The sequence below is a fragment of the Chelmon rostratus genome, chromosome 6, assembly GCF_017976325.1.
Source record: "Chelmon rostratus isolate fCheRos1 chromosome 6, fCheRos1.pri, whole genome shotgun sequence".
Classification (NCBI taxonomy): domain Eukaryota; kingdom Metazoa; phylum Chordata; class Actinopteri; order Chaetodontiformes; family Chaetodontidae; genus Chelmon; species Chelmon rostratus.
This window is the reverse complement of record NC_055663.1, coordinates 21,989,517-22,044,899: the sequence shown is the minus strand read 5'-3', so window position 1 is coordinate 22,044,899 and position 55,383 is coordinate 21,989,517. Positions and strand designations below refer to the sequence as shown.

Below are 55,383 nucleotides of genomic sequence, written 5' to 3'. Positions count from 1 at the left end.
AGTGAAGATCAATCTGGGTTATACAGTATATCCATGTCATGTAACAGCATGAAACGTAGTTTTCCACTAGAAGAGCAAAAAACTTGCACTTGTCTTCAAAGTACAAAGGAGAGTAAAAAAATACCAGTGAGTTTTATCCCCCATCTGAAATTAGCTGGTTTTGTACAATTTGGCTGTTGGCTAACCACAACGCAAACAAATGACACAACCTGAATCATATGCAGGTACTTCTCACTTTTTGCTAGCTACAGTTAACGCCATCTTATCTCTGTAAATGTTTACACATACTGTCCAACCCTGCCGCTTTGGGCTACTCAATACGCTGTTAATGTAATAACAACACAAACTTACACATTTTAAGTGTGCAGAAGCTGGCTCTAACCGAAGGCAAATCCTTACTCATACCTCACTCTTAAGTTAACGCTGGTGTGTTTACATGGAGTGCAGCCACAGGTCCATTTTTACGGTTCGCTAAGACAGAACTCGGACTTTTACGGGGGCATTTAAACGCACCACAGATTTCAAACAGCAGCTGGCGCAGGAGCAGCCGCTGGTCACACGAAGAAGGCAGCGCGCGCACATATAGTGCGAGTGAAGAAGAGCTGTTGCAATTAATATGAAACAATTTATTAAGCTTATTTATTAAAGTCGTTCTTCTGCATGAATTTAGTCAAGTTATACACATGAGCTGTGATACGACTCGAATTCACCTGTAGGAGGCACTAAACACTCGCTCGAAGCCAATTTAAACGTTTCGCAATTCACGTGGTTTGTCCCTTGCTAGTTTCCGTAGTCATTGGGAAAACATGGCTTCACACACAAGCAAGGCATTTCTGTCCCTAGGTCGAATAAATGTTTCTGGTCTTGCAATTCAGAAGTCAGTGAGCAGGGCCACATACGCGACTGGGTTGTCTGTAAATTCTTCGAACGGAAATAAAGGTGAGTTTCACTGTCGCCGTAAAGAAGTTTACGCTGATTCAGAAACGTAGCTGCACGCTAAGCTAACTGCTTCAAGTGCAGGTACCAAGGCTAGGGTGGTTAGGGTGCCTCCTGCCCCTTGACGGTGTACTTCAGAGTGCATAAACTTTACGTATAAATTTGACGGATGAGTAAGCAGTTACATGTAGAAACTGATCGATAACTGTAGTAATTGTATGTTCTTCCAGCTACGTGGGGGCTCCTGTGTCTATTTTACTGGTTTATTATGTCACTACCCGGATGACGTTTTCTGTTTTCCCATCATAATCTACCCACCAGGACCCACAGTACAATCAGACGAGAGATTAAAATTCAATAAAAGAACGGGATGGACGGGATGTTTTCCTGTTATTTCCTGAATATTGACAAATTGATCAATAAATCAACGAATTATTTAAAGACAAAGTCAATTTTCAGCTACAGCAAAAAAAAAAAACATGAAAAATGAAACGGATACATTACTCATTATACCGTACGTACTAAAAAAATTTGAATTAAAAAATTAGGCATATGTGGTCGGTGAATTGTCTTGTATCTGCAGATAGCAGTGTTGATAGCAGTGCAGAAGTGTTACTGCATATATTTTGGACATTTTCACATTAAGTGTGTGTGTTTGTCTGTTTTTCTAAACTTGAAATGTGATAAATTTTAGGCCTCCCTGATAGAAATGGGAGAGGATCTGGCAAACGACCCAGGAGGGATGTAAGTGTGCAGCTTTAATGTCTTTGTTTTCCTGAAGGTGCACATACTTCAAATGAAATAGGATGTTGAATATGACATTTCTTTTTGAACATACTGGTACTGATGATTGTGATTTGAAAAAAAATATGAAAGTTGTCCTGATTCTGCAACAAACGCTCATGGATTTTCTCACTGGCTTCCTTTATTGTCTGTGTTTTGTATCAGGCTGGGGACCCCAGGACAGAAAAGATGCCCGTGGATCAGGACTGGACTGCAGTTTATCCAGCAGCAACCACCTTCAGACCGAGCTCCGTCCCCCTTCCTGTGAGAATGGGCTACCCTGTGAGAGGAGGCGTTCCTCCAGAGAAGAAGGGCAACTTGGAGCTAATCAAGGTCAGACCTCATTACTTACATGGGACCACAGCATAAGGACAAATTTGGTTGCAGTTTTGAAATTAAATTAGAAAATAGTGAATACCTTCCAACGCAACCTAAAGAAATAGATCAAGAAGGACTACAAATAAGTTGTAGGACTGTTTGCACATGGTTAAAAAAAATTAAGACCTTATACAAGCAAAGTTTAGCCACATGCAACTTTGTGGGCTGTATGTGTCTGTATCCTATATGTCAGTGTTCATTGTGACTAGTTGAGGTAATTGCTGGCTGATGCTCTTGCAGCACAGATAGAGTGCTTTTTGCTATGCTGCATGGCTCTGATAACTCTGTGTTTGTGCCTGGATTACTGAGCTGCTGTGTCCAGACACCAGCTGCTCCATCTGGACTCGAGCCACTTGCAGATCCGCTACTCTCGCCTGTCACAGCTGGAGCTCCGCCGTGCAGCCCAGCAATATTGATTTCAGCCTCTTTCAGGGGTGAAGCTGCTATGCACCGCTTATGTTTGATGCCTGGAATTTTTTATCACAACTCATAGGTGATGTGTTTTTGTCCAAACACAAGCCAATAACGTGACCTGTCGGTTATCAATATACAATATATATTATGATTGTATGTGTTTATATACAATTCTTTAGTTAAAGGAGGGAGAGGATAGATGCATATTTCCACTGTGTTTACATCCTCTTTAAAACAAGTGTATTCTGAAATCAGTCCTGTATAAATTCTGTGTCTGTGATGTGATTGTTTGACACTTTTCTGGTATGTAGATATTAAGACTGCTGGACATTTTCAGACAGTTGCACACAGGTTCACATAATCTGTCACGCATCTCTTTCAGGTACCTAATTTTCTGCATTTGACACCGGCGGCCATCAAGAAGCACTGTGAAGCTCTGAAACGTAATGTCTCTCTTTAATTGGAAAATTGTACATTTCTTATTTTGTAGTGGTGTTTCGCAGCAAATTGTTCACTTTGACGCACATATCCAGGTTTTTTTTAGTGTATGTGAAAATGTGTTTTCTCTGCTGTCAGCATTCTGTACAGAGTGGCCCTCTGCCTTGGACACTGATGCCAAATGTGACGAGCACTTCCCCATCAAAGTAGAGAGCACAGACTACGTGTCTGCGGGGCCGTCTCTCAGAAACCCTTCAGCTCGTATTGTTCATCTCAGAGTAGGTTTCCCCGCTATTCTACTTTTTCTTTTACAGCTTCCATAAAAAGGATGTGACCTGATGATCTTGGCTTTAAGTGGGTTTCATCAATGTACAGAAAGCCAAGTGTGGGAAATGCGACATGTAAAATGAGATTAGAGATTTACAGGGATGCATAATCACCCGCTGACATCCCTATGACTTATCTACAGAGACGTTCATTGTCCAGTGACCTCAAACCGAAGAAATCATGCCATTAAGTCTACAGAGAGATTACAGCCCTAGAGAATTAGTTTACATTGAAGCAAGTGCTGAAGCTCTCTTGTTGTTCTTGTATTGGTTTTTGGAATTGTGTTTGTATTTTAACAGCTTCATACATTCATAGAAAAAAGTTACAAAACATTTAATCGTTGAAATATTTGTTGGGACATTTTGATATTCCTCTTAATCCCCAACCCGCAACACTAATCCATCAGTATGCAATCCTCCTCACAGACCAGAACCATACATGAAAAACCAAGAAACAACCACAATCCATGAAAAAGAAGATTCACACTGAAGGCTCCATTACGCCACTACGTTTCAGCAACCAGGCTTCATTTGCTCCACTTCAGCTCCACACACACCCCCGCTTTCTTGCCCATTTTTGGATTAGCCGGGAGTTTGGTGGAGTCGGTCACTGCCAAGATGACGGTGACCGAAGCCACTGTCACTGAGCCTCACAAAGCTCTTCAGAAACCTATGGGTGACATCATGGAGGCTGCATCCATGTTTTATAAAGTCTATGAGTAAAATACAGTTTTCTTTGCAGCTGAAAAGTCCCCCATCTGGCTGAACTATTATGAAGAAAACTGTTATTATTCAGCTCTTTGCAGCTTATATTGTTCTCCACATGTAATTAATAATACTGTTCTGCTCTGCAAAACCTCGTTTTGTTTCTTGGATGAGGCTTCTTGTTTAAACAAGTTAATCATACCAGCAGTTTCACTCTGAAACATGACAAAAGAAATCCTGCTTTGCAGCACAGATACTCAGGAATTTAAACTACCTCTGACCAATTTGTAACTTCCCAGGTGGAGATGTGTCATTTCTCCCATTAATCACCAGCCATCTGCTCCACTGACACTTTGCCTTAGATTATAACATCATGGCGGGAATTATTCAGAAATTAATCCAGGTGGATTAGGCAGAGAGAGAGACTGAGAGCAAATCTCACACAGTTTGGGTTCCGAGCAAGTGGACCAAGATCCCAATTTCAGTTGAACAAAAATTCATTCAGTCTTTGAGTGATGCACATATGTGGTAGGGTTATTTGTTGTTTATAAGGTAAGGTGAAAGGAGTGGAAACACTCCCAGAAACAAACTCTTTGGCATTGATTGATCCCCACCAGACATAAATGTAGCCACTTTACCATCTCTGTGCACATCAATCCAGCCACCTCTAAGTGACCTCACCTTTGTGTCATGAGCGCATGAGGTTGAACATACAGAATCCATGTTCACATGTACCTCGTATATGTCCTATAAATGCATTTTTGTTGCATTGTTCAAATCATATAAGTCAGAGCCATGCAAAACAGTGTAATCAAGGAATAATCTCTGTTTTCTCTCTATCCATTGTGCAAGGGGCTTAGGGGTTATTCTTGGCCACCGCATAAAGGCTGTGATTTCATCTGTAAAAAGTATAGTATTTTAATCAACACAGTCAAAGCTCTGTATTGGTTAAAAAACAAACATTGTTCTTAGTTTGTGTTGTGGTTTATTTTATCTAAAGAGATAAGGCCGGGGATACAGCACATAATGAAATCACAACTGCATCGCAGAGCTTTATGTGGTAAAACCAGGACGTGAACGATTACGCTTCTTTTGTGGTAACATCATTGTGTCATTGCCCTCGCAGATAAAGCTGTCCAGTTTGAATCTGGACGACCATGCATGCAAGAAAATGCACAAACTTGCAGGGGAGCGATACTGCAAAGAAACTGATACCCTCACCATCACAACTGACAGGTAAACACTCCCTGCTTCTCGTATAACATACCTAATGATGAAGTGAGGAAATAAAACAAATGCAGTTAACTCTCCTCACTCTCCCCCCCCTTCCTCTACCAGCTGCCCTTTGAGGCGGCAGAATCAGGACTATGCCATGTACCTGCTCACTGTCCTCTACCACGAGTCTTGGGTGAGTTGAGTGTTTTTTCTCTACTCAGCTGTGTCCACTGTGATTAATGGAGTATTAACGAAGTGCCTGTTTAGTCTGACTGTCAGACCCTTTCAGCCTTGCCATTCAAAGACCTCTTCAGCCCCTCAGGTAATCCTAACAGACTCAGCCAGGGCTTACTGAGACACCTTGCCTTCTCTCAGTCCACTCTCGTCACACGTCTCCTGTGACTCTGTCCTTCTCCTCAGTCTCTCTCTCTCTCTCTTTTGTTTACTGACCTTTTTGTCGTCAGACATTCATTTAAAGGCTGGTGGCTCTCTAGCATTGCTCATATTGATGACCTGCTGTCACTTCAGTGTGTTTACCCTTTTCAGAGGTTTTGTTTGAGATGGCATGAGCGATAACATTTGAACATGCATTATAAGAAGGCATCAAAGCATTAACAGCACCCTCACTTGATTTATGACATGGCATACGGTAACTCACTCATATCAGTGTAAAGCTCCTGTTATCAAAGTTACTACCTAAAATAAACATAGTGAGGCTGGAGATTACTTTTGGGCTGAGGAGTACTAACTTTTTACTTTTTTTTTTTTTTTTTTTTTTTTTTTTAGATATTTACATTTATTTGTTCTTGCATTACCTTTTTCACGTGTTTTTTTTACGTTTAAAGTGTGCTTTTAGTTGTGCGATTGCTTTTTTTCTTCTTCTCTTTTGTTTGTTTAGCAATCATTTGAGGTAGCAAACTGTTGCATATCTTTGTCCGTACACGGATAAATAAAGTTGCATTCAGTTAAATGGTCGAGCCCTAACTTTACAGGTTGAAGAACAATTGAGCATCTACAACAAAAGCTTTAAAAAATGTATTAGAAAATGTCTTCGGTGACATTTCCTTATGGCTGGCGACATGGCACAGTACCTCTTTACCAGGGGAATTCTTGTCCATCTTGCTCTGCCATCTGAGAGACTAAACCCATTAGGGAGGTATCAGACTTGAATGGGCAGCAGGATGGCAAACAGCAGCATTGTCCAGTTGACATTTCTCCACGGATGGGGGGAAAACAGACTCCCCTATCAGGTGTTGACTCTGATACTCATTCACATTAAGCCAACCAAGCCACATCAGAGAAGTCTGCACAAGGTGCCAGCCACATAAAAGAAAATGACCACCCCTTATTGCACAACCTTTGCCTTTAGGAGCTTTTCCCGTCAAGGCTTAGCCACATTTAAAAAAAAAGATCTCTCAGTTGGGAAAGGTGTCAGAGGAAGCAGAACACTGTCCGCTGCCCTTTTGGACGCACAATGGAAGGCACAGTGCTTGTCCAGCAGGCTGGTGGAAGCTGTGAGAGTGGCGTAGCGTTTAGGTTGTAACGCTAGCCCACAAAGAGGCCAATTGTTAGCAGCCATGGTGGTGATTTTATCTCCCCACTCAGGGAGACGAACCTTCCCTGCTAATTCCAGTGTGTGCTAATCCAGGCCAGCGTTGGGGCTTACTGTGCGAAGCTGGCTCCAACGCTGAGGGAAGTGTACCACTAGAGGCACTCCATCTGCGTTTGTGCTTTCATGCCCAACACCTGTCCTTTCCCCTAACTGACAGTATAAATGTTGTCCAGCAGCAGGCACTTAAACATTCGGCCCGTTGACCAAACAGACATGCTGAAGCTGCTTTAATTTTGCAAATTGTAGTAAACCCTCAGCAGCATCAGGAAGGAGTTTGGAGCTTTACAGTAACACAAAGCTTAAACTGTCAGTACAGTCAGCGTTTAGGTTAAGTATGACTGAACTGCCCCTCTTAAAATCAGATGTTATCCCCAGAACATATGACGATAATCTGCAGATCCTTGTTTGTGGCAGCGAGGCACACTGCTGAAAACATTTTGATCCATGCCATTCATCTATTCCCAAGTATCTAGTGATCCTCACTCCCAGGGGCCTGGACTTGTTCCAGATGGGACGTTGCATGGATCAGATCTGTACAGTGATAATGATGGTCATTAACCTCAAACACCTGGACAGCAGCAGAGCTGAGGCTCTGTCGCCGCCCTGCTTTAAGCTGCTGCACAATGGGGCGTATTGTTCACTAGGCAACGTGATGACACCTAGACAGGCAGCGGACGGAGCGCTACATCTGGAGAAATACTATCTCTGTGAGAGGAGCATCAAAGAAGGGGTGACCGAGGAACCCCCTCCTCCACCCCATTTTACATCTGTTGCCAGACTGTGTTCCAAACTAGAGACTGAGCCAGATCCTTTAAAAAAATATATGCTTTTTTGCTACCCCACAACTATGTTCTCAGATTAATGTGACGTTATTGCTGTACAACAGATTTTACCACTCAAATCTAATGCTGCAGAAAAGTCAGGTTGCATAAATCTCCCACTCGCAGTCTGCATTTAAAAGTTAACAGTTGTTTTTCTCATTTATAGAAAACGGAGGACTGGGAGGCTGAGAAGACTCTGGCGGACATGGAGGAGTACAGCTGGGAGGACAGCCCGTCCCAAAGGAATATCTTGGATGTGCTAGCACGCATGAAAGTGGCCGGGGAGGGAGAAGGCGAGGAGGTCCGGGAGCAGCTGCTGGGAAGGAAGGAGGTGCAGGAGTATAAGGACTGCGTCACAAGGATGAAGAATGAAGGAGAGAGCGAGAGCATCATGCTGCAGTACAAAGAGGCTGTCAAGAAAGTGCTCAACCTGTGACGCATGAAGGTGGCGATCGAGAGCAGCAGGGACCTGTAATAGGGTCCAAACATTTTTAAATAGTTGTGGACTTGTGGGAAGTCAATCATTCATTGACTTCATGTACGTACCAGTAACACAAACAAGGTTTACTGTCGATGATTACTGCTCCAACATACATGAGGATATTCCAGCCACAACAGTCTCAACTAATGTATTTATTTTCCAAAATAAGTTTACTGTCACAAGTGAATGATGCTGTCTTTAATACAAAAATAAAAGCCTGATATCTGCTGTTATACGCTGGAAAGTTGTGTGAAGTCGTGTGCATGATGGTTAAAGCTTTTATGCAATAAAAGCCCCTTTCAGTAAGCTTCTAGCCAAACTTCAGATCTCTTCCCACTCTCGTCCCTGTCAGGTCGAGGAGTGGCGCTCCAGTGAAAGGATGCTTTCAGCAGCAGGTTGTTGAAAAGTACCTCACCCTTCTTAAGGAGTTTTGGTCTGTGGTCCGTGCACTTTTAGGTCAGGAGAAACCCAATGCACTGTAGAGATATGCTGCACTGCAGGAGGGTTAAACACTGAAGGCCACAAGGCAAAAAGTGGTCCATCATCGCGTAATGTTGACGATCTGAACAACCCTTTAATTGTAGCTGTCTTTTTTTTTTTTTTTCTTGGAAGCGCCCATTAAGTCCCACTTAAGACCAGCGAAGACGACGATCCAAAGTTCTTGAGGTTTGGCGTCAACATCAGTTTAAACTTACATCAAAATGTCATTCAGCCAAACGGACATCATATCGTCTTTCTTCAGGCAAATTGCTGCGGTCAAATGCATTGGCTGAGTTCGGGTCTTCTGTCCAAAGCCGTTGCGTCACAAGCGAGACCAAAATCATGGCAGCTATGTATTTGGAAATCTCATCTAAGCCATAAAATGCCTCTCTCTGTTCAGTTTAAATATACGGAATTGTAACCTCAACGACTAACTACATTTTCATCTCAGTCTTCTTTAAGCATCATCCTTGCTATTAGCATAATCCAATATGTGAAAACTATTGCTTTACAGAAATCTAACACTACACATTCTAATTTATGTCTCTTCATCCTGGATTCCTTCATTAAAAACATCACTGTAAACAAAGGACAAATGTCTTTTATCCCCACTTTCAGGTGTTTTCTCTGACCAGCACATACTTTATCAGACGCATGGAGCCTGTTTTCCCTCTCCATGACGTTCGGTAGCGTCCCATCCTCTTCCTCTGACCTCTCCAGCTCACGACCAGCAGAACGGAGCAACAGCAGCTCAGCAGCACTGTGATGCAGATGGCCACTGCAACCAGCAAGGTGTGAGCGGCTACGTGCCACCCAGGTCCCAAGCCGCCGAAGGTGTCCCCTTCGCTGACATCCTGGCCTCCCTCACTGCCAGCAGTGTGGTTCCTCCCCAGGTTCCCCTTGGTGTCATTGGGGTATTGCTTGCTGCTCTCTGTATGGCTCATAACGGCTGTGGAAGCTGAAGGGCTGGTGGCCACCTGAGAGGAGGTGGTGCGATGATGGGTAGGGGATGTGGAGGGCTGTGCAGTTGTGGTATAAAAGGCTGGAGTGGTCTCGAGCTGGTAATCGCTCAGGGTGGTTGCTGTGGTGGATGAAGGAGGTGTAGTAAAGCTGGGTGCAAAAGAAGTGACAGAGGTGGTTGGGGTCGTTTGTGCATGGCTCCCTGAAGTTAGTGGAGTCTGTGGAGTGGAGGATAAGGCAGCTGTAGTTGTGGGAACTGTTGAAGGCTGACTGGTGCTCTGCAGTGTAGTGGAGGTAGTGGTAGTGGTGGTGGTGGTGGCAGTGAGCACTCTGCTTGCTGTGGTAGGAGGTATAACTGTGGGTGCAGAGGTCAGGGGTGGTGCAGCAGCTGGAGGTGGATGAATGAACTGCCGTTTGTCTGAGGGCAGCGGCTCCGAGGCGTTGACTCGGCTGTAGTGGTGGGGCAACACACGCACATTGGAGGTGAAGTATTTTCCAAACACCAACAGGTCAGGATCCACACCTATGAAAAGAAATTACAGAGTTATGACTCACCTTTGTTGACACTTAAACTGTAAATATTCAGTGAAAGAATTATTTTATTAACATTAATTTAACTATTGTTATTTTTAAGAGCCTTTTTAAGTAAAAGAAGCATTACAACACTCCTTTACAAGTAAAAGTCAAGCATTTAAGACCATAAGTCAATGACATTAAAAGCAAAATTAGTTTTAGTATATATATATATGATGTTTTATGTGTGAGCATTTCATTGCTTTACCTGTGTGTACTTATGCAATTTTACATGTGTTTTGTATGCAAAATAGCGGATGACTATTGCTATCAAATATATGTATTGGAGTAAAATGTACATGATTTCCCTCTGAAATGCAGGAGGGTAGACTTTCATGTGGCAGAAAATGGTAATACTCAAGCAAAATACTTCAAAATAAGTACTCGAGTAAATGCGCTGCTTATTTAATTTCCATAACAAATTGGTCTGGTAGTAGAAATGCAGCATTTGTATGTTTGTTATAGTGAAAACGGATTAAAAGGTATTTGTTGAGAATGTAACTTCACTCACCCTTTGTGATATTGTACAGAACAACGTTGCCTCTGTGGCTGAGAATGCAGCTCTCCAGTGTTGGACAGTGCAGATGGAAGCAGTTCAGGTGTTCTTGAGTGGTGTCATAGTGAAAAATGGCCAGATTGCAGGAAACTATAAGAGGAAAGGCGATAAATCAGGATGGGGTGCGTGTTTGGAGGCATAATGCACTATTCCAAATGAATGGAAAGCAAAAAAAAAAAAAAAAAAAATGCCACCACATACTGCAGTATACGTGCTTCCTTTACGCTGATTTAGAAACATTACTCACAATTTCTGGTAAGGCAACAGGTGCGGCTGCATTTGAGCGCCGTCTCCTCCTGGTAAGACTTCAGAAGCTGCGCTCCTCTCCTCTGAGACTCCTCGATATCGATGAAAATCCCAGGAAAGCGTCGAATCCAGCAGTTCTTATAGTAAGAGGTCGGTGAGCACCTCGACTCGGTGTGGCACACCAGACTCAAAACCGTCAGCAAGCCCCATGTGACATTCATTGCGCGTAATGTAAATCAGACCATGTTAAATTGCAACCTCGGTAGAGCACCGACATATCCGGGACGCTGATTACTTGGAGTTGACAGGCTTGAAGCGGAGCCAGTGGTCTGCTTTTACTGGTGCCAGTACCTCTCCAGGTGTGTCACAGCTACGCACCTGGAGGAGGTGGAGACCCAGCCGTGCGTAAGGTGTCCAGACTGTGCCCAGGCAGCTAGAATAATAGAGGCTACTTTTCGGGCAGGATGGTAACAACTAATTTGGATTTTTACACTTTAAAAGGACACTGTAACAAATAACACAATAAATCTGCAAAGATTTAATTCTAATGCAAGTCAGTCATGTTCATAAACAGTAAGATATAACATAATCAAACACCTCTCAAACATCACTGCAAGAAATACCTTTGTGAGGTTGATCACACAGCCTTCCTGAGAGCTGCCCAGTTGTCATGAAATGTAGATGTTCAAATTTTCATGTCTGCTTTAAGGACTTCTTGTCCATGTTGGCTTGAAATTTAAGTCTTTACCTTGAAAACATCAGTTGACAAGAGAGATTTTCAACTCTCAACGTTGAAAAGAGACTTTCAGCCTCATTCTTTGTAAATATGGTGTTCCTGTTGTTTTGTCCACCCCTGCGTATGTGTATGGGAGTGTTTCAGTCAGTTTTCTCAGTTTTTTTCTTTAGACTGTTGAGCTGTAAACCTGTGGGATAAAGTTGTAACTCAGTCATTGTTTCGACCTGTGGTGCTCATGTTGGCTGGGTTCGGATGAATCTCCACACTGCAGCTATGCCTTCAACACAAAGCGCTCGCTGCAAAGTAAATACTGCTCTGGCTTTAGCAGGAACCAGGCTGACAATTCCAGTAACCTCTGTTCTCTTTGTGACCAAACAAGCGGCCTGTTTTCAGCGGGGTCAGACATCTGAGAGTGGGATTGTCATTAATTGTAGCAATCTGCCTAAATTCTTTCAAATGGGATTATCAGAATAAGCCTTTTGCTCCCTCGCTTTTGGATTTGCTGCACCTGTTAGGCTGTTCCTCTCACCTTTTGTGAGCTTGTCTCTCCATCACAGTGCCACGTTCTCAGTTTACACCTGGGGGTTGAAAGCACCTTTTTGGATAAAGAGCTTCTGGAGTGCAGGGCGTATAGGCTACAATCTAAGGGGGAACTATTCTGCAGAAATGTTTTGAAGTAGAAATCAATAGTACTGCTCAAAATGAGAGGATAGTATTGAATTTAAGAAGCCTCAGCTGACATAACAACATAATTTTGGTGTCTGATTCCATGTGTAAACCTCTTTAAAATGTATGTTCTCTAATTCTGTAGCCAAAAAGGTGATACAATATGCTAATACATCTTCATAATTCTACCAGACTGGTGTGGTTGTAGTGACTGAGAGAAGCAGCTAATGAGGCTCACCAGTGTACAGTGACCTGTGCCCCAGCATAGCAGTGGGAACTTTACACTGATTCTTTGGTTTGGACCAAACACCGATGGATTATAAAGGAACTGACCTCCAAAAAAGCCTTTAGTTTATATGTTAAACTCAAATAACGAGCCTGAGCATCAGATCATTGAACCCAGTCTAATAGTGTCACCATCATAAAGTGTAATGATGTCTCATCACCACCAGATGGCAACAGTCATTTCCTTTATAATAACTGTACTCCAGTTCCATACTACACACTAATAGTTTACAGTGTGTACTACACTTATGTTAATATTTTTTGCACTCATGGTAATCTACTTTTGTACTAATTGTTATTAAAATAATAGGCACACATGGACGTCAATCATACTGCCACTCCGGAACGACATGAGTAGAATGGCTACTTTTCTTTTTTTATCATTGTAAACTGAATATCTTTAAGCAATCTGAAGAACTTGCAGACATTTTCCACAATTGTTTTACTTTGTACAGCCTAAAAAAATGTCGAAAAATAATCAACAAATTAATCAATGCTGAAAATAATAGTAATCTGCAGCTTTAGATACTTACTTTTTTGTTTTATGATGTCATCCAGGAGCTGTATCACCACCATGCACGGTAAGTTTTCATTTTTTGCACCTGCAAGGAGCTCCTCCATTTCCTTTGTCCAATAGTGCCCATCAACAGTATGCTCAAAAACCAATCTTCAATCAAGACTGAAATCTTAAAATACATTTACTTTTGTCTGTGAAGCACAACATACTGAGAAACCTGCTTAGAATTAGTATGTAGTGTAAAATTAGGACATAACATGATCCATTTTGTCTGATTTTCCGTATGTGAAACTGCTAATACAGGCTGTATTTCTCCTTATGCATTCAATTTATTATTTCTAACGTAAGCCACAGGCAGTTGCAACACTTTGCACAGAATGCAACAAACTCAGGAGTTATGTAAGAAACACTTGTATTTTCATCTGACGCTTCAGGGCAAGTTACAGTCAACTTCTGTAATCAGCTTACAGATCTAAACCTGGTTCAAGTTAGCAGTGTTATTATGTGCCTTTTGTTGTAGTCAGATCATTTTCAATCAAAAACAGTAAGACAATACAAGAAACATTTAACATTAAACATCAAACAAAGTGAATACAATAGCTCTTTTAAATCATTTTAGCCTCTTATCTTTGTAACTCTGTTTAGAGAAGATGATGCAGCACTGTACATAATTACTCAAATGCTCAAATAACACAAAAAAAGATTGGCACCAAAAACAGTGATATTTTATGGATGTGCAAAGGAGGGACTCTCAGTCTACTTTCATTATTTTTTCCCCATGGTTATTTATATTTAAGTCACTAGGTGGCACTCTGAGGCAGCTGAACTCCTCTTTAACATCCCCTGCACATGCACATGTGGAAAAGAATCTAAATCAAAAACAAGCACTAGTAAAACGAGATGAAAAACACCACCACTGACAACCTTCTCATGCAGGTCTTGTTGGCAAGGTTTGGCTCCTTTGGTATAGAGACCACAGTGTATCATGGTCCTCTTCTTCCTTTTCTTTTTTTCTTGCCACTTTTCACACAAAGCCTGTTTCAGCTTCCACAATCCCAAATCCACCTCTTCCTCAGGAGCAGTAGTAATAGTAGCGTTCCTGGGCATGCTAACAAAACGAGTGTTTTTCTGGGCTCCTTACGGAGTTGTGTGGGTTCAGCTTTAAGCTTACGGAGGAAGTAGTCCATTGTTTAATGTTGTTGCTCACTGAGGCGCTACAATGGGTCAAGAGCAGTTCCAACTGTGTGACTGTGTCAGTCTTTGACTAGCCTGTAAATATGATGCTGTGCTCCGTGCTCACTGGTGGACACCTCGAAGACATAAGCTATGCACAGGAGGGTCTCCAGTGTGTCCCTGTTAGTCACCACCTGTGGACAAACACAGAAGGGCTTGTTCAGTCATGCAGTAGTAGAGGATGGAAAGCCACCTGACCCCGGTTTCACATGTTATGTCAAGTAAAGTCGAATCTCTTCACAATCTCCTAGTTTGCAGAGAAGTTTTCAGTCCTTTGCAGAGTGGAGGATTCTTCATGCAGACAATCTTAAGACTCTACTGAAATCCATAAAGACTTTACTGGGATCTAGTGAGATAGATTGCTCCATCAAATTAAAAGACACAGAGTAAAAGATGATCATTTAAACTATCAAATGAATGAAAAAGAGTGGTAAAGAAATAGAGCGACTACATGTTTTACACGCTGCTTTTACGTGCTGTATTTCACTTTGAGGGTCGAACTCCATCATAAAGGCAGTGGATGATATGATTGACCAACATCTGGTCGTTAGTAAATCTTCATATCAGCCCAACATACCTTGCTTAAATCTAAGTGATTTCATTTATTTTAGTTAGTTAAAAAGGGGGTTCACAAGGAATTTCTTGATAAAAAAAATAAAGTTTAACCTTGTGCACAACTCTTTATATGCCACTGTTTGTGGTTTTGGTAGAGCCATGGCCTTTAAAATGTGTTCAAACATGAAAAACAATGATTATCATACAAAAATAGTATGTTAACATCATTAAAATGTGATGACAGTAGCTTCTTTGCTCTCAGACATGCAGCTGCCTCTTTAACAGCAACTCTTATATGGAATTATCTTTTACTTTGAAGATAATTTTTCCTCTTAAACAGTCATTGCATGATCATTGTTTCAACATACCTGTTCCCTATTTATATGACCACAGTTTGCCTTATGAAACACATTAAACAAATCTATGCACACAATGACAAAATGATTATTAACACTATAAGTAACACTGATATAGTAGATAGAGATTTCAAATCTACTTAAACACAGCATTTTATAGTTCAAATTAATATTCAATAATAAATTATACACAATCTCTTTGGTAAAAATGTAGTATGCTGTGTACAAGACTAATTTGTATCTGCAAATACAGCAGGGGGAGTGTGGCAACAAGCACAAAACAAGCACACAACTTCGGCAATTCATTATACTCAATTGTGTCGCACTGAACACAGCACTTGTTACATGAGGCATATCGATCCATTGTGCTCAGCCTTGCAATGTGGAATCTGTGAGTGCACGCATCTGTTGTCTATATGTGTGTGTGCATGTCTCTGTGTGTGCACGCCTGTTAATGAGCTGTTCATGGTTAATATGAGCTAAATCAGCCCATTGAGAAACCTAATGACATGCTGCCATGTAGTCGTCAGTGTGGGCTCAATATGGTCATTGTCCCTTGGCAAGTAGGAATGCAGCCTCCAATGGAAGGGACACCAATGTCTTTGAACCCTGGTGTTGAGGACCACTTTGTTACTATGGTGATACACTCCACTCTATACACTTCCCTCTCTGTGTTCGCTCTCGGAGGAGCACACCGGCTCATTCAGAAAAGTCCAACGTACAGTGGAATGGGTGAAATGTTTTAACTCTGCGAGACATTGTAAATAATGCTTCAGCGGTCAAAACGCAGTGAAAAACTGCTAATGGTCAGTGACATCATGGCACAAGTACATTCATTTAGAGACCAAACAGCTTTCCTGTCTCGCACCCTTCATGGCAGTGGGATTCCTGCAGAAAGCTCTCTGAAAATGAAAGAAAGTGTCTGCACACGTACTGAACGTCCATGTGGCCCTGTGTGCTTCATCGCCTCTGAATGCCATGAATGAAACTACAAGAATGATGAAGGACGATGAGTGAGTTTCAGTGCATCAGTGTGTTGCAGACAATGACTCATATCTAAATCCATTTTAAGTAAGAATAAGCTGTTTATGCCTCTTTGTATCTACACCACAGGCAACATTTTCAGAGCAGGGCTATGGCGACAGGGCAATAGAGTCTGCAGTGAGCAGGAAAAACACTCATTAGTTTATATACAACACTTGTGTATCATATTTTTTTTTTTTTCAAAATATGATATTAAGCTTAAAATTGTTCTTAAAACAATTTTGGAAACTATGTTCATTTGCTTTCTTACTAATAGTTAGATCATGAGATCAAATTGTATGCTAAAGATGAAGCTACCACCAGCAGCTGGTTAGCTTAGCTTAGCATAAAGACAGAAAACCGCTAGCCTAGCTCTCTCTGAAAGTTGAAAAAAAAAATGTTGGCAGAACTTTTGGAACATGAATACCTCCTGACGTCAGAGTTTCCACACATTATTCCGAGACGGTTTCCACACGACTAAGCTTGTAGTCATGCCAGATAAATATCCTAAATTAGCTTCTTTGTTGCGTTATATGTATGACGGCCATGTCTCTGCAGCCATGTTGCCAGTTTGTTGGTATTTCTGTAATTACTAAACAGAGGCTGACGTGAATGTTTTGTCACCAATCAGAGCCTGGCAATCTCACGTTGACAGCAAAACTCGAAAGGCGTCTTGTCTTGCTCATACCTGCTGCAAAACCACAAGATCTTGTTTTTACACTTCAGTGTTTGTGCATGTTGAACAAATGAGATACAAAATGTTAACTGGAGAGTTTAAGAGGTGATGCTAGGTAGATTTCTACCTTTGGGCAGGGCAAGTCTGGCTATTTCCCAATGTTTTCAGTCTTTATTCTAGGCTAAGCTAACTAGCAGCTGGCTATAGCTCCATCTTTAGTTCAGGGATGAGTGTGGTATTGATCTTCTCATCTAACTCTCAGCAAGAAAGAGAATAAGTGTATTTTTTTAAACAAACTATCTCTTTAATATTTAACAGAATACCTGAATGTTTTTATAATACCAGAAGAGTAACATACTGCAGACTGCAGCACTGAAATCTCCAGCCTCTACACACACACACCCTCTATATATCTGATCCCGGTGAGTACCTGTAGGATAGTGAAGTTCTCCAGTACGCTGTTCATCATGTACTTCTCCGGCAGGTGTTTAAGCTTGTGGATGAAGTTGATCATGTATTCACATAATGGGGAACGGTGGATTCGAAACACGTAGCGCCCATTCTCAAAACGTGCATACTCCGTCTAGGGAAAAAGGATACAACGCACAATAAAAGCATGCTCTCTAATATATGAGAACATATACCATGTGCAAAGAGAATTTAAAACACATTAAAGGCTGACAAGCGAAATCTATGGTCAAAAAACAGGGATACACATCCCACTGAAACTCAGTTAGATACATTGGATATGAACATCTATGTGATAGGCCGCAATATGGGTAATATATCTAATGCAGCATATGGCATACCAGATATGACAATAAACATATTTCTCGTGACAACCGTAATCAAATGATGAAGCCATTAAATATCATCATGTGGCCTACTGAGGCAGATGGCTCTACCTAGGGATGTGTGTGTATGTGTTTATATTGTACAATCCATCAGCAGCAGATGGGGGCAGGGCCACTATTCTGTCTAGTTAACGGGAAGCATAGCAGTTAGTCATGCTGGGGAGATTTGTGAACCACGTCAGTTTCCTGACCACAGATCAGCGGTAATTGACTGGAATCCATCTGCACCAGTAGCAGTTATTCACTCCTCTGCATGATAATAGTGGGTTTTGATGGTCATGACCTCTTAATGTTGAAATGTCCCTCAATGATACAAACTTCAAAGTCTAGCCACATATAGAGTTTACTGGTAATTGTAGGAGCCCAAAACATTAAATATGCAAGCACACAAAATAAAGGTTAAAAAACAGGAAAAACTGTGAATAAATTGACACAAATGGCATTTACTGTATTTATATGGAAATAACTCATTATAATGGGATTGGTCACTGTGCCTTTCATAATAATAGTAGTCTAATGGAATAATTAAATATGCTGTGTTAATATCTGTATCTATAATGGGAAGCAAAGAAAACACGTTTTTACCTTAAACAATCATTACGAAAGCAAATATAACCATTGAGCAACATCCAGCTCTCTTAATATACATGACAAAGCCAACAAGCGCAGCCAAATGGGTGGTCGGGGCTGCATCTACAAAGTCTTAAAGGCTATTGATGGGCCTTGCACAAGAAATGCTATATGTGCACCATTTGCAGCGGTGAAGCAGCATGGCATTATAGCACCACTCTATATCATAGCTGGGTGTGGTTGCAAGTACAACGATCACAACTGACCACACCCAGCCGTGATGTTGGGTGTGGTCAGAGGTTGGAAGAAGTTTCTATTTAGTGTGGCGTTACTCCTTAGAAGCAAAACCAAGGGAACAGTGAGCACACGATAATCTGGTGACAAAGATGAGCATGTCTGCAACCAATGTACTGACATGCTGCTGTTCTTCACACAAGCATAAGCAGAACTGCTTTAAAAAGGTCATCAACGTTTGCTTTCTTTTCAGTGTTAAACATTATGAGAAATGTTTGAAGGGCGAAGAAACTTTTGCATCACTATAAATTCAACCTTCCAGGAATATTTTGTCATGTTTCATGATAAGTGCAGGGCAAGTGTCTGATTATGGGCACACTAAAGTTTCAGTTTACAAATAAGAAAAAGGATTCTTGCTAACCCCCAGTATCTTTGTCTTACCTCCACTTTCTCCACCACCTGCTTGCCAAAGGAGCAGACTTTGGTGGATGAGGTGATGATCATGTTCTCAGAACTCTCATATTGACTGGAAACACCATAGAAGAAGCTGCTGTCATCCTGCAGGTTTACACTAAGGTCCGCCTGGAGTGAAGAAACAGACAACATGTCATGTGGATCAACTTACATCAATATACACCTGTCAGTCTGATCCAAAAAGAGCCATGACTGCAGCCAGGTGGTGTATGAGCACGGATGAAGATTTGCTGCCCTTCTTTAACTGTAGACATGTGTGCTGCAAGGATATACAGTCCCAGCTCTATAATCTATAACAAAATATCAGGTTCTGCTTTTCTGCGCACAGATATGGATCTCAAGGAACATGTGTGCCAGTCTGATGAAGGCATCACCACGGTGTTATGGCTCAACAAAGCTTGAGAGTGATGCTCTGTAAAGCCAAGAGGCATTCAATGGTCAGATCCTTGTTAACCCAGTATAACGCTGTCAAATCCAGCCTCAAGATTCCCAAGATGCTGTGTAACTCTTTGTGTGTGTATGTGTGTGTGTGTTTTGTTGTAATACAGAAGATGTTGATCTTTCTCTGTGGTACATTCAAGTACGGTCGTCTTTACCGCAATCATGAGTCCATTGACCAACCCAGAGAGCTGGAAATTGTCTGATAGCTCACCTGTTCATGAGATGTTTCGGAAAATGCTGAAGCCAAGCTACTTTTTCATATTTCTACTCATGTTTTGTTCCTAACATGATACTCTTTCACCATTTTCTGTTTTCTACATTTTCATTTTAAGGCAGCGTAAAGTTTCTTCACCCTCGTATGGATGCAGATTCACCTATTTCTGATCCTCACACTAGTTTAAGTTTGAAGTGAGGAAAGTATAATCTGATTTTGGATCAGACTGAGGTGCCGTCTCCTCCGTCAGACAGCTGGGCTGTTTTACCTTTTCCCCTGTCGGGCTATTGTCTCCTAATGGGCCATTGAGACACCGCTCAGCCTCCTCTCATCTCTTCATCACCCCGTTCATCTTCATCCCTGGCTCATGTAATTCCTCTATTTGTCTTCATCCCTGGGGCCTAGTGACCCTCCCCGAACCGCCATTCCCTGCTTCCCTAACAGCCTGCGAGGGAATTCATCCAATTACAATCATCAGCGTGCAATTGGCTGATTAGATCACGGTGGGCAGGCTGGCTGTGTAACAATTTAGCAGAGCCAGCTCAAATCGGATTCCCTCGGCACTTCAAAGGCGTGAGACAATCCGTTAGGACAGGGCCACGGGCGCTGAGGGGTGAGGAGGAAGGTGGGGAGAGGGGCAGGGCAGCCAGCGGCCGACAGGGGGGCTTGCTGGAAATTCAATCTAGAATGCCATAGCTTTGGAGGTGGGCCAGCCGCCTGTCACCGTCACCATGCCAACCTGCGGCTCAGCACACCCTCCCAGTCATGACCTGCCACGTGGCCGTGCCGCTGCGGCGTCATCAAATAGGCTCTTCCCGTCTTTTACGACGGCTTAAATAAAGTTATCGTATTTTCAGATGTGTCGAGGATTTCATTTTGTGTATTTTCATGGCCGAGAGCATCTTTGCTGTCCTTTTTTTTCCCAGCATGGGTGTTGAAATGCCCAGCTGTTTTGTAGCATTTCTGTGTTTTGTCATGGATGCCTTGAGAACTGGAGGACCCCCTTGGGATACAATAAGATGAACAGACTGAGAGGGGACAGTGTTATGAGCTTGTTTTCCTCCGGCGGGGAGTAGCACATGTCGTAACTGTTGACTCGACCGGGCTCTGACATGAATCAAGAGAGCAATATTTCACTGATGAATGACTTGTCGGTTACATGCCACCCACCATTTCTCCTGCCATCCCGAATCTCTTGTTCACACTGTCTGTGTCCCTATTTCTATCTCTCCCTCTTTATGGCTGTCTTGCTCTGTTTCTCTTTATGATGCATGGCGGGGCTACTCATCTCCACCTTCCCTCACCCCTGAATCAAATGCCATGACTTGACCAGCTGCTCTCTCTCCGAGGACTGGAGAAGCCTACCTCCAGAATGGTGTCACTCGCCAATGTCTTTTATCTACCCTCAATAAATAATGTGGCAGTCGAACATGTGAGAAGGGTAATGTCATACATACAAAGCCATCTGGTGGCTTGGGACTACAAGGCGGCGCTTTGAACTTTGCACGTCTTTGGCACGCCGAAACACAGTAGTTAAAGCTGCAATATACAGTACATCTGCTTTCCAAGTCTCCAGTGGCCTCAATGCAACACATTTTTTGACAGAGTGGATCAGAGGATGATAGCAATCATGTTTCACAATGTTTCACAGCAGTGAAGATGATGGCTTGACATAATTTTTCCCTTGTGTGCCTCCACCATCAGCATCCAATCTCCCGACTTGCACCAAATCACACTAGTTAAGGGATCCTTGAGCTGGATGTGTGTTTGGGTCACCTCGTGTGCCCTGTGGTAAACAAATGACTCAGGTGCGACTGAAATGACCCCGCCGGTCCCCAAGTATTGGAGGGGAAGGTTATAGGAGAAGAAGTGGAAGACAGGCACGGCTCGCTGCAGACAACCTCTCAAGGCACTTATAAATCTGAGTCAGGCCAAACATGTCCTTTATAAACATGAGGAGTTTATTTCAGTCCAGCAAGGTTCAGGCTGGTGCAGGCTTACCTCCACCCATGGTAGAGTGAAAACAATAACACCGTGCACAGTGTGAGTACTGGCAACTGAATTATTTTATTTTTGAACGTACTCTTTTTTTAATCCATCGAGTGTGCTGCAAAACATTTGGTCATCATCAATCACAGTGTGGCCACTATACTATGGTTTGATTGGTATTTTACATTAATGATGTTTTAACCTCTTCTTTGTTGGGCGAGGGGCTATCGCTAATTCTGCTCACTATCAAATATTTATGAGATGCTCATACATCAAAGATATTATGATAGAAGTCTCTAAATTCTCATTTGCAGCGCCAGGAATTGGCTTAGCTATTCTCTAAATGTGATGAGTGCATGAATTAGCTTTGTTCAGTGACTGTCTAACAAACTTTGTCACAACACCACTCTCCAGCCTCAGGACTTTTTATTTCAGCCCTTCTAATTGTGCTTAACCTCTGCCGTAAAGCCCACACGCCTACATAAAGAGGAGCAAGACCTCTGAATGAAATGCCATGGGTTATCATAACCGAAAGTCACTTCAGTAAATAGTGACTTTCGATTATGATATGTGAAGAGGGAGGTGCCTTGAGGTAAAGAAGTTGGTGTGTTGTAAGTGTGTACGTGTTGTGCGTGATACAAATACCAAAGGTCTTGTCCTGAGGTAAGACAAGGTGGCCAGATCAGCTGAGATGAAAAAAAATGGACGTGTCCATTGTGTGCACATTCTCCTCCTTCTATCTTCATTCTTTAGCCTGCGCCTGAAGTTCACTTTGTCATCATGCTTTGCTCTCTTATCTCTCTCAGTGTGTAATGGGGAGTTTGGCGTGTGGTGTGTTTGTGTGTGCATGTATGTTTTTTTTTTTTTTGGGGGGGGGTATCTATAAATAAATACATGGGGGTGCATGAGGGCTGGACTCAGTCTAATAGCACAGAGACAGGTGCCTGGGCTCACATTTCCCCTAGTGAAAGATCAGGCCTGCCACTCTCCCCAAGGCTGCTGCCGCACACAATCACACACACACACAATCATAAACACGCACATCACAGACACATGCATACAAATACATCCACGCCTAATGCATTCTGTGCAGCAGTGCTTTCTTTGCAGGCATATAAGCCACCAATCAGGTCATGGGAGCAATGACTTTCCATTCATTCTTGCTTTAAATCACACATAAGGTCCTTTAACTCCAATGCTGAAGCTATCTCAACACAGTTAACACCGCTAGGCCATTAACAGCCAACAGGTGCTACAAAACATTAACAACAGCATTCACTGTACTCTCACTTCACCTTCATGATTTGGTAAGGATTACATGCTGCGATGTATGAAATTTACCACACACAGAGTATCGGATTGAGCTTTACATAAACATGGGTTTTAATTGAGTGATTTATCAGTTGAAATGGATTAAAAATAATTAAACTGGACCCAGACGAAGTGGATGGAAGTGAAAGGGGGCTGATCTGAACTGGATTTCTCAAAAAAGATTTAAAACAAAATGCACAAAAATGTTTTACCCAGAACTTGACGAGGAAGAACGCATTGTGCGGCCCTTTGTCAAACAGCTCCTTCAGGCCTCCTTTCTTCTCTGGGAACTTGTCGTAGATCTGTCTGATGTCCACCGACTCCAGATAGGCGTCGCTGTAGCTCGGGTTGGACTGGCCGATGTGCACGAACAGGTGCTTGTTGAACTGGAGGGACAAAAGTGCATATCAGGAGGTGAGAAGAGCCAAAAAGGACAAATGTCCAGTTTGCTAAATTGCCATTAACGCCAAGTGCACTGCTAGGCACTCCAGGACATCTGTTACATTGAGCCTGCTGTTCCATTGAATCATATTTATTAAAACATCCCATCACCTGTCTGAAGGGTCCCACCCTTTTGTTCACACTTGCACAATTCCTAATCATGAAATGTGCTTGTGTGTAATTTCTTTAAGCATTAATACAGATTAGCCTGCAACATTTGTGTTGCTGTTAAACCACATATTAAGTATGAAATCACAACATCCAGTCTTTTCCAGGACATCAGTGACATCCTTCCTTAGATTTCCATTAAAGAATATGACTTTTTGTTTGCTTTGTTATTTTCATGTTGCTAGCTATGATTTCATTGTATAGTGCAATGTGTTTTCTGTATATAAAAAGATTTCTTTATCAAGCAACAACATGAAATAAACAGTGTTAATCAGCAGCAAAGACTACCAAAACCGTCATTTAGTAATACAGAAATTATCACTTTAGTGGCGTCTTGTCCCCCGAAATCAGGCACAAAAGCCTTGTGCTGTATGAAATCTTTATTTCAGAAGATGACACAGTTTTGAGCAAAGACACTTGAAAAAAAGAGGAACAAAACATTGTGAATGATGTTTTTGGCTTGACGCAACTGTCAGTAAGCCTTTGTGGTGTGTGAGAGCTTTGCAGTGATAAAAAAATGAGTAAATGAAATCTTTGTGTGAAGAGTGAAAACCCTCTGCCACAACGTTATCTCCTGTCTCGTCTACTCACAGTCTCTGGGTCCTGAGGTTGCTCCAGGAAGGCGGAGAACTCCAGCATTCGCAGCTTGGAGCTGGCAATACTTCTACCCTGCCAAGGGGGGGCACCGGGAGACATTGACAGCCCTGCTGTGCTTTCATAACCTGCAGACATGAGGGCAGTGACTGCGTAAATTTGTGGTTTGAGTGCGACAAAGAAAAAGCCTTAAAAGCAAAATGCAGCGATATTTTAGCTATTTCTCTGAGCTCTTCATCACGAGCTGGGTTGTCCCGTCACTTTGACAGCATGACAGCCCTCTGTCAACACAGCGGGGGCAAAAGAACACCCACCTGTTATGGGGGCCGGGCCGGACGCTTGCATGGCGTAACTCTGCTGGGAGAAGGGCTTAATGCTGGAGAGACGAGACAGACAAGAGAGGGAGAGGCATGTTATGCACCGTCTCGGCCTCATGACCCCATCTCACATACTAATTGGACCGGCTGACCTCTAAAGACACAGGGGGCAGAGCGGTGTGCAGAAAGTCAGACAGCTGAAGACTTTTCTTTATAATTGCACTGATACGTATGAATTTGTTCTGAGATTCGGTCTCGGATTGAAAGCTATCTGATGGTTATTAAGGTGAGCACATGAGAAATCGCTGATGGATTCGGTATTTCTACAGAGCAGAAAGAATGGACACTCACTCTTCATGGCCTCCTGGCTGTCCTGGAAGAGCCCCGTGCCAAAACTGGGAAAAACAAAAGCGTGCAAAGTCTATTACGCAGCTCCACCTCGACACTCATCCTCACAAATCAATTGTGTTTTTGCATTTTTATTGTGATTATTCTGCATTGGGATTAAATAAAATGCCATAAAAACCTCTTTAAAGAGGACTTTAACACTGAAGTAGCTTAAGTCGAATCATCTGTGGCCAAACTCCAGTATCATGAATCTAAAATGTGCAAAATAGTTACGGGAAGCAGTTTTAAATGTGTAAATCTAATCAGCATCCAGGGAAATGCTGTACATGTATAATCAAATACTACTAATTGGCCACAATTAGCAAACCATAAACTACAGACTTTGCGATTTTTTAAATAAATGTGGCAACTGTTCAGCTTCTCAAACAGTGTGGGGGACACTGGTCAGGGACTCACCCCACCAGTAGTGGGGTAAGCCGGCCTCGAGAGGCCCTGAAGAGCCATCTTGTTCTGGAAAGCCGTGGGCGAGATGATCTGGGCTGAGGACATGGTGGCCATACTCTGCAGGGCCTTGTCTTTGGCAGCCTGGTCCTACGGAGAGCGAGACAAACAGACAGTCACGCAAAGGGGAGAGCACTCAGACTCCTTTTAAGTCGGCGCCCCACTTCACCGGCAACACAAGCAGAGCCCTAAAAGGGGAAATGAAGGGCTGAGGCCAGCTTGCATCATCGGTGAATCCCTGCCAGGCAGAGAGCTGAAGAGAAGGTGATATTACAGTCAAGGGCCTTTGGGTCAAGAGTTAAGTTTATTGCTTTGGCAGGGGCAAGCCAGTGATGACAACTAGCTTCTGTTGGAGGTCATACTGGAAGACAAGGCAGGCAATGGGGTGATATGTTAATATGCTAATAATTGTAGCAAAAATTGCTAAATGCTCATGCAATCAACAAAAAAAGAGTTTAAAATAGCCAGAGAGCTTCAAAATCGTATTTCCTGTGCTGCACTGTAAAGCGATACACCTCTTGTTTTTGAATCCACTCCTTCAGCAGTTTCCAAACCACAGAGGACTACAAGCACTTGCCGCCCAGCCCTAATGGGCAAGGCCACACGGCGCATTCTTCTTCCCAGAACTGGCTAACACAAGGGCATAGCTGAAATATGGGGGGTACATGTGGTAGGGATCTCAGTTACACCAAAGACGCATTTAAAAAGGGCTGTCACAGGGGCCAACCCTGTGACCGATGCCGGACCCTGCCAGCTGAACCGTCATGGCTGCCGTCCAAGGTGAGGGAGAGTCCTGTTGCCTGCCGTGACTGCGAGTACGCGGGCGTATGAGAAATGTAAACTGAGAAAGTACTGGGGATACAGGGATGTGTAAGCTCTCAGCGAACCACACAGGAAACCTTTATTGAGGTACTTATCAAATGTAATACCTGGAAGGAATAACGCAGGGATTAATTTTTTTCCTGACAATTGCGTTTGGTTCATCTTGTTCATAATCGCGCACACGAAGCCTCAGGCTTCCGGAAAATATGTTCACATTTCATCGAAATGTGTCAGCATCCTTTTTAAAAGTAGCATCAATTAGAGGGTGCAATTAAAATAGCCAATCGCTTGTGCCTTTGTATTAATGGAATGTGAATACATGGCAGGGAAGGGGTCATGGATGTTGGAATACCTTTAACAAAACATGAGGCTTCATTATAAGAGGGGATAATACAGGGTAATAACGCTTTCACCCTCTTTCCATCTCCCTCTGTGCAACATGGTTAAAATCATGATAACAACCTCAGAAAAATGCAGGCACTGTGGTCTGATTATGATCTAAAAACAATCTCAAATAAAATGAAAATAAAAAAACCAACAACATACTAATTACACCATTAACTCAGTCATGACTCTTTCTTTCTCCTCTCCTGGCAGTGAGAGCAGAGCAAAGCTGTTTTGCAAAACCTGTGCAGCAGAATTTAGGCACATTAAATCCAAATATCCGTAACTCTCCCTGTTTTCCTCTGAAGTGCGTTAAACAAAATCAACACTTCAAAAGCATTAAGGGAATGTAAAAAAAAAAGCGGTTGACTCACGTAGCGTACCTTCAGCTTCACCTGGATCTCCCTGGCCTTCCGTCGGGCTAAAACCTGGATGTGACTGGACACCTGAGAGACAGACAGCAGACAACACAGCAGAGTTGAGTATTTATTTATGTGACTAAAAGGAGTCGGCTTCGTGGCCTCACAGTGAGGTCGTCCTGGGTTCAAACCTGACCTGGCCTGATGGGGACTTTCACCTTTTCACCCCTGTGTGCTCACATGGATTTCCTCCAGATGCTTCTGTTTCCCTCCACAGTCTGAAAACCTTCACTCAGGTGAAATTCACTCAGGTGAATTTGAGACGAAACTGACTAAAAGTGGGAGTGTGAATATGTTGACCGGGTTTGTTCCCTCACCAGGACCCCAGTGACCAATTACAGAATGAACGGATTTAGATGGATGGAAGCTCGGATGGCATTAATTTAACTCCTAAGTGGTTTCTTTGGTCCATGGGGCCTCACCACACACAGATGTACAGTATGAGTAACATAGCAGGCAAAGATTATAAAGCAATATTTTAGCTCAGCTGGGAACAGGACCTGAAAATGGTTTTCTGGTCTGTTAAGACTCTTTTCTAAACAAAATACTAAACCAGACTTTGCCTGAAATTCACTATGAATATTCATGATCATCATCAGATGATTCTACAAATGTAATTCTCCTCGTATTGGGATGTTGGTGGTAGACATCTCAAAACCAATGTACATAAAAACTAAACTACATGCATGCATTGATACCACTAAAACCAAGTAGGAGAATATCTTCTTGTAATATGGATGAACATCCCCCCAGGATAATAAACAACACAAAGTGCTTAACATAAAAACAATAACATGTGTGATAAATCAATCAAAGCAAGGAAAATAAAATACAGTAGAATTAAAACAACATGTAACAGCAGAACAGAAAAACCATCTGGAAAAAGATTGTTACGCAAAAAAATCCATAGACTAAAATCTGTGCAAAGCATGAATCATTATTAATTAACCATTTGGTTTCTTTTGGGTGAAGGCAGCTCCTTCAGGGAATGTGAGCCACACCACTAATACACTGGTTTGAGACACAATATTGCTGAACTGTTTTTATTTTATGAAACAATGTGTAATTATTTTAGCCTTTCAGAACTTCTATTACAATCTGGATTAAATATGCATTAAACTTTAAGAAGAAATGGCATTTGTTGCTTCATAACACTGAATCTTTGTTGGTAAAAACTTTGAGAAGCAACGCGCCCATCGATCAGTGACTGCTGACGGACCAGCAGGTGTCCCTCTATCCCTCCAACCTGTCCAGCCATCCATCTCTGATCCCTCGCAGCCCCCCATCCCTCTCATCTCCACTCATCTCTTTTCATTCCCACATTGACTCTGCCAGATGACTTAGCAGGAACCCTTTCTCTCCACATCCATCACTGCCCATACATCAGTCCTTCCATATCAGATACCGTAGTGAGGATAGAGTTCCAAATCCCTCGCCCGACCCGCCTCAGCCTCCCATCCAGGTCACCATATTCCCCAGCTTCTTCCCCCGTCTAACAAGCACCAGATCCATGAGGTGGTGAACAAACAACACCGACACATGATCCTATAGCATCTGTGCATTGGGCCCTGGCCCTAAATCAATCGTCATCTCCAGCCCTCCACGTAGGAGGGAGGGAGACGCTGTGGGGGAGGGAGGGGGGCGCCCAGGGTGTTGGGGCATCACTCAGCAGGAGAGGACTTTGTGGAGGGCTCCAAAAATAGGGGCTGCTTCAAAAGGCATTCGCAGCAAACGTACCTGCTTCCTGGTCCGCGTCTTCCCGGTGCGAAGTTTGATGTACCGTGCAATCAACTCGTTTCGTCCTGTAGGGGAACAGAAAATCGCTTCAGTTAAGCACACATTCCCACTTCCTGGAAATGCTCCAGTGCTTCCAGCCACAGTTCAACTACCGTCAAGCCCAGCATCATTTTAAACTAATTTGACGCTCAAGTTTGTATTGCGTTTTTTCCTTCAAATTTGGAGACACTGGAAAAAGCATTAGTATGTTACATATTGAAAGACTGAAGAACAAAAGCAACATAATAGTGAAGCTTCCACTTGTCTTACTGCGCATGTTAAAGAATTAGTAGGGGAAAGACAGCCTGGTAGGTTTAATTCAAAGCAGAAAGAAAAGTGGGCTTTGTTTCATTTGTCATTATTTTTTGTATTTGTACGCCTGCTTGTTTGTCCAATTACTGTCATCTCTTTAAAAAATGTTTCATTTCTAGAACATATGCTGTGTTTTAACACATCCCACTACTTCCTCTGAAATTTAAAAACAATATGTACTTTGCTTTACAATAATAAGTACAAACCCAGAAAAATTAAAAAGTCTTCAATAAATGGAATTAAGGCCTTTACGCGCTTTAACCCGGTCTTCATCAGGGAAGGAAGAAACAAGCGGCAGCTCACAGATATACTAAAGCTGGTGTCAGCTGCCAGACGATCAGAGCGGCACTGGATAATTGTCACAGGTGCAGTCAAGGAACGTGGGTGTGTGGCCAATTAGGTGAATTCTAACAAGGCATCAATATCTTCAGGATGAGCAAATTCATCAAAAAACACAGTCCAGAACTTGGATTTGCTCTTTCTACAAACTGGGGAAACGTCTAAAGAGACTAAATACACAAGGGATCACACCAGACACATTTAAAATTCAAAAATCAATTCAAAATGTTCATTCTGGACAGGTGTACTTAAAATGAAAGTGAGGGGCTGAGGCAGCATGTGTTAGGCGTGGAGGAATTAAATTTTTTTTTAAAGCTACATATTAAGTCACCAACAAGTGAGCCTGCTCTGCATGCCAGGCCAAACGAGAACGTATGAGAAGGAGGAATGAGGAAATGTATATGCAGTGTATATATTTCTGTGCACATATTTATACAAATACTTGTGTGCTGCAGTCACCGTATAATTAGCTAAATTAACAGCCTAAAATATGTTTGTATTCATATCTGTGTGTGTGCACACATATTTGGAGGAGTTTGCACGCGTGCACGTATAGACGAGTGTGCAAACACACACGTCCGAAGCAAGAGTCAAGGCTGTCAAGTGTGTCAGCGCTGAAAACTGCAAGCGTAAGTATATCACGCAGCACATACATCTTCGTCTGAGAGCTTGCATCAGCCTCAGTCTGACCCTCCTGAATGTACACTGAGGTCAGATCTCTGCAGTGAGTGTGTGTCTGTGCGCTGCTGACAGACAGGTCACATTGGCAGAGCAGGTGGAGGCTGCAGCCATGCGATCCTCGGACCGGACTCAGGACAGACACGGCACAGGCCGGTGACCAAAGGGGGCCCAGTCTGGAGAGACGGCCAGGCAGCTGGTCTGTGTGTCAATGTTTATGGAATATGCCTTTACGCCCGCAGTAAATCTTGGGCTTGTTCCGCCTCCCTCCATCCAGAGTCTCCGGTTACAGTGGAGGGCAACTGTCACATGGCTTCTTTCGCACTATTCTCCAAAACTAAACCTCTAGTTTAATGGCTAAGATTGTGAAAACACACAAATAGACGTGGATGCACAAGTACATATATACACATGGAGTGTAATTCAGGAACTGTGAATGATAGAACAATATGGCGTGGGGGGCTCTGGAGTAGTGCTATGCAAGTCCATGCACGTTACGACTGACTGTAAGAGCTAGCAGTTACTGTGCAATGAATACGCACACTGTTGTAGACAGTGTCAAAACAATTAGTCAATAATCTATTTGTTCATTGACAGATAATCAATTAGAAACAATTTCAAAGATCACGGCATTTCTATTGCAACTTCTCAAATGTGACTATTTGCTGCATCCCTTTCTATCATTATCAGCTGAATTTTAGACTGCTGGTTGGACAAAACGAGCAATTTAAACAACACATTGTGCACAATTTTTGAATATTCGATTGACAAGACAAAATCGGCAGATGAATTTCAGAAATTACTAAATTTCAGAAATTCAGATTACTTAAAAAATAATTGAAATAATTGTTCTTTATACAGAGAACAGCACAGATACAGGTCTACAAACACACAAAAACAAAAAACAAAAACTCCTGCACTCAAAGGAGGTCTCTCACACTCCCCACACAGGCCCCACACACACACATACAGAGTTTGCTCGACTTTGCACCACCTCTTAAACACGCTCATTTTTCCCTTGGCACCACATCTCCATGTGAATTAGCACACAGATCAGTCACGACACACGGCCTGGCACAAACCCGTCAGATTTTCCCTTACATAGTGACGCTCGGGTCAGACCTCACGACGCTCCGCAAACCGGCCAATCAGATGACCCCACATGGCGAAAATGGAAACCCGAAGCTTGGGTGAAGCTCCATCAGAAATTTCATCAGCCAATAAAAGTGATCAGATTTTGCACGGAATGCAAAACGCCGTTTCTTCTCGGTGCCCATGTGAAAGTCCATCCCGTTCCTCGCAGTCAGCTCAGACACGTGCTCCCTCTTAATGCTTTATGAAAGCATCTGTTTGTTGTTGCTAAGTCCTTACAGAAACAGTTCGGATGTTCCCTGCTGGGCACACAGACTGACAACCTGTCAGCCAGAAGTCTGTCTGTGCAAGGTGTAGGGTTAGCAGCAGGATTTCTGGATGGCTTTCTAATCATAAGGAAATGTGTTAGACATTTTTGCTTTCATATTTTGTTTATACTGTAAAAAGCCACCATCCAAACCGCAACTTAGACATCAAATCATGGTCATTTAATGGATAACACAGCAGCGTTCATGAAGTCAGGCAGGACAAGAAACACGAGCAGTCAGACGATCAGGCAGGTTGTTAACAAGCCAACAGCTGAGTCAGATTGTATAAACTGATTTAAAAATGAAAGTGAATGCAATCAAAATGTTGGTAATGAACCCTCATTGTACAGGATGAAGGTGTGACATTGATCCTTCATACCTGACAGAACTTTTGGTGTGGGCTCAAGAGTAGCCACAAAGCTTTGGAAAAGGTGGGACCCACGTCTGGAAATCCCTGCAGCCAAAAAAAACCTGCAGCATCATTGACATTTTAATGTGGAAATGTTACATACTATTTTAACGTTCAGGGAAAGACCATGGTCTGGGTTAAAACTGCTACTTCACTAGGGTTACCGGACCTTTGTTGTCATAGTGACAGTAATGCAGAAGGGTTAGGGTTGACTGTCATCTTGAAATGGCAAACAGTGATCTCACATGGACTTGCTCCTTTGTTGCCGTTATAATTACTACAACCCCTAAACGACTGTATTAACTTTAATGGAAACATTACGCCATTTCGGGGCACTTGCTAAACAAGCGATGATGTCGTTCTTCTTGGGAGGACAGTCGCTGGACAGATCGACACTTGAACAGCTGATCAACAGGCCATACCCACTATTTGATAAGTTGATATGTAATGAGGCCAGTGTGGAAGTGCCAAAAACTGCAGTTCCACGAATGACCACTTGAGGCTGGCTCCAACAGTGAGTCAACCCCCATAGACCTCCATATTAAAATACCCAACTTTATACCAGAAATAAACATGTTTACGGCCTGGTACAAAAAACTGTTTTGCTCTCTAAAGCTAATTTCCCCGTTCATGACAACTGTACGTAGGGTGAATTTTTATACAACTCACTTGTTTAAATTACTAAGACTTAAAGTTCTGAATAATAATGGGCATGGCCACTTTGTGTGACAGCTAGCCGCCAGGTTTCAGCAACCAGGTTTCATTCAGCCCCACTCATGCTCCACCTCTGCTAAGATGGTAACTGCCGGAGTTTCACGATGACTCTTCAGAAATCTATAGGTGACGCCAAGGAGACTACGTCCATGTTTTATACAGTCTATGATATGTAAGTCGGACTCCATGCAAAGCCATGTTGACACTGAGTGAATTATCATGGTTAAAAAGAGCAAACTGACGTTAAATTGAAACTTCAACTTAACATCTGATGAGCAAAAAAATGCATTTTCAGCCAAGTTACATCAGCAACAAGTGTTAAAAATGTACAGATTATACAACAGAGTGATGTAATCCATGAATGAATCAGTGTGATTTGAAGAGCAAAAGAGGAGAAAGTGGTCGATCTGAGTCCTTGTAAAGTTCCAGGCCCCTGAAACACACACACACACCAGCTGTAGAACAGCCTTTGTGCGAGGCTTTTGTGAACTAAAACCCTCTCTCAAATACCGTCTACTCCAGTTTATACACCCAGTCGCACACACAGACAAACTGAAACACACACACACTTCAGCCCCAGTCACAGCATTCATTCTGTCTCAATCTTATTTTCCTTTCAGAGCTGTAGCTCCTCAACCGTTTAGTGTTTATCGGGAGGTGCACTCGCCGGCCGATTGTTTGAGCCCCTAAATGCATATTTCTTTAATTCCCCAGGGATTAAGAAAGTGTTCCACATTTCCTCGCAATCAAACTCTTGAAAAGACGAACAGGGCGCTTTGTCAAAGTCCTCACAGTACCTGACCTCAAATGAACATTAAGTTGCCTGTATCGAGTTCCTCACATTACAGCAGCGAGTTCTTCCAGTTCCCAGCAATTTATCTTCGGGAAACTTCAGTGTACAGTAAGATGTACATTGTGCATCCAATCCAACAGGGATTTTCAAAGCAGCAGACACAGATGCGTGAGCATGTCTCCACAGATGAATACAAAGTTTTCATGAATTCAGAAAAACAGGCCATCCTTTCAGTTGGGCAGCCAGACACTTTTGAGACTCTGGTGCGGATTTGTAAGCCTTTTATGGGCCCAAGTTCTTGTCAAACTTGATCAACCTGAAAACCACAGTAATTCAAGTCGAGTATGAGCATGAAAGACACTGAAACAAGTTCGTCTGTGGAAATACTAACAAAAATGTTATGTAAAAAATGAAAAAGGTTTTTCGTCAGAGCAAAGGACAAACTGCTTTATCAATATGATGGCATCCCCATTCAAAATTAACCAGGTATGTAATACAAGCATTAAACAGCTTCATCAATGGGCCATCACAGACTTTGCTCAATGTACTCATATCAGATGCCCTGCCACTCCTAGTGTGAGTGCCTGGGGAAGGGCCCCATCAAAAATACCCTCCAACACACCCATGAGATCAGAGAGGGGACTCAGTCACACAGCGATGAGATCATGATATCCAACGGGACTAGCAAAGGGAACTTGTGCCAGCCAAGGCTGCAGGGAAGTCAGCGGGAACATTATACCATCACCCACTGGTCCACAGTTTGATGTTGTTTATCACACTGCCCACAGTCACAGACTGGTCTGGGGGAAATCTGATTCTACGAAAATGTCTGAAGGGCATGAAAAGTGACCGACCGCAGCAGCAGCGAGGTTGAGTGTCCCCGGGTTCAGGGGACACTGCTGGGTCGTCCAACTTAGAAAACATAACTTGTGAGTTTAGAAGGAATATTTCTATTGCTGGTAAATGTCGGTTAAGTTTCACAATGCCAGCAATACAATTGATCTGACTCAGAAGTGAATGACACTGATCACCTTTAATTCACTATTTCTAATTTCAACCTGCAAAAATTGATTTTTTTGGCCACTTGGGGGCAGCAAAAACAAGGTGTGAACATGACAAACTTGTAGGCATTGTTCTTATACAACTTATTCACACATCCAGCAGTTAAAGAAACATCATTAATTCAAATGATATTCACCAGTTAGTCGTTAACTGTTGTTGGTGCTAAGCAAGTTTTTAGAGCTTCTTTTTGCTGAAAACAGCTGCCTGCTGCAGACGAAAAGGACGCCATGAGAGTGAACCCTGACAGTAAAGTTGTGGGCCCATCACAAGCAGCCACTTTCACATTGTTCTCACATTGTCATTTGATACACTGTTATTTTATCATTATATTTATTAGAGCTGCTTTAAAGTAAGCTTATGTAACCTTTGCTGAACAGCAGCCACTGTGGCCACAAGTGGTAATTACAGGACAATGGCATATTGAATTTCCTTAATTTCCCAAGATTCTCGTGAGTCAGCCGTTTTAATGATGCCATAACTATGCAATCTGGCTGAGAGTGAGTGTAGTCTGAGAACTTAATACGGTAAAGCAGGGTCAGCCTTGCTTACAATTTGTCCTAGTAGCCAACTGCAGGACTGCCCAAAAAAAAAACATTTTTCTCATAGACCACCGTTAAAAAACAGACATGTAAAGTCTTGACAGGATGCTTCGAATGGCAGAGAAGTTAAAATTGTACTTTGCAGGTACCACTAAAACCTTCTCAGAGCCTAGAAAAGCCACTGAAACGCACTTAAACAGAAGCACAAGTACCACAAGGTGGTGGCGAAATGTCAGCAACACAAATTTTTGACAACAAGTAATGCCATCACTATCCTTCTTGGCTTGCACCCCAGTACAAACACTGTTTCGCCAGCTTTCCCTTCACCCCTTCTCCTCCTCCTCCTCCTCTTCCTCAGGCCTGTTGGTAGAGGTCAGAGAGAGGTGGACAGGGTCAGTGAAGGCAGCCCATAGACTCCCTTCCAAAGTCAACCCCTGGGTCTGGCTGGCTGTAAATCTGCCCTTCCCCACTGGGGCTGCGGTCATCACTGGCCTGGTCTGATCTCTCTCCCTCTTCTCCTCAGTGTCTCTGTCTCAGGCCAGTGCATTCCTGACATTCTTATACACTGCCTGGTCCAAACCGGGTCCTCCATCTGCTGCTCCGACCTCACCCCACAGGTCCAAGTCATGTTTGGGTGTGTACAACAATACCTCTATAGAGAGGAACTAATTACGCACTGTGATATGGGCGCACAAATAACTGCTTATCACCTCACTATTAAAAAAATAGGCCTTAAAGTCTGTTAATTATCTTCCAAACTCAAAATCAATTAACACCTTGTATGATTCAGCCATCTCTGCAGAACACTGTTCCTTGTGTGAGCCTCAGTGTTAAGGTTTAATCTACCAAATTTGAGTCTTAGAGTAATTATAACGTACATTTGTTCAGTGTGTGCATGTGTACATTTGTGCCTGTATGTCTGACTGTATGCAAACTGCCATCCTCTCCGCAGACACATCTGCCAGCCATACGTTTCCCCTCAGCGGCACATATGCCGCGCTGTGTCTGCTCAGGAAAACAAAGGTCACATTTAGGCTGCAGGAATGTCTTGGCTGGGTGTCATTTCCCTTCCGATAGAGCCTGGACACAGCCTGCTGAGCTCTGAAAAGACCTCTATCGAGGCTCGATACCAGCAGCAAGTCAAGTGCTGCAACAGCATAGAGCCACTGATGGAAAAGCCCAGCTGGTGCAGCATTAAGACAGATTACGACACACTGAGACGAAACTGAATCATTTACAGAGTGACAACTGGAATCAAAGTTGAGTATATCAATACATATTTCTTTGGTTCATCTTTTGCAGTTAACTGAATGACGAATACAGCTGCAGTATTTTTTTCCTAAAACCAATAAAGACGTTCGTTCCCGTCTCACAATAAATTATAAGTGCAGCGAATGAGTGAATACAACAAAGTGGAACATGCATAATAAGTGAGGGAAATGCTTAACTTCATCATGATAGAACATGTGGAGACATGACAACATGACAAGTGCTAGAATGAGAGGTTGTCTTATGAAAACCTCATAAAAAACCCTTGAACATTAACCCAGCTCTAAACTACTGTTTCTATGTTACAAATATACAACCCTGATCGCAGAAAAGTTGGGACACTGTGTAAACCAGAGTGAAATCATTTGCAATTAAACTGTCTTTACTGACAACGGTTTTACAAAGTGTTCCTGAACTCATGCAGTTACATCCTTTATTCAATCATGTGTTCACAAAGTGTTGCTCGCTCCATCCTTGTTTGTGAACAACTGAGCCTTTCCAGGATGCCCCTTTCATACCCAATCATGACATTATCACCTGTCACCAATCAACCTGTTTACCTGTGGAATGATCCAAACAGGTGTTTTTGGAGCGTTCCACATCTTTCCCAGTTTTTTGTTGCTCCTGTCCCAACTTAGTTTGAAACATGTTGCTGCATCAAATTCAGAATAAGCAGATATTGACAAAAATCAATGAAGTTAAAGAGGCAAAAGGCTAAAGATGTGTCCGAAACGATTAGTACATTTTCACATTGTTTTATTTCTCTTTAATGTCTGCTATTGTCTTTTGAAATTAGAGGAATTTCCTTATCAAGTTAATGTCCACAAAGTCACAAATTCACAACTAAAGCAGGAAAAGCTGACCTGCTTGGTATTAACTACACAGTAGATAAAGTCAGTTCAGTTCTTTTTGTCATTGCACACACAGGAAAACGATTCAACATATACTCTGAATCAAACTCACCAATAATAACTTATAATAAAGAACTGGTAAATTTAAGTAAAATTCTTCATCTCTAGGTAGAGGCTCAGTAAAAATAAAGTGTGACTTCAACTCTTCCTGTTCCCTGATTAACTCCATTTCTGTGAGCCGGTCTTTGATTATCTGGTAACCTGTTGCACTGCTGTCCCAGCCAAATCCGAAGTTTGGTCTTGAATTCTAACAAAGTATAGTATTTCTAGCAGGAGTCAATTTAACAGATGTCATGTTATATTAACACAACCTGCCACGAGTGTCTGTGCAGTTCGAGATTTATGCACGAGGCTCAACGTAAGTTAATCGCACAGACACATCAACAGACGTCTGACCTGTTTGGATCCTTCTACCTTCCACCTTGCTGATGTGAGATAAGGTGACAGTGAACGTGTCACTGCTCACGTGACCTATACCTATTGGTTACGCTGTGAGATACAGAGAAGTAGAAGACAGTGACTGAGTTGGGAGATGGGTTCATATTCAGCAGGGGGGTTTCCCCGAAAACCCTTCAGAGAGCATCAAATCCCACGAGAGCCTGGAGGTCAGTGTCAGGATTAAATGGTTGGAGGTTCGGGTTCATCCTCCCGCTCATGTGACCCCCTGTAACCAGGGAACCCCCCCGAAAACAACACATCATGGAGGATCCTGTGTCCGCCATTCGTGCAACACAAACTGCTAATGCTAATACAAGAAATAAGCTTGATCAAAGATCAAAGAATAAGTAAATAAGACCAGACCAAATATTCATTAAGCTTACGGCACTTAACCATCTTTGATGCTCAGTGCTACAGATATCGACAGTGTATGTCCTGTTAACCTCTGTTACTTCTAGTGGAGATTAACAAGAGTGGAGATTCTTTAGATGTCACAAGTTTCTAAGGATATAAATAAAATGTCAGGTCGACTTTGGGGGAAATGTGTCTAAAATGGTGCACAACAAAAGAAGATTTCCATCTGACGGAGCTGTGCAGCACTAAGGGGCGACTGTGTCCACTAATCAGAGGGTTGGAGGTCCAATCCCCGGCTCCTGCAATCTGCACGTGGAAGTGTCCTTGGGCAAGACACTGGACCCCAAACTGCTCCTGATGCTGTGTCATCGGTGTGTGAAGGTATGGATGATTATGGCATGTGTTGAGAAGCACTGTGAGTGGTCGGTAGACTAGAAAAGCGCTGTATAAATGCAATCCATTTGCCAATAAGCACCATGTTTTAATTATTTCCTGCTACATAAACATCATAGAGATACCTAATTAAAACCAATCAGTGTAATTCAACAGTTCTGCAATAAATCCGACCTTCATGAAGGTTATAATGTCTTTGATTCAGCTTTATGATCATTCTGGAGAATCTCTACAACAAAAGCTGATTAATCACCTTCATGAAGGAGGGATTTATTTCAGGACTGTTGTATTAGACTGCAGTAATAAATAAACTGACAACTCAGTGTACATCCATATGAGAAAAATCTTCTGCCCCGATTAATCTCATCCACACTGCAGCATTAGCTAAACATAATGCAGACGTGCACGTCTTCAGTTGGGGAACTGAGGCATGGTTACAAAAGGAAACCACAGGCCCCAGAGGCGTCTTCAAAAGGTCAACAGATCAAGGTCACTGGTGAATCTCTCACTTTAGTGCCAAACTTTGTACCCGGGTGAGGACTCGCTGTTGCTTTTCGCTGACCTTTACATCACATTCTTAATGAGAATGACTTGAGATGAAAACATATTTGCAACGCCTGACAAAAACCCACAATGGGTCGCCATGTTGCACAAGCGAAACTTAGTACGAGCATAAATCACATTGCGGGTATTCTTTGTTCTGAACTGACAGAAAAATATGCCACTACTGAGGAAAACTGTTGATTTTATCCGCTACACTAAAACAGCGTTTTGTTTTTTGTTCCCACAGGAAGCAGGACCCATCAAAATGTGAGAAAAATGCTCCTCTCACAGATGTCAGGAAGTCAAGTGTGACGAAACCAAACAGCTGCATAAAACATGATGTGATGCAAGATTTAATGCCGCGAAATAAAAATGAGTCAAAACACGTCATAAAATAAAACAATTACATCGGCAAAAGCGGGCTCGTAAATTAACATGGCCGCTATATGGCAGTAAATAAAGAGGGAAGATAGTCGTATTTCCAGTGTTACATTCCTCTAGTGAGAGCTGTCAGCACATTGGTTTCCACTGCACTACAAGTTTGGGACTGTTTTTCCATTATTGCAGCATGAGGCCTTCGGTCAGACCACAGGGCACGTCTCTTGCTGAGAGCCGCACAAGGCAGGAAATGTTTTCCTTGGCAGATGCACGTTGAATTACCGCTGGAGCACATAACCGCCACAATATCCGTGACACCGTCCCTAATAAGCGAGCTAATAGGTCTGTTGAGTAATGGGCGCGAGGGCTGGCGCTATGCGCAGCATTATGGGAAGAAAATGTAGTGAATGTACGCGGAATATGGGGTAAAAACATTCCATTCAATTTAGGAATTTACGATGGATAGAAGCACGCATTCCTTCTGTTTCACTGCTCGGAGACTCAATATCATATTGTTTAGCAAAGAATGACACTCATTCCTCAGAGGGGAATTCAACCTAAAATTCAGAGTATGTCGCTCTCCACCAACAGTTATTCTGCTTGTTTGTTTTGTCTATCTAGCCATATTTAGCCCACGCAGGAAGACTAAATAACATTTCTAAAAGCAGCAAGTCATCACTTCACCATTTCACGTATGCCGTTAAAGATATTCTCGGCTGATATTTGATTTGCTACCTGATTTAAGACCACCCATCAGCGCTTTAACAACATTAACAACACTAAAGACCTTCAAAGTGGCTTTGCATTGATTGTGGTTGCTTGAATGACTTGAGTTGTTGGCCACTTGTGACCTCAGGGATGGTGATAAAAGGGGAGGACAGGCGAGCTGCTGGGAGCTGGAAGGGAAGGGCTGGTTGAGCTGTTTTAGAGGCGATGGGGGCACAGCGGGCCACGCTCTGGCTCGGTCTTGCCTCATATCTTAAGTCATAAATCTGGAGGTGCTGTCGCGCTGAACTCAGAGCAGCTGGAGGTGAACTGAAAGGCAGACGGACGGTCTGACAGACAGGAGGGAGAAGAGGTTGTTCATAAAGGACAAAGAGAAACAGGGAGTCTGAGACAAAGAGATAAGAGGAAGGTAAATCACAGAAATAGCAGCCACAACTTCTAGCCTTCGCACTCTGAAATACACACACACACACACACACACACACACACACTGGGGACAGGTGTGAGGGAGTGCTGCTGGGCCCCGAGGCCATGCGAGACACCACTGCCCACCTTGGTGTTTATTTGTCCACCCGTCCTCCTCCCCTCCAGGCGCTCAAAGGGTAAACGTCTATTCTGGTTTAGGGTTACAGCCGAGCTGCCTTGAACCCCCGGGCTCCCGAGTGCACATGCCATTCCTGGCGGGCCAGCGCGCTCCCTGGCGCGCATCACCTGCCCCTGACCCCCACAGGGAGGAAGGGGCACCTCAGTGCCTGCCTTGCCAAAAACCCCACCATCACCACCTCTGCCCATCCAGCCCCTCCCCCGTGAATGAGACACCTGCCCCTCTCTCCTCTGCTCCCCTCCAACTATTATTACAGGCTTTATAAGGGTTTAAGTGCTGATCGGAGGATGGCCATGACCTCGATAGGTGGCTAAGCTAGGCTAGGCAAAGCTAACAGTTAAAGGAGCTGTCTGGCACAGTGACAGAGCGAGGCAACGACAGAGGCCGTCTCATAGCACCACTACATCCACTCCATCCGCCTGTTTTCCACCAACCAGATCCACTATCAAACGCTCAGGCAGGCGGGCACACCACGGCCGAAGCATCTGTTACCAAACATCTTTCAGCATGATGCCATGGAGGAACGTCACCTCACCTTCGCGACATTAGTTTGGCAACAATATCACCCAAAGATTCACTGAGGAAAGACCTGCAGTCATGTTGTTTCACCGCTCCAAACCTCAAATCATTATTTTAAAACTGAACAAAAAAAAAACGTCTTCAGTGTGCATCTGTGGCCAAATAACGTTAACAACGTGATATCTGGTCAAAATCCCAGCAAAATGTTCTGATTACTTGAGGAAACAACACACACAGGTAGCATCCATGCTATTCAAACCCAGGCAGTGCACTCTGGGTAGGAAGTGAGAATTATCCCCGCTCCTCTGAACCTGTTTGGGGTGAGTGATTTGAGGCTAATTTTGGTAACAGGAATGCTGTAAAGGTCTCTCCACTATCACTGCCAGAAATACAATGGGACAAAGGTCTAGCCCAAATGATTCACTGTGTGTTGGTGATACGTTTGATGTTTTACTTTTCATGCATTCGCTATTGTTGCAGCTCCTGGATAGAAATGCAGATTTGCGTTTTTAGGCGGAGGAGCTTTTCTGCACTTGTGAGTGTTAAATATTGTAGCTTTCGACAGAGGGTGAACGAACAGGCGTCTGCGTGAGAGTCATACTGTGCATGTATGTGCAGAAGAATGAGCGTGTGCGCCTGTTTCTGACACATCATGCCATCACACTGTACACTGTGGGACCAGGTGGAGCTGACAGCTGTGCAGGAAACGGGAGTGATGTGAAACATGAACAGGAGGAGTGGTGGTGAAGCGGCATGAGTGTGTGTGTGTGTGTCTGTGTGTGTGTGTGTGTGTGTGTGCCGGAGAGACTACATGAACTGTTCTGCCCAACAATACTGCAGATGTGTTTGTATGAGGGGAGGTTCACAGCTTATAACTTCCTTTCACTAAAGTCCATTAAAATAAATATTTCACCCCACTTCTCATTTGCATATCAGTGTGATCTTAAGTGCTCAACATAATCACATATTCATATCTACAGAACCATTCCTCTACAGATTTATAAGTAGCAAGAAAGGCTATTTGTTGTTATTTCATTTTTCCCTTCAAACAGCTTGTTTAGCATAATCAATCTTTTTTAGCAAGTGATGACACTGACATTTCCCTAATACAATTCTACAGCAAAGCAAATGTTTATGATAATGAGGTCAGAAAAAGTCAGATTCAGCCGAACTCACAGCTGATGAACTGGAAGCACCTTATTAACATGCTCTTACAACAGGATGACTCTTTTCACACCACAAAGTGACTTTCGTTCGCCCCCACGAAATGTTTGGAGCCAGAGGCTTGGTGAAGCAGTGGTTACTTGTAGGACTAGTCGGTGACCTGCTGCAGCTGGTGAGCTAGCCGGTCAGGCTAGTGCTAGTCTGTGACTTTAGCTTCTGCTTTCTCTCCTAACTTTGCTCTGGCATTTTGTTCATCACTGTGCGCAATTTTGCTCAATAAAAAGTTCTCGAAAGAGGGAAAATAAAGCTCTCCCAACTGACAAGCTTACTAACGATCAATTAGCAAACACATTAGTGTAGCTTGGTGGCTAACAGGGCAATAAGTTCACTTAAGCTTGATCTCTATGCAGAACATTTGCAGATTAATTTCACCTCCTCAGCTTGATCCTCTGATTGCACGGATTCCACTGAGATCAACTGATTTTGCTGCAAAATTTGGCCATTTTGTATCATAAAAAAAAAAAAAAAAACATAACCACGTTCCCTGGATCTTGTCATTTCAGATCCTGCCTCTGCTGTCCTGTCTACTGAAGCACCACTGGTGCAGAGATTCCTTAATCCTCATTGCTTTGCAAGTCACAAATAAGTCAGGTTGTGACTCTGATGTACTGGGCCATGCTCAACGGGTCCAAATTAAGTCATCATGCATCCTTCGCCAAATTGAATGCCATTTTAAAACTTTTAATCAGAGCACAGTAAATCTGCAGAAATTTTTCCTTGATCACAGCATATTGTTAACATCCAAATGTGATATTCTGAGCTACCATCTGTTGTCTATCTGTCTGCTAAATCCACCTTTCCCTCATGCAAAAGCATCAGCTCCTGTCAGTTGGATTTAGAGTAGAAGAGCTAAATACAGTATCTGACTTGCAATCCCACATTGCAACTGTTTGGCGTCATGATGTCACACAGGCCATGAAGGAAGTGCAGGACTGACAAACATGCAGGTGAGTAGCAGTATTTACATAAATAAAAAATAAATGGCTAATTTGTGTTGCTTCAGTATGAAACAGGAATCAGGTGGTTATTATCTAAACTGCTTCTTTAATGTACATATTAAGGGGCAATACTACTGACTTCCTGACATGCTAATGAGTATTATCCTCCTGCAAGTGAGCTGATCCTCAGGCATCGTGTTTATCATCCCGTTCAAGAAGAATGACTGTACACGGATAGTATGAGCATAAAGGTGGGCGTACCGTACATCTTGCCCTCATCAGAGAGGATGATCTTCCTGCGGCCACAGGGCGGGTAGATGGCCAGGGCCTCCTGGAAGCTCTGCTCGATGTCCGGGCTCCACACACCCTCCGCATCATTCTCCAGGGGCTTGTCGAGGGCGTCTCCCAGCTCCTCACTCCCACCCCTGGGGGAGGGAGCCGGCACCCACTCCGCAGACGTGGTGGGACGACGGGAAGGGGACCACAGAGCAGGGGGTGGAGGGTCTGGGCTGGGGGAGATGAGGCTAGGAGAACAGGAGGAAGCTCCAGGGAGCGTGCCGGCCTGTATGAAATCCACAGATGTGATGATGATTATGATGATCTGGATGTGGCAGGGCAGTCCTGGGAGAGCAAGAAGAGGATGATTAAGCTTACATCCAAGGAAGTTTTTCAAATCCAGATTCATCCCTGTTCACAACCTGTGAAATCCTTGGAAAATGTTTCCTGGATGAATCTGGTCCTCAAACTGTAAAGGTCTTTTTTCTGTTTTTCTTACACGAGTTATGCTGTGTTTGTAAATGCTCTATATAATTCAGTCTGAAAAGTCAGCTGATACCATGTTCTGACATACTGAGCATCAACACTTTCACTTAATGCACATTTGGCAAAATTACTTGTGTGGTTTTAGAAGTTATTCAATCAAACTTCACATCTGAAACCAAAATCAAAACATCAAAACAGAATTTGCAGGAAAAAGAAAAGAGCTTTCAAAAGTGTCATTATCAATTAATCTCTTCATCTTTTTATTCAACGAATCGTTTAAGATATAAATTATGTCAGGAAACTTCCCATAACCCAAGAAGATTGCCAGTTTTGTGCAGTGAAGTACACCAGAGAAAAGCAGCAAATTCTCACATTAAAGGAGCTGGAACCCACAAATAAATCACATTTTACTGCTTTATTAAAACTGTTGATTAATTTTGAAAAAACATTTCAGAGAACCTTATGATTCACCCACAAAATGTCAATTATACAGTAAAGCAAGCAGTTTTTCAGGCCTTCAGACTGAGCACTACACTGAGTTTCTCCAGTGGTGCTTGACAGGGTCTCGAGCTCAGGGGGTCCAAACTTTGCAGAACATGTGATCTGTGACATTAAAATGAAAAGATTTTCACCCTTAAAAGTTAAAAAATAAACGTCAGCGAGAGCAGGTGACATCGTTACATCTGTTGGCGAGCTGCTGCGCTAAGACAGTCACACGGTGGATTACAGTACGCGATCGCTGTCAGCCCCGCAGCTGATAATCCAGACTTGGAAAGAGCATTAATCAAGTTAGAGAAAACAAATAAAATGGCACCTTGTGTTGAGACAACAGCAGGAGCAGGACGGGCCGCAAGACGACAAATGAGGAGGCACATTAAAGTGGGATCACCGTCCTTAGGCGCACTTAGACACACATGCCAGGGAGGATCATGCCAGGATATTAAGGCCAGGGGGCTTTTTAGGTTGCCTATTTCTTCATCAGCACCAAAGTTGCTCCTTTATTTGACTTAGAGGTCCTCAGCTGAGATTCTGATCAATGTGTTTGTGCATTGTTTGGGTGGGGGAGTATGACAATAACCAGCTGGCTTAATTAAAAGGATTAACTTGACATTCCATTGGCTCTTTATGACAGCAAAAAATAAAAAAGCAACATGCGAGATGTCATCCAGCAGATTCATATCCTGTTTTCTCCACCCATCAGTTTGTTTAGGATGTGTGCACAGTGCTTATACATTCGGGTGGAGTGTATGACACAGACATCAGCTCCACCTCTTCCTCTTGGCGAAGCTCGGGAGAAAAATGGAAACGGATGGTCAGACGCGGCGGAGAAAGAACTTGCATGAGTCAACGCCAGCGGAGCTTTGTGTTTGTCATCCACTGTTTTCCTGCCGCCATTTAGGGCGATAAAGAGGAAAGCAGTGACCGCTACGTCACATATAACCCCAAACATGAGTGTGTGTGGAGGCAGTGCAGGGGGTCTAAGAGTGAGTAAGACTCTCAAGCCAGTCTGGTCCAGCCCCCCCCCCCCCCCCCCCTCTCGCTCTTCCTCTGAGCCCCCTGATGTTCCACAACACTTCCTGTAAAGTGCCCGGCCAGACAGCCATTATCTCCATCACACACACACACACACACACGCACACGTGCACACACACACACAGAGGTGTATAAACAGAAGTAGACGTAGAAACACAGAGTGATAAAATAAGCTCGTGCCCACACAAACAAAACACCAACACACTAACAGACAGTCAGAAATACTTCGAGAGCAGACAAACTCAAAGCTGAACTCACTCTCCAGTCTCCAGAGACACACATGATACGTGTGATTGATGTGAGCGTTTGAAAGCCGATACCAGCGATGGCGGTATTAAGTACAAGTATTCATGGATTAAGGTTGTCACTAGCTTATATTTCCTGCTGAGGCATAATTCAAAGCGTTTTCCTTCAGAAATGTGTCGCTGTCAGTGTTTGTGGATAACAATCAGTATACAACGTATGATTTTTATAATGAGAAAACTAGTCAAGCACTGACACCGTTACTCAGTAAATACATTTATCAATCAGCAAAATGGATTGATCATTTTAGTCCTTCACCAAGCAAGAATGCCGAACATTTGCCAGTTCAATTTCTCTAAAATGTGACGGTTCCTGCTTTTCTGCTTTACATAATATCTTTCAGACTGTTACTGGAATAAAACAAGCAACCTGAAGACATCACCTTGGACTCTGGGAACTTCACTAGAGTGAATGATGAATTAAAAAGAGTCCACCACCACTGTGGCTCCAAACTAGAGAGGCTGATTACTGGTCTCACTCTTCTACAAAATGGGGATATTTAAAGCTTAAAATTATTGTCTGATTAATTGATTAGTTAATGGACAGAAAAATAAATCTGAAATTATTCTGATGATTGGTTGTTTGTGCAAACAACAGCTGGTTCCTGGTTCTAAATTTTGAATCTTGGCTGGTTTTCTTTGGTTTACTAAAATGAATATCTTTTGGACCATCGGTTCGACAAAAACATTTGGAAACGGTTAATCAATCATGAAATTAATTTAGTTGCAGAGCTGGAAATACTCCCCACTGACTGTTGCATGATATGAAGTCGTCAGTTGAACCTTTGACAGTTCAGATTTTCTTTTGGGGTCACACAGAGCTCAGACACTGAAGTGAGTGTGAGATTGTTCACAATCAACTAGTTAACAGGTCGTCTCTTGAGAGGCTGTGAAGCTTTTATTAACCGATTGTGTTTACAGCTTATGTTTGATAAAAAATACATATATTCAGCCGGGCAAAACTACACCTACTGTAATGTTGCTGTACATGTTTATATAACAGCTTTGGTGCAGATCTCAAACATCTGCCATAAAGAAAAAGAACAAAAATCACTGAAAATATGAAAAATCTAATTAGAAAAGCAGAGCAGATCGCTTAAAATCAACTTGAATATATATTCCATAAAGCCAACGTGTGACAGTTTCCCCTCGGTGAGCGCTGAATACAACTTTTCTGAATAACACCACGCTAATAAAAACTCAAATTAGCTCAAAATCTTTCTGGTGCACAGTCCAGTAATCTTCCCTAATCTTGATCACGAGCCGGCCAGCGACTCCACAGTGAGCCGATGGCTTCATTAAAATCAAGATATTCTGACATAAAATTTTAAAACAGAACTCAGATTTGACATTTCCAGTGTTTTTGTGACTGATATAGATTTAAACTGACTGCAACTCCAGCTCAGGGCCACTGTAGGTCACAGTGAGATCTGCGGAGGCCGTAAACCATTAGTGTGCCGCTCAGTGCCTCAGTCAAAGTGTCCGGGAGGTTAATTAACCTAAGCCGTGCCTTAAAACAACCCCCCTCCACCTACTCCCCCATCACCTCTCTCTCCCTCCCTCACCCGTCCAGCCCAGTCCCTCATTCATCCCCAGCGAGGCCCCTCTTCCCTGGATCAGCTCAACAGGATAATCCCCCAGCTGGTGCTGCGGTCAGGGGGCCACGTAACCCCTCAACTGCCCTCCACCCCCTACACACACACACACACACACACACACACACACAGCTGAGACAAACACACTCATGGCATCAAATCATGAGGGGAAAATGAACAAAGAGGGGCCCACACATGTGCATCACTCATGAGCCACAGATGCTTAAACACACAGAATATGTAAGTCTGAAAGACAAACACACACACAGTAAAGCCTTCCCTGCAATACACACACGGATACACACACACACACACACACACACGCTAAACCAGAGGCAAACACCACAAGAAGCTGCAGGTGCTGAGCCTCTGTTCACCTTTGGCCTGCATTGCACTGTGCCAGCCAGGTGGGCAGGTAGCTAGGCTACAAGTGGCACTGAGGCCTGAACTCTTTACTCTGTGTGAGCGTTGTGAGTATTTTCTGGTATTTTTACCCAGGCTAACAGCATAGCTCCATGGATGGTAATGTCAGTCTGTCTGTCCAGACTAAAACATCTCAGCAGCTACTTGGATGGACTTGGAACACATGTTCATGGTTCTCAGAGGATGAATCCTACTGAATGTGGTGACACCCTGACTTTTCCTTTAGTGCTATTGGACCAATTTCCATGAAATCCCACACATTCATGTCCGGATGAAAACTGTGATAACGTCAGTGATCCCATAACTTTCACCCATCAAATTTCACTCTGTCCAATATTTTGGTTGAAGACAAAATACCTGCAACACTAATGACATTCCCATAAGCCTCAGCTGTGCTGGTTAGTAAACTTAAACATGCTAACACGCTAAACTAATTTGGTGGCAAAAGTGAACATTATGCCTGCTAAACATATGCATGTTAGCATTGCTACAGCACAACAGTGCCTTAATGTAGCTTCACATAGCTGCTAGCATGCCTGTAAACTCTCTGTCTTTGTGGTATTTAACAAGTGCTGTATCTAAGTACGACCAAATTCCAAGGTGGCCACTATGATTATCAGCAATCAATAGGAAGAACTGCATAGGTCAGAGTGTACGGTTGAATAGATCAATAGTTAAAAAGAATAAAGAAATTAAAGGGTGAGCAAACCTTAATTATTTGTGTAGGTTAATGTTTGTCTGCAATACTACAGTACCCGCTTCCACTCAAACACTGTATGTAGCACGTATGTCTGTCTGAGAATGTATTTGTCTGTGTCTGTGTGTGTATTTGGGCGAGTGTGTGTGTGTGTACTCAACTGGTCACAATCTCCACTAATCAGGCCGGGAATGTAAAAGCAGGAAACAGTCTGAGAATAAGGCAGCAGTATGGGATCAGGCTATGCGATGGAAAGTCGCAGTGAGAGCCGGTGGAGACAAACGGGTTTGTTTTGTTGGGCTTTTGCTGAGAGCACATGTTCTCTGGCACCGAGTCCCACTGGGCTGCACCAGTGGGAGTCTCCAAGCTCTGTGCACTACACACACCATGCACACACTACACACACACACACACACACACACACCAGTGTTTCACAGAGACTCATGTTCATGTATGTTCATATGAACATGCAGAAAGCAAACAACTCCTTCAAAACACATGCACACAATGATAAAGTTTGTTTTTTTTTGTTACACACACAAACACTATAGCATGACTGTGGGGATGCAACCAATGATTATTTTCATGACTGATTTATCTGCAAATTATTTTTATCATTTAATTAGTTGGCCTGTGTGCAACAGATGAAAATTGCTTGTTTTTTTCCGACCAACAGTCCAGAACTCACAGATATTCAATTTATAATCACATGAGATGAAGAAAAACAGCAAATCCTCAGGATCGAGTTGCAGAAACTAAATTACTCAATTAATCAATTCACAAAATTAGTTGCAATTTAATTTTCTGTCCTTCAACTTGTTTATTAATCATTTGCATGAGTTATATGAGAGAAGCAGATATTTGAGAGAAATTATTTAAAAACCTTTTTAACCTGTGATCACTTTAATTTTTTTTTTTTTACAAAAGAGTTAGTCATTTCTGGGCAGTAAACTTACGAGAAATTAAATCATTGAAAGAAAATGCTTGAAATTTAACTAGATCAATCTTTATGAATAGCAAGTATAACTACAACAAATATTGTAAACTTATAGCAGCTTTAATCAATACTTTAACATTAAGAAAGTATTCAGTGACTATAAAAAGGGTTCCTTGTAGTGACAAACCCACAGAATCGTCTCTGCAGTTCACCTCAGCTCTCTCTTTAGTGTCTTTCAGCTCATTGTTTTGGTTTTACAGTCTGTAACTTTGTTTTGGTTCAGCCTCGTCACGCTTTCGTCTCACCACTGTCGTTTTCCGCCACAGCAGGCAGTTGTTCTCAGTGAGAAAACCCTAAAACATCACCATTAGTCCATCATCAGAAAATAATTGGTCTCTCTTTAATAATTGATTAATCAGACATTTTTCAAGCAGAAATGGCAAAAAAAAAAGCAGTTTTCAGCCTCTCAGTTATGAAGATTTCCTGCTTTTCTCTGTTTGATGCTGCTATAGAGTGAATATTTCCAACTGTTGGTCAAACAAAAGACATTTGAAGATGTCAGCTTGGATAATTTTTCATTATTTTCTAACATTTTATAAACTGAACGATTTATCAACCATAAAATAATTATCATATTAAAGGATCATTGTGGCAGATTTCAGGGGATCTATCGGCTGAATAGTTTGTATTCATGAGTAATCACATGAAAATAAGAATCACTGTTTTTTCTCTTCCTTGTAGAGTGCCATGTTGCACCGCCATGTTTCTACAGTGGCCCAGAAAGGACAAACCAATCACTGACTCTAGAGAGGGCCTTTTTACATTACCTGAGGGCTCAGTTAGTTGCAGTTTGCAACCTCACCACTAGATGTCACTAAGTCCTACACACTAGACCTTTAAGCAGTAACAAAAATAATTGTCAGTTGTTGCTCTAATCCAGCTGGTGAACACGGTGGAGCTGCTAAAAAGCCAGATATTTCTGGAGCTGGTGGCGACCAAAACAGAGCTAAAAAGAAGTGTGAAGATTCGACTTTCATTCGTCAGGTGGCCAGAAACACAACTTCAAATACAAGCAAGTGTTACTTTATTCCAGATGAATGTGTAAATAAGTGCTAATAACTCATATCAACCTTATAAGGTGATAATGTGTAAAGCTGAAATTTGTAAATTTTTTTCTACTGTCACACAAACCCCACAGCTCCTTATCTAATGGCATCCAGTGAGGACAGAGTGTCTATCAGATCAGGCCCAGATAATCCAACAGAAAGATCCATCAGAGTGGCTGGAATCAATGGACAACAGTCACACACACACACACACACACACACTGCAGGGAGCTGTGGGTGCAGAGCGCTGTTGGTAGGAAAGGAGGGGGGGGGGGCAGAAACTCTTTGTTCTACAAGGCTCATATCTGAGGCATTATTCCGTTTCTCTCGTGCGAGCGGAGGAGGAATGATCGCTATGTGGGATGAGCACAGCAAAAAAAAAAAAAAAAAAAAATACTCCTCCGCTGTGGAGAGGACCTGTCTCAGGGCAACTCGACACACACAAACACACACAAGGTTGAAACACAATTTTTCCTGCTTGCTCACACACCTTTTCATACTTTTTGTTTTTTTTTAAACCTCCCTTCTTACTTGTTCCACACATTCACCCACACAAACACATACACATCCACCTCTAGGCCCAGTCACATCCACCCACACATCAGCCCCCACATGCACTCACTCACACACACACACACACACACAAATGCTACCGCAGTGCAAACAATACAAGTTCACATTACAATATAATTCATCTGTCTGAGACAATCGTGAACCCAAAGCCTTGAAAACAAAAGGGTCAAGGCCTGGAAAAAACCCAAGCTCCTCTGGCTGTCAGACACCTCAGAGGAGGCTTTGACAGGTGTGTTTTTTACCCCCCCCCCCCTCCCCCCCAACACACTGTCACCCTGCTCCATTCCACCTGTTGCCCCTCTGGAAACACTCCTCTCAGCTGCTCTGTAGGACACCACCACACACACACACAAACAGCTCTGCAGCACAGAGACGATCTATTGAGAGATGTCGTCCAATATACATAATAATAAGCACAACATCTCAGAAGCACATCTTTCACATTTTTCTGATATTCTATTGGCCAAACAGTTCAACCATTAATTAATTAAATAATCTCTAGCAGCCCCTTTGTAGGTTACTTTGTTTTTCTTTGTTCTAACACATCTCAGTTGTCTTCTCAATGAAATACACTACATTGCTCACTCTTAAGCAATCTTTATGAGACGCAGCTGATAATACCAACTTTATTCAAGCCTTTACCTACAGGGAATAGCAAATACAAACATTTTTCTTACAGCTAGGGGGTGCTTTTGGAGACACCTGCATGTATTCAGATCTTCAAAAGTAGCAGCAGCACAAGGATAAAATACTCTGAGAAAAGTCTTGCATTCTGAATCATATTTATGTGAAAGCGCAGGTGTATTATCAGCAAAATCAACCTGAAGCATCAAAGCTTAAAAGTAATCAAAGCAGCAGAAAGACTCAATGTTATACTTATTATAATAATCAATCACTGCTGATGATGCAGAACACTGTAAGCAGAATTTTGTGGTTGGTCGAGTTCATTGAACTACTCTCTGTTGTTGTCTAGATTAATCTAACACAATGCATCATATTTCAGCAGATCATTATATATTCCTTATATAAGATCTTGATCTGCGAAGTAACTTGTAAACATAGCTGTCGAATAAATGTAGTGGAGTAAAAAGTAGAATATTTCCCTCTGAAGCAGAACCTGTACACACCTGTAGCGTCTGATTTGTCTAATATCGACTGTAGTAGTAGACATGCACATAAAAGAGATGGTTTTTCGGCGATTGCATTCAGATTCAGCAATGATTTAAGAGCAGCATGACGCACATTATTCTAAGAAAGAACTGCACCACAGAAGCACATGATACATGTACAAACAAAATAAAATCAACAGTTTATACTCAACACCATACGATATCCAGTGGTGAAAATTAACTATGCACATTTACTCACAGGGACAGTTATGATGTACCTGTACATTGCAGTTTCTGCTGCTGTACAGCTACATTTATACTTATACACTATGTTTGTGATAGTTTGTTAGTTTGCAGATTCAGAAAATAAATAATGATCATTTCACACAATGTGATGCATTCAACTACACAATCATTTATGGTTAAAATTAGCTCCACTTCAGTCAGCCGCAATATCAAAATTATACCTTAATTCATAAATAAAAATAATAATATATACAGGAAGGGGCCGTACAGTATGTGCTCAGCGGTGGAAAGTAACAGAGTACTTTTACTTAAGTACTGTCCTTCAGTGACACTCATCTCTAATTGCACAGTTTTCTTCCTTTCTTTCCTTTCTACCTGCTGCTTCTTTATACTTCTGCCCCACTATATTGCAGTGGGAAATATACTTTTTACTGCACTTTGACAGTTTAAACATTTTAAAAACATATAATTATATAAAATCAGCAGGAGTCAGCTCCAACCCTGCCAGCTACAATATTAAAATGCTGCTTAGCCATTAAAAAATAATTAAATAGCAGCCTAATATGATAATATCACTCTTACACAGACCATTTGCCTGCATAGCGAGTACTTTTATACTTTTATAAGGATTTTTTCCTGCCACTATTTCACTTTCAATGCCAGACGTGAACTTGTAATGGAGTACTCTTACACTGTGGTATTTCTACTTTTGCTTAAGGTTCTGAATACTTTCAGTACTTTACCTGAGCACGTTTGAAAGCAGAACGGTTACATGCACCAGAGTGATTTCACATTGTGGTATTTTTACTTTTACTGAAGTAAAACGACGTGAACACTGATGATACCACGCGAGGTTAAAATACAGGTGCTTTAATTGTCTAAAAAGGCAATTAAATCATGTCATAGACCGAGAAGCGCAGAGGCAGCGGTGCCAGTCACACCTGCAGTCTGCTCACACTTGTTGATAGAAGAGGAAAACCCTCGGAATTAAAACATGCCAGTTAATAAATAGACCGTTTGAATTATCTCAGTTTCCCGGTGGCAAACTTCACCCAGACAGGCGCTAATGTTTGACCGCACCGCGGTGACGTTAGTCCTCAAAAAACAGTAAAAGTTCCGGCTGAAGCGCACAGGAAGTGCGGCCACACGCACTCTCCAGCGCTGGAATTAAAGGGAAAAATGCCGGAATTTGAGCGAAGAAATGCGAGATATTTGAGGAATGTTGCCTCCGACAGTGAGTGAGGCTGATTCAGAAAGAAAGCGCTGCGAAACACTGACTTCACATCCGCAATATTCAGCAAAGTCAAAGTTTACGCACGAACAGAAGGCGCGCTGAAAAGCTGAACATGAGAGAAAATCATAAAACACTTGTAGCTTACCTGCTGAGGCTCTATCAGCTGCTGGCCGGCACTCAGGTGAAGCAATTTTATAGATTTTTTTTTTTTTAAATAAAGAGTGACTCTGAGGGGTTTTTCTTTTTTTTCTTTGTTTTCTGCTGCCTCGTCTCCTTCCTGAAGCCGTTTGTTTGAAGCGAGAGGAGGGCAGGAATTTCAGGAATTAGCCGTGGTATGACATGAAGCCTGGAAAAAGCCAGAGAAAAAGACCAAGGGAGAGAGGGAGGGGAGGGGAGGGGAGGGAGGGAGGGAGGCAGGTCTGACCGGTCAACACGCAATGACGAAGGGGAGGAGAGGAGGAGGAGGTGGAGGAGGAGGGCTCCGAAAAGGAAAGGAAAGCAAAGGAAAGGGTGGTGAGTCCAAAGGAAATATCATCAAGAATGAAAAATAGTGGAGCAGCCTGAGGAAACTGTCACTGCCTGCAGGAGGAGGAACAAACACATGGCTGCTCTGCTGTATGTGACTTATAATAATGTGTGTACACAGCAGCATGTGTGTGTGTGGAAATAGTGTTAAACTGTGTACACACTCAGATTTACAGTTACTGTTTAAGGCTTTTTTCCTATGGGAATAAAGTTTCTGAAACTTTATCTTAGTTTGAAATGCACAACTATCCAACTTTGGCCCAGAGGAGAACTGAATTAGGCAGCAAATGTGCAAGATGTCAGTTATAGGATCTTTTTGCTTATTATTAAAAAACAATAAGTGGAGTTCATATTTTATTCAGTTTTGTTTGTTTATACCACTTTACCTCTGCAGATAATGTTTAACTCTGGTACAGCACACCGTAACACATTTTTTTTTTCTTCAGGCTTCATGTCATAGTATTAATTTGTTTATAACCCTCCCTACATGATATTGAAATATAATGGAATGTAATTTAATGACTTTTTGTACACTTTTAAAGTACATTCCTGCAGCTTCTTGCCAGGCTTTTCCGTCCTTAAGAAAAACATATTTCTAATATATATTTTAAGCTAAATTTAAGTTAATTAAGAAATTGATGCCATCGCTGAGAGTCTCTTTGCCGTCCCAGTTTTCACTTTGCACATATTCTCACATAAGACAAAAACAATCATACGGGTGGAGTTGGACATGTTGTGCAAGTCATTAAAGGGCTGCAGGCCTGATTGTCTGAGATGTGATTCTGAACTTTGGACTCTGCTGAGGCAACACAGGCAGGATAACGTGAGGTGGGTGACAGAGCCCTCCAGTGGATACTGTGGGTATGACAGTGTTGGTTCACTTGCAAGACCCCACTTCAAGCAGTGACCACCACCCCTCTACACAACCTGTCTGCTGGTAATGTGACCTGGAGTTTTACTACAGTTATGG

The 55,383-nt window shown here is 42.6% G+C and overlaps 3 protein-coding genes across 4 annotated transcripts; 1 reads left to right on the top strand and 2 right to left on the bottom strand.

The window, feature by feature from the left end:
* Nucleotides 1–804: 804 nt before the first annotated feature.
* mrps35 (mitochondrial ribosomal protein S35) lies at nt 805–8,296 on the top strand. The gene is made up of 8 exons (XM_041938875.1): nt 805–939; nt 1,631–1,680; nt 1,885–2,052; nt 2,894–2,954; nt 3,088–3,227; nt 5,107–5,216; nt 5,319–5,388; nt 7,795–8,296. The coding sequence occupies exons 1-8, from the start codon at nt 807–809 to the stop codon at nt 8,062–8,064; spliced, it is 1,002 nt and encodes a 333-aa protein (XP_041794809.1). The 5' UTR covers nt 805–806; the 3' UTR covers nt 8,065–8,296.
* Nucleotides 8,297–9,203: 907 nt separating this feature from the next.
* LOC121608547 (MANSC domain-containing protein 4-like) lies at nt 9,204–11,145 on the bottom strand. The gene is made up of 3 exons (XM_041939859.1): nt 10,926–11,145; nt 10,634–10,768; nt 9,204–10,072 (listed from the first exon to the last, which is right to left on the bottom strand). The coding sequence occupies exons 1-3, from the start codon at nt 11,143–11,145 to the stop codon at nt 9,204–9,206; spliced, it is 1,224 nt and encodes a 407-aa protein (XP_041795793.1).
* A 2,273-nt stretch (nt 11,146–13,418) lies between these two features.
* On the bottom strand, nt 13,419–54,204 carry LOC121607491 (transcriptional enhancer factor TEF-3-like). 2 transcript variants are annotated; one of them, XM_041938318.1, is made up of 12 exons: nt 54,034–54,204; nt 43,633–43,992; nt 28,790–28,854; nt 27,008–27,079; nt 25,383–25,517; nt 24,930–24,973; nt 24,576–24,637; nt 24,259–24,389; nt 23,271–23,444; nt 19,071–19,211; nt 17,402–17,554; nt 13,419–14,495 (listed from the first exon to the last, which is right to left on the bottom strand). In XM_041938318.1, the coding sequence occupies exons 2-12, from the start codon at nt 43,637–43,639 to the stop codon at nt 14,382–14,384; spliced, it is 1,098 nt and encodes a 365-aa protein (XP_041794252.1). In that variant the 5' UTR covers nt 43,640–43,992; nt 54,034–54,204; the 3' UTR covers nt 13,419–14,381. The 2 variants fall into 2 exon arrangements, with proteins under 2 accessions (XP_041794252.1, XP_041794253.1); XM_041938319.1 differs by having other exon boundaries at nt 27,017–27,079.
* Between the last annotated feature and the right edge of the window lie 1,179 nt (nt 54,205–55,383).

Coding starts and splice junctions, on each gene's coding strand:
- mrps35 (XM_041938875.1), top strand. CDS start 807: ATGGCTTCACACACAAGCAAGGCATTTCTGTCCCTAGGTCGAATAAAT. Junction 3,228..5,106: donor CTCGTATTGTTCATCTCAGA/GTAGGTTTCCCC, acceptor TTGCCCTCGCAG/ATAAAGCTGTCCAGTTTGAA. Junction 5,389..7,794: donor TCCTCTACCACGAGTCTTGG/GTGAGTTGAGTG, acceptor TCTCATTTATAG/AAAACGGAGGACTGGGAGGC.
- LOC121608547 (XM_041939859.1), bottom strand. CDS start 11,145: ATGAATGTCACATGGGGCTTGCTGACGGTTTTGAGTCTGGTGTGCCAC. Junction 10,769..10,925: donor CTGTTGCCTTACCAGAAATT/GTGAGTAATGTT, acceptor TTCCTCTTATAG/TTTCCTGCAATCTGGCCATT. Junction 10,073..10,633: donor TCTGTACAATATCACAAAGG/GTGAGTGAAGTT, acceptor TTCTTTTCATAG/GTGTGGATCCTGACCTGTTG.
- LOC121607491 (XM_041938318.1), bottom strand. Junction 24,974..25,382: donor CTTACCCCACTACTGGTGGG/GTGAGTCCCTGA, acceptor TGTTTTTCCCAG/TTTTGGCACGGGGCTCTTCC. Junction 23,445..24,258: donor AACCTCAGGACCCAGAGACT/GTGAGTAGACGA, acceptor TTGTCCCTCCAG/TTCAACAAGCACCTGTTCGT.